The sequence below is a fragment of the Pteronotus mesoamericanus genome, unplaced genomic scaffold, assembly GCF_021234165.1.
Source record: "Pteronotus mesoamericanus isolate MK-2021 breed Mesoamerican mustached bat unplaced genomic scaffold, CSHL_Meso_final contig_180, whole genome shotgun sequence".
Lineage (NCBI taxonomy): Eukaryota > Metazoa > Chordata > Mammalia > Chiroptera > Mormoopidae > Pteronotus > Pteronotus mesoamericanus.
In genome coordinates, this window is record NW_026555076.1 from 2,071,984 (window position 1) to 2,144,072 (window position 72,089).

Here is a 72,089-nt window from a genome sequence, read left to right on the forward strand (position 1 = left end):
TTAACTCCCTTGGCAAGGATTGGGTTTCCCTTTCCGTTTACCCCCTAATGCATTGCACAATGCCTGGTACATAGAACACAATAAATAAACAGGTTGAGTAAGTTTGCAAATGACTAAATTCCCTTTACAATGACACCAGTGCTTGACTCAATACTTCATGTGTAACAGACTATAAACTATGCTTTTGGAACTGAAATTAATGTTGCAAAAGGCTGACATTCATGAGATATTTAACAGTGAAAAATGAAACTACTAGGAAACAGGAAAAGAAGTCATATTTATATTTCAATTTGCAATTGAATATTTTATTGGCAACAAGACGTATTTAATTTATTCAGTATTTGAGACCTGCCAATCAAATAGACTAGGCTTAAATTTCTAAAAATGCATAAAAATGTCCATGGTCTTCCTTTGCTTAAAACAAACTTCTCAGTGAAGCCTTTCTTTTTAAGTATATGTTGTTTATGCTCTTACAGTTCCATTTTTTTCTCCCATTTATTCCCCTCCGCCCTGCACCCCCTACCAGTGTTCCCCTGTCCCTTTGTTCATGTCCTTGGGTTGTGCATAGAAAGTTCTCTGGCTTCTCCATTTCCTATACTATTCTTAACCTCCCCCTGTCTATTTTATGCTTAGCCTTTATGCTTCTTTCTCTGTGAAGCCTTGGTTGGAGCCCTTCCACCCCTTGACCCGTCACACCTGATTAAATCCGCCCTTTCAGGACAAGTTCTCTTGCTGTGAAGGACCTATCTCTATCACCTCACTGGAGTATGTTAGATTATTTGTTTACATGCCTTTCCTATGCTGGAATGAGGGCTGTTAGAGGAAGCAAGTTTGTCATTTTAATTTTCATATTTTTCAACATCTACCATGGTGTCTAGCACAAATAGGGTTCCAGTTAATATTTGTTTAATGAATGAGTGATTCAAACTTAATTAATGTGTATCTCAGAGTCACTAAATGCTTTTCATAATGGAAATTATAAATAATGGCTTAGCATAGAATTACTTCATCAGAAAAAAGCCCTTTTTCTCACAATAAGTAAGCCTAACAATTAACATAGCTGAATTTTCTTTCTGCTTAACATGTTATGCACTCTATTTATTAATAGAATAATAAATAAATTCTGATTTATTTATCTGATTCAGTGCGCTACCTTCTCTTGTGGGCAACTTTTACTATTTTGAATAAAACCCCAAGTATAAAATTGAGTATAATTTAGTATAATTAAGAAAGTTTGGTTTTAATTATATTATCAGAAAAAGAGTAATTGTTTTCCATATAGCAACTTCCTTTGAAGTCTCCAAATACTTACATAGAGGGAAAAAGTTCTAAATTTTGTAATCTAGTTCTTGAAATGTTTATTCTATTCAACACTCTCCCTTACAAATTATAATAATACAGTTAAATATAATGGGAACTATCAACTATAAATAATTATATAGTATCTTCAATAAAAATGTTTTTTGGTACTCTAAAGATAATTTATTTTGTAGTGTTTGTGAGTAATTACATGTGTATACCTAATTATCAATGCTTCTTTCTCAGGTTAGATTGATTGCTGCCTGCCAATGGGTCTGTACTTGCTTTTTTTAAAAAAAATTATTACTGGAGTAGACTTGGTTTAATAAATTATCTAATGTGCTATTTATTACATTTTGTATGATGTTCTGAGACACATGATACAGGCAGGATTCTTCAGTCCAAGCTTGAGCATCCTCAAAGCTCCTGAAATTCACCACACAATGTATTTTTGACATTCACATCCTTTGGAGAGAGTTGGTTTTAGAATAGAAAGTAAGCAATTCTGAATCCCAGTTCTCATGACAAGTTTTTGTTTCCCTTCCACTGGGTAGGTACAAAGGTTCCAATGCAGATCCCTGTTCTGAGATCTCTTTGATGTAGCTAGCCCTTACACATTCTATTAACATAATGATGTGCTTTAACTCAGATAAGTTATTTACTGATTAAGAAATGTCATAATTATGCCATTTGAAAGAGACATTGAAAATATATTAACTATTTTTATTTTTGTTGTTTACATTTTTAATATTTTTTAAATAAATCTCAGCTAGTCAGCTCAGTACAGTCTGAAAAGTGAGTGAGAGCCCAATAAACTAAATGGTCTATCAGTTTGCAGAGATGGTAGTACACAAACTAGAAAATACTAAGAGAGCACTGATTGAATAATATATGACACCGTACTAGTTCTTTAGAGTGAAAACCTTTTCCAGATGGAAGTGTTAACTCTCCTTTCTTCTGATACAGGCTTGTAAAGGGCAGCATTTAAGACATATAGACAATAGAGTGCTGCATAAAAATAATAAGTATAAATCCCACCAAAGTGAAAAGGGTAAAAATAACATGTCTCAATTGTTACTTACTTCTGTGTAACCAGTTGTAGAGGCTTACTTGTAATTAGAGACAAAAAGTGTAAGCAAACAAAACTAAAATATGACTTCATAATTTCTCCAATAAGCGTAGGTTGAATTCAAATAAACCAACCAACCAAAAGATTTAAAGACAGAAGAAGAAGAATAGATTGCTTATGAAGCTGTTTTCCATGCTCTCTGGTTCACATTTTCATCTGTTGGGACCGGTCATATTATGTCCTAATGTAATGACATCTTTGATAACATGGACAAGCACAAGCAGAAAGAAATAGAGCAGCAGCAGCAAACGGGCTGATTCACACTGCACTTTCAGGCACAGGAATGAACTTCGAACGTGAATTTTTGCTCCATCTGGACCAAATGTCATCTCCAAAAGCAGCCTCATTTGAACCTCTTTGGCGCACTTAATATGCTCTGCATGTCAGTGACCGCAGCAGAATGGAGGCTGAACGCTCCGCAATGTCAAAACGTGTTTTCCAGCCCTATGTCAGAGTCCTTTAGCCCTGCAATGTTTGTAATTTCTGAACAATTCCCATAAAACTTAGGGGTTGTTGACCTGAAGTAAACTCCGTCTGGCTAGCAATGTCATTCTCTCTCTCGTTTCACTTTCCAGGTTGATAAAAATCAATGCTTTCTCTCGCAGAATTCTGACTTTCCAAACAGAATTCAGGTTCATGTGAAATGTGTGGAGCAGACAGAAGGACAGAAGCAGTGATTTTTATCTACCAGAGCTATTTCCTATGATGGTAGAAATGTTATAAGAAGTGATTATTTTGAAATATATTAGTTTTGGATTTTTTCATGGTGTTAGTATAATTTTTGAAAACAGTTCACTTGTGTTATTAACATCTATCTTTAATCAAATTACTATTAAAATCTTTGAGCCTAATGCCCATTAACTCTCATTCTGTGTTTGATTTTAATTATTGTTGGTTTATTCTTAAAGAAATTGACATTTATAGCTGTTGTATGGTATGCTTGAAATTAAAAAAAAAATACTATAAAGAACATAGACCTATGACCTTCCATTTGGTTTTACTCTGTATTTTCCCTTCCCCACAAAATAAGGAGAAAGAGATTTGCAAATGGATCTTTCCATTAAAATTAACATAACCAGACACTGTAAAAGTGGCTCCATTTCCTATTATGTAGGCTAGTAAAAGATAATTCAACTCAATTAAAAAAAGGGCAAAGGACCTGAATAGACACTTCTCCAAAGAGGACATACAGAGGGTCAGGAGACATACAAAAAGATGCTAACCATCACTAATTATCAAAGAAGTGTAAATTAAAACCACAAGAAGATATCATCTCATACCTGTCAGAATGGCTATCACACCTGTCAGAATGGCTGTCATCAATAAATCAACAAACAATAAGTGCTGGCAAGGAGGTGGAAAAAGGGGAACCCTTTTGCACTGTTGGTGGGAATGCAGACTGGTGCGACCACTATGGAAAGCAGCGTGGAGATACATCAAAAAATTAAAAATGGATCTGCCTTTTGACTCAGCTACCCCACTTCTGGAAATACCTCCGAAGGAACCCAAAACACTAATTCAAAAGAACATAAGCACCCCTATGTTCATTGAAGTGTTATTTACAATCACCAAGATATGAAAGCAGCCCAAGTGCCCATTAGTAGATGAGTGGATAAAAGAACTATGGGACATTTACACAAAGGAATACTACTCAGCCATAAAAGAGAAGAAAATTTTACCCTTTGCAACAGTGTGGATGGACTTCTTGAACATTATGCTAAGGGAAATAAGCCAGTCAGAGAAAGAAAAATACCATATGATTTCACTTGTATGTGGACTCTAATGAAAAAACTTAACAAGAAAAATGGGGACAGACTGATAGATAGAGAGCAGGGTGGCAGCTGTGCAGGAGGAAGGTTACAGGGTAGAGGGATTGAGCAAAAAGGAAAAGGACATGGACCACAGTGTGGTGATTGCAGGAGTGGGGAGTATAAGGGAACTAAATGATAATGGGAAAAAATGCAAGAAAATTTTTTAAAAAGCTATGTACTTCCGTTAAGGCTAAGGAAGTCTGAGATCTACTACCACTATTACCACCACTGCCATTGCTGATGTCATAATAATCCTCAGCATTTAGGAAAAAAAAATAATTCAGTTTCTTTAATATGGTAAATCTGCTTCTATGCCATTCTCTCAGCCAAGAGTTGACAAACTTTTTCTGTAAGGGGCCAGATAGTAAATATTTTGGGCTTTGTGAGTCCTATGTTCTATGTTTCATCTACTCAACTTCTGCCATAGTATTAAAACAGGTTCATAGATAACATATAAATGAACAAGTGTGGCTGTACTCTAATAAAATTTGATTTACAAAATCATCTGCTGACTTAGTTTGGCCCATAGGCCAGTTTGCCAAACCCTGCTCAAAGCTAATGATTCTTGAACTTTAGTTCACATCAAAGTCACTGAGAACTTGGCCCAGACCTACATTGGGGCCCTACCACATACCTCGTGAATAGAATGGATGCATTCTGATTCCACGTACATAGTATGTATAAAAGCAGAACTTACATATTTAGTAAGCAATTCTGGTGATTTTGATGACCCTCAAAGTATTCATCATTGCTCCAAGACATATTATTCATGAGAATTTCATTCCTTACTTCATGGATGGGGAACTCAATTGTCCTCATTTTCCCTGATCCTTAGGAAATATTTGTCTAGATTCACACCAGTCTATTTCCTTGACACTATTCCAGATATAGAGGATTTTGAACATCATAGTGGTGTAAATCTTTTAGCAAGAATAGTAGGTCAAGATACACACCCAGCTGTCATAGTGAACAGGTTCATGTAGTTGAGTAATGACCTAGAATCCTGCTGCCCAGACATGGCATGGCAGCAGTGCCCTGGAGGTCAGTGTATCTCAAATGAGTAACACGATAATGGTTAAATTTTATTAAGTATTTATTATGTTCCTGAAGTCACTCAAACCTTTATAGCTATTAATCTATTTGATTCTTATATTCACCTTTGATGTCAATGGGCTGCGGGAGGTGATGTTACTACCTCCATTGTTTTTACTCAAGTTCCACTACAGAGATCAGACTCTTAACCTCTATTGTATACTTTTTTCTTATTATTAGACAGAAAAAATGCATAAAAAACAACAGTAATGTAATTCAGAAAAAAAGATAAGAAAATATTACTAACTCTAGGTAGTATTAGGAAACTGACTTAAAATTAATATTTTCAAAGATATCTGATAATAACAAAGGAGAGGCCAAGGGAGTGTTTGGGTTTGCTGGCAACTTCCATATCACCAGGTCCTGAAGTAGAACTCTTTGGAAAAGACATTTTTTAAAAAATCCTAATACAATAGACTCCATCACAGGATGCAATGTGGAGAAAAGAGAGATGAAAAAAGTCAGACATTAAACAGATTCAGAATGTTTACACTTAATGTGATGGGGAAAAAAAACAAAGATGTTAGTTCTACAATGACTGTGGTTTAATTGGATTCTTTTAATAGTGTAACTAGAGACTTCTAAATAAACCAATGTGATATTCTTGAGAATCTAGGGAACTACCCTGTATATAAAACTGGAGGTAATTAATCTATTCTGCACCAGTGTACACATGAAAGGCTATTAAACTACAGAAGCCTATGAAATGGTGATACTTGGAAGGGCAGGTGGAAAGCAAGTCTAGTATTTGCACTAGAGGAGACAACACAGTGAACCCCCAAAATGCCTACATACTAGGGCTCAGTTCCAGGAAGTATTTGGTATAAGAACTGAGCTCCACGGGTGTAGTTGTCCTCTTCTTTTTTTTTTTACAGTTTACATTTTATTTGTATTTAACATTTTTTAATTGTTTTTCGGTTACAGTTGTCCCCATTTTCCCCCCATTGCTCTCCCCTGCCCTGTCCATCCCGCTCCCACAGACCGTCCCCACCCCATTGTCCTTGTCCGTGGGTCCTTTGTACATGTTCCCCTTTTGTCCCCCATTATCCCCTCCCCCCTTCTGGTCTCTGTCAGTTTGTTCTTTATTTCCATGTTTCTGGCTCATTTGTTTTGTTGATTAGGTTTCTTTACTGTTATGTTGCCACTGTGCCTGATGCCATGTGAAAACTGGGATGAAAATTATACCGGTTTGGGGGGAAAAAATCCAAGGGCTTTTTAAAACACATGTGATATAAAATTTAAAATTTATAAAGACATCACTGAAATACTTTTCCATCCCATGTACGGGGATTAAACGCTCATTCCTCCTAATAGTTGCAGGGCAAGTCCTACTACCTAAGTTATTTACCTTATGCAACTCAGAAGTCCAGATTGATCTATGAAGGTTCATTTGCAGTAAGTTAGAGAAGAGTTTCTTCAGTAGTATTTTATTTTATTTATATTGCTAAGGAAATATTAGAAACCTTGGAGACCAAAATGCAGTACTGATATTATTTATATGATTGTGTTATGAGTGGCTTTTATCAATTCTGTATATACATTAGATAACTTATTTTTAGTTGAATAACTAATTTTAAACTATCAAACCTGTAAAAGCATGGTAGAGAAAACAATGTTGAATAAAGAAACATAGTGGAGAAGAAAATATAGAATAAAGAAACATTCCTTTGCTAAAGGATAGCATGTGGGAAAACCTTTGTTTTAATGCAAATGGTATACTTATCAACTTAAAAAATATAGGTTTTCTTAAGTATGTGATGGAATTACCCTACCCTTTTAAATCTTTTTTATCCTAAGAAGCTGATGATACTAAAAGCTTGCATATTAATGTACGCTGAAAATCCAAGTAGAAGTGATCTTTGAAAAAGTGAATAATCTGTTTCTTAATGCTGTTTCTTCACTCTGAACTGAGTCTCATTCAACAGAAATGACAAGAGTGCATTTTCTCATTATGGAGCATTTCTCACCACTGACCCTTTTATTTTCTTTACTCCTATGAAACAATTCTAAAGATTCCCAAAGGGACAACACGAGGAAAAACGCGGACACTCAGTATATGCACATGGAAACAACCTATGAGTTCATTTTTTATGTGTATGCATGTGTGCCTCTGTGTGTTTTTCACTGTAAACAGCAGAGGGATGATTTCCAGAAAAGAGGGACTATATGTATATATATCTTCCTTTTTTGATACAGCAGAATACTATACACCCAATTTTAACTCCTCCTCTTTTTCTCTCTCTTTTTAAAAGATTTTATTCATTTACTTTTAGAGAGAGGAAAAGAGAGGGAGAGAAACATCAGTGTGAGAGAAATAATTGACCAGTTGCCTAGCACCCCGACTGGAGACTGAACCAGTCTCCAGAACCAATCAGAGAGTCGAAATGGCCACCCTTCACTTTGCCAAAGGACGCCCAACCAACCGAGCCACAATAGTCAGCACCCCCACCACTGTGTCTTCTTTTTTCACTTAACAATGTATTCCAAAGATCATTTATGCAGAATGCAGAGATAGTTGCTCGACATTCGACAGGGCGAATATATAATAGTTTATTCAACAATTTGGATTTTCAAGTGCCCTGATAATCAGTCTTGAACACAGTTTTTTCCACATTGTTGCAAGTGTGAGTTTAAAGTAGGTCCCTGAAAGTAAAATTACAGATGCAACAGGTGAAGTGCAAACATTCATTTTGCTGGGTGTTACCAAGCCAACTTTAGCTGAGAGTGCTTTCCCACAGTCTCACTGAAAGAATATGCTGTCAAATGTTTAGATTTTTCAGTCTGATAGTAGGTAAATGAATACTTCAATGTAGTTTTAGTTTGCAATTCTCTTATTATGAGATGGCTGGACATTGTTTCTTTTTTAAATGTTTTCTTTATTTTTATTATTGACACTATTACAGATGTCCCCATTTTCTCCTATTTTGCCCATCTCCCCTTAACCCTTGCCCCCTCCCCTCATCAATTTATATTTTCCTTTGATTTTTGACTAGCTAAATGATAATGTTGAATTAAGCTAGTTTTCTCCTACATCTGCTTACTCTGTCCACACTGCATCTAGAATACTTTTCTTTATCCGAACTCAACCGGATGCTTTGTGTTATACAGAATAGATATTCCTTAAATAGCGGTTTCCTTTTCTTTTCCTCTTGTCTTTAGCCAGGGTTTGCTAATAGATTTGAACTTTTAAACTAACTGGTGGATTCACTTGAGGGCAAGAAGAATTCATGTATTGAAATGATTCAGGCGGCTCAGTCAGGCCCAGGGAGAGGTGTCCTTTGTAAGTCATGATTGCTTAGACCCAGACGGGGAGGGACGGCATGAGCGACACACCTTTTTCAACTTTGACTTACAAGATAAATTTCTTAAGAGAACATAACTTACTTCTTTTTAAAAAAAATCTACTCATCTAACACAACACTGTTATATTGCACATAATAGATACCTCATATATATTTGTTGTTTGCATGAATTATTCTGTGAATGCTAATGAAACACTTATTTGTATCCAGAGCATGAATCTCATGCCTCTGTTTCCTAGGCAACTTTTCCTTTATACGAGTAGAAGATCATTAATCCCTAAAATATTGCTAGATAAATCTTTCTGTGACATGCAATTGTCACCTGTTTATATATCATAAAATAGAGTTCTGCAAGTTATCGTATAAGAGAAAAGAATCTCTTTTCGCTGTATTCCTTTCTTGTACAAAATAAAAATAATTTATATTTTCCTTGGAGTTAACAGGTGTTATAATACTCCTCTGAATATCCCATAAAACAATGCTAAAATCCACTAGGTCAGTGTGAATTCTTCTTGATGTTCACTTATTATTTTCTTAACTGATAAAATCATACTGTTGAAAGAATGAGAAGAGATAGCAATATAAAATTCATAGTGCCCAATTTTTAAAATAAAATTTTCTAATTAGTCGTCTCATTCTCAAAACAAAATCTTAATATAACAAGGATACATGTACATGTTCATATTTTCATTATATTTCTAATAGTCAGTTATTGGCCTCTAAGGCAGTGATTTGAAGCAGCAAGTAAAAAACAATTTCAAAGCATTTACCAAACTTCAGCATGAAATTAGCCTGTGTGTGTGTGTGTGTGTGTGTGTGTGTGTGTTGTGAGTTATTGTTTCTTCCCTGAGCTCTCAGCCTAACTGTTGTTTTGGATGGTTTTTATCACATTCCGTTTTACCAAGGGTAACCATTTTCATAGACCTTGTTTCTATAGTCTCCACAGGTTTAATTGTCTCTATCTCAAAAAGGAAATAAATCATGCACAATAGCCAATGAATGCCTAAACAATTGATTAGTAATTATATTTTTATTGTTTCTCCTTTTTATTGAAGTACATACTCCAATCCATCAAATCTGTCAGCCAAGCCACTAGGAATATGATCTAAAAAGTCATCATCTCTAAATAAGAAACTGTATGAGTGTGGTGGAGTTTGGCAGGTAGCATGCTGTAATGCAGGCCTGATTTTATAGATTTGTGAGAAGTATAAGAAATTTGATAATAGTCATGTTTGGTAGCACTGGATTCAAATCCTAGCTTTGTTTTTTATTACATGATTTCTCCATGTCTCAGTTTTTCATCTATAAAATGGAGAGAAAAGGAGCTAGCTCACAGAATTATTATTTGTTAAAGGAAGTTTACTATAACACAGACTTGAGCACCCAGTGATCCAGAAATTTGGTTTTAAAGGAACTTTCTTTCATTTAGTGTAGTAAATTTTGGATTTCCAGTAGGTCAAATTGTAGATCTCTTTCAATTTTTGTTTCCTTCCCTGGTACCAAGACCTTTGTTTGTGTATGTTTACTAGATATATTTCAAGAGGCCTCCTTGCCTACTCATATTTATGTTTCTTTCTCCAGAGTGTTCCAAATAAATATTGTCGGGATAAGGGGCCTTTCTTATGTAAATGGTTGTTGTTTTAATGGGATTTGGGTACTATAATCTTAAACTGAGTTGGACTTAACACATTGACATGGTGATAACCTACAATGCTCAGCTGAAACCAGAGCCTTTGTTAGTCTACTTCACAGTTGTATCCTAGGATATGGTGCCTTCTCGTGCTTTAACAGTGGGGGGTGGGTGGGTGGGGATAACATTCTATACACTTTGGGTACTACAGGTGTTTCTTCTCTAACCCAAAGATCATGGCCTTTTTCTGTGACAGAGGCATGGACAACAGCAGTAGAAACATGTAAGGCTTAAAAGATTGTCAGTTAAGTAATCTGGTTTTGAGGGTGTGTATTTCTTCATCCACATGAGGAACTACGTGATGGGCTCATATATTGCACTGAAATCAGTCTATCTCTCAAGAGCTCCAGAGAATGGAGATGAATGCCTTACTGAAACAAATAACCAATGGTCACAAGGTGAGAGTCATTCTCTGGAGCATATCATTGGCCATTGCTCATGCTGGAGTCAAAAGCACAGGTTCTAATAGAAGATACAAGGAACCCAAGGCACAATGTACAGGTCAAGACACACAAGTCCATTCCACTTTAAGAAGGTCTTCTATCTCATGCTCCTACTCACAGACACTAGTCATTGCAACTTGCAACTTAGGTCCATAAATGTGAAACAGAGGCTTGAAAGGACTCTCTATATAAAAGCACCGCAGTATAGCTCAAAACCCAAGGTTACCAGCAGGCAGCATCACAGCTTAAAGCACATATAATTCAGTAGCAGGAAGCAGAGCTGGTTATCAAGTCAAATGAAGAGAAGAAAATCCTACAGGTGGTCTTGACAATCCTGCTCGCAGTGCCAGTTTTGTGTTTGACCCATGGAAGGTGGAATCGACCCTCCTTCCCTTAAATTTGTTTGGATGCTAAGATAGATAATAGCATTCATGTGCCAAGAGGAGGAAAAGGTTTCTCTCTCACAAAATGGGGCCCCCGAGGGAGGGGCCTAGGGAAGGTACCCAGGCTTGTCTGGAATGCTTTGAGATGAGTGGGAAGAGATGGCTGTGGCTTGCATTATGGCTAAGTGATGGGGCTGGAAGGACTGTTTTTTATGCGTGGACCAGGATTTGCATGGTTTGATCTTGCCTAAAGATGTCATGGGGGAACACAGACTTATGTGGGGCAAGAGGGGATGAAAGAAGGGTGGGCCCTGTAAGCTGTCAGAGGCCAAACATGAAAAATGGAGTCAGACTTTTTAGTACGTAAGTTGGTCAGTTTATGAAACATTTGATTTTTTAATGTTTTGTGTGTGTGTGTGTGTGTGTGTGTATTGTCTACCAATGATTTCTCCTTTCCTTTCCACTTCTCCAAACTCAAATGACATCTGATAAAAAAAAAAAAGAAAAGACAATGGTATACTTCTCTCTAAATTTCTCTCCATATTAAAATATGTAAGGATTAAATCAGTTTCCCAAATCTTACTTGCAATAACTTTTTAAGAATTTTTCTTCACTACTCAGTTATAAGCTCCCAGAGTGTAAGAACAACATTTATCTTCTGCACCACTGGCACAGAGTAGCCATCCAAAAAGATTCGTTAAATGAGTTATGAATATAGACTCTGTTACCCACTACACAGAAAAATTGATGTTAGTTTAATCCAAAGGAAGAAAACCACTCTCTTAAAAATTAATAAAGCACAGTGCCAAAATAAACAAAACTCACAAGCTTGGACATATGTTGTTTTTGACTGGGCATATAATGACTTTAAACCTCATTTTCCTAACCTGCAAAATGGGAAAGTTCTTTCCCTTGAAATACTATCAATGTTTTTTCCTGAGGTTTTACATTTGAAGGGAATCTAAATAATAAATCAGTGCTTAAATATTAATAGAACTTTGTCATTCCTTCAACTGAATAACCGTAGTCTAATTATAAATAATAATAACCTGAGAGTATTAGGCACAATACATTTTAAGAGGAAAGTAGAATGTCATCCCACCTAAAATTGGGTTTTGGCCACGTAAGTGATTCTTCAGACTCATTGCTTACACACCTTAACAAATGTCACAGAATAATTCTAGTGAGTAAAAATCGTTATAATGTCAGGCCTTCCTCGTATTGAATTGTAACCACTTCATATGGCAGTGCTTAAAGCAATTGCTGAATACAGTACCGCCAACCATGTCTCCTTTGGAGCCCACAGAACCATTCCACTGCAGCCTGCAGGTTCCACACAAGACCCTTCCCTCAATTAGGAGTTAATCACCTTTGAGAGCAGCTTAGAATTTTGATCATTATTTGTTCCAATGTCTTATCAATCCTGTCTGTTGAAATAATTTGATTTTTTTTCTACATGCGTACTAAGTCTTCTTGGTGGAGAAAGAGGATGGGGGAAATAAAGTGGAAGGAACTAATTTTTACAGGGTATTAAAATGAAACTCTTAAAGAGTTGTTTTAAACCACTCCATCATACCTACATCTTAATGCCTTGAGGATAAGAAGGGGTTCCTTTGAGAGCCTCATTTTTTTATTGCAGCAGTTTTAACCAAATTTGTCATTCAGATCAGGAGGTATCATGTACTATGGTTAAGAGCTAGGGATTTAGAGACACATGGCTGTGGTTTCAAATCCCAGCTTCACCTCTTATGAACCTCATAACCTAAATTCACTATCACCCTTGCAACTCAGTTTACGTATACCTAAGAGGGGAGAATTATAGCACTGCTTCAGGTAAAGAATACAAAAATTAAATGGAGTCAATGTTCATATGTACCTAGAATATTTAGAACATAATATTATTTTAAAGTGGTAGCTATAATTTTTGCTTTTATTCTCTATTATCTTGACAAGTTATCTTCAGTCCTTTATGATAAAAATTAGGTCAATAAATGAAATAAAATAGACTTTCTGAAGATGGAGATCATCATGAGGCTGTCTAGAATTAGTCATCATTTTTTTTTTAAACCATGGAGTTTAGTAATATCTACTGATGCCAAAGTGGGTAAACATTGTTTATCTTTGCTTTCATTTTAGATTGTTCATCTTTTCTTTGAATATTTGGAGATTAAATTTTAACTGCTTATTAAATATAAGTAAAACTAATATAAAATATATTTATTATCATCCTTTTATATTTTTACTGTTTATATTATTACAGTTGTCCCAATTTTTTTTCCTCTTGCCCCACCTCCACCCAGCCCACCCCTCTTGCCCACAGTCAATCCTCTCTCTGTTGTCCATGTCCATGAGTCATTCATACATATTCTTTGACTAGTCCCTTCCCCTTGCTTCCACCATTCCTCCCCTCTCTACACACACACACACCATACCCCCTCCCCGCTACACACAGCTCTCAGTCTTTTCCAGGCTTCCATGTCTCTGGTTCTATTCTTCTCATTAGTTTATTTTGTTCATTAGATCCCAGTTATAAATGAGGTCACATGGTATTTGTCTTTCACTGACTGGCTTATTTCACTTGGCATAATAGTCTTCAGTTCTATCCATGCTGTCTCAAAAGGTAGGAGTTTCTTTCTGCTGTATAGTATTCCATTGTGTAAAAGTACCACAATTTTTTAATCCATTCATTTATTGATGGGCACTTGGGCTGTTTCCAACACTTGGTTAATGTAAATAGCACTTCTCTGAATATAGAGGTGCACAAATTCTTTTGAATTGGTGCATCAGGATTCTTAGGGTATATTCCCAACAATGGAATTGCTGGGTCATAAGGCAGTTCCACTTTTAGTTTTTTGAGGAAATTCCATATTGTTTTCCACAATAGCTGCCCCAGTCTGCATTCCGACCAATAATGCACTAATGTTCCCATTTATCCACATCTTTGCTGACACTTGTTTGTTGATTTACTAATGACAGTCTTTCTGACAGGTGTGAGGTGATATCTCACTGTGGTTTTAATTTGCATCTCTCTGATGCTAGTGATGTGGAGCATTTTTTCATGTCTATGGGCCATCTGTATGTCCTCCTTGGAGAAGTATCTATTCAGGTCCTTCTCCCATTTTTTAATTGGATTGTTTGTCTTCCTGGCATTGAGTCATATGAGTTCTTTATATATTTTGGAGATTAAACCCTTTTCTGATGTATTATTGGCAAATATGTTCTCCCATATAGTCAGTTCCATTTTCATTTTGATGATGGCTTCTTTAGCTGTGCAGAAACTTTTAAATTTGATGTAGTCTCATATGTTTTCATGTTTCCTTTCTTTCCCTTGCCCTAAGAGATATATCAGCAAAACTATTGCTATGTGGGATATCTAAAATTTTACTGCCTATGTTTTCCACTAGGACTTTTATGGTATCATGACTTATATTAAAGTCCTTTGTCCATTTGCAGTTTATTCTATTGTATGGTGTAAGTTGGTGGTCTAGTTTTGTTTTGTTTTTTGCATGTACCAGTCCAGTTCTCCCAGCATCTTCTATTGAGGAGACTATTTTTGCTTCATTGTATGCTTATGCTCCCTTTGTTGAATATTAATTGACCATAGAGACATGAGTTTATTTCTGAGCTCTCTATTCTGCTCCATCGATCTATGTGTCTGTTCTTATGCCAGTACCATACTGTCTGGATTATACTGGCCTTGTAATATAGTTTAATATCAGGTATGGTGATTCCTCCCTCAATTGTTCTTCCTTCTCAGGATTGCTGAAGCTATTCAGGGTCTCTTTTTGTTCCATATATTTTTGCTGAATGTTTTTGCTATGAAATATGCCATAGGCATTTTAATATAAATTGTATTAAATCTATAGATTGGGTAGTATGGACATTTAAATGATGTTAATTCCTCCAGTCCATGAATACATTATATGCTTCCATTTATTTGTCTCTTCCTCAATTTCTTTCTTCTGTTCTATAATTTTCCAAGTACAGGTGTCTTACCTCATTGACTAAATTTATTTCTAGGTACTTTATTTTTCTTGTTATTATATTAAATGGGATTTTTTCTTAGTTTCTCTTTCTGATAATTAATGTTGATATACAAGAATGCCATCAATTTCTGAATATTGAATTTGTATCCTAGTACTTTGCCAAATTCATTTATTAGTTTGAGTCATTTTTTGGTGGATACTATAGAGTTTTCTATATGCACTATCATGTTATCTGCAAATAATAACACTTTTACTTCTTTCCAATGTGAATGCCATTTATTTCTGTTTCTTGTCTGATTGCTGCAGTGAGAAATTCCAATACTGTGTTGAATAGAAATAGTGAAAGCAGACACATTTGTCTTCTTCCTGATCTTGGTGGGAAAGCTTTTAGTTTTTACCCATTGAGTATGATGTTGGCAGTAGGTTTCTCATATATGGTCTTTATTATGTTGTGGTGTGCTCCCTCTATTCCCACTTTGCTGAGTGTTTTTACATAAATGGGTGCTGGATTTTACTAAATGCTTTTTCAGCATCTATTGATATGGTTATGTGATTTTTGTCTTTCATTTTGTTTATGTGATGTATTACATTTATTGATTTCTGAAAGTTATAGCATGCTGGGTCTGCTAATGTATTGCTGGGTCTGGATTGCAAATACTTTGTTAGGAATTTTATCATCTACAGGGTCTGGCACAAATATCCCTTTTTTATTACAAAATCTTTTAATACAAAATGATAAGCATATAATTCAGTAACATAACAATATCACACTCAAACATACCATATGAAATTTTAGGTGAAATGTTCGAATTAAAACTATAAATTATTCCACCCATATTATTACCCTACTACCCACACTTAAGTAGGCCTTACTTCTCCCAGACCCTGTATGTTCCTCAGAGATATTGGCCTGTAATTTTCTTTCTTTGTTGTGTCTTTATCTAGTTTCAAAAAGAGGAAAATACTGGCCTCAGAAAAAGGGTTTGGCAGTCTTCCCTCTTGAATATTTTGCAGTAGTTTGAGAAGGATAGGTATTAGTTCTTCTTTGAATTTTTTGTAAAATTTGTCTATGAAGCCACCTGGTCCAGCGCATTTGTGTGCCATGAGTTTTTTAAATACTGCTTCTCTTTCCCTGGTTGTAATTGGACTGTTCAGGCTTTCTGCTCCTTCTTGATTCAGCTTTGGGAGATTGTATGTTTCTAGAAATTTGGCCATTTCACCTAGGTTGTCTAGTTTTTCAGCATAAAGTTGTTCATAGTAATTTCTTAAAATCCTTTGTATTTCTGTGGTATTGGTTGTTACTTCTCCTCTTTCATTTCTGATTTTATTTGGGTCCTCCCTCTTTTTTTTCTTGACTTTAGTTACAGGTTTGTCAATTTTGTTTATCCAGAACCACCTTCTGGATTCATTGGTTCTTTGGATTGTTTCTTTTTTTGTCTCTATGTCATTTAATTCTTCTCTGATGTTGATTATTTCTTTCCTTCTACTCACTCTGGGCTTGTTTGTTGTTATTTTGTTTTGTTCTGTTTGTTGTTGTTGCTGTTGTGATCTTGATTATTTCCTTCCTTCTACTTGCTCAGTTTCTGTGTTGTTTTGTTTTGTTTGTTGCTGTTGTGATCTTGATTATTTCCTTCCACTTGCTCTGTTGCTGTGTTGATTTGTTTTGTTTTGTTTGTTGCTGTTGTGATCTTGATTATTTCCTTCCTTCTACTTGCTCTGGGCTTTGTTTGTTATTAGGCTGTTTATCTGAGATGTTTCTATCTTCTTTAGGTAGGTCTATATTGCTATGAACTTCCCTGTCAGGACAGCTTTTGCTGTGTCCCATAGGTTTTGGGTTGTTGTGTGTTTATTTTCATTTGTTTCCAGATACTTTTTGATTTCTTTCTTGATCTCATTGTTGACCCATTCATTATTTAAAAATATGTTATTCAGTCTCTATGCATTTGAATGTTTTGAGTTTTTTCCTGGAAGTTGGTTTCCAGCTTCATGCCATTGTGATCCAAAAAGATGTATGATATGATTTCAATTTTCTTCAATTTATTGAGGCTTCTTTTATGTCCTATCACATAGTCTATCTTAGAAAATGTTCCATGTACATTTGAAAAGAATGTATACTTTGCTTTCAGGTGAAATGTTCTGTAAATATCAATTAATCCATTTGATATAGGGTGTTGTTCAATGCCACAACATCCTTGTTGATTCTGTATTTGGAAGATCTGTCCATTGTTTACAGTGGTGTGTTAAGATCCCCTATAATGACTGTATTGCTGTCAATTTCCTTCTTAAAGTCCTCCAGGATATTTCTTAGGTATTGGGTGCTCCTATACTGGGCGTATATGTGTTTATTAGGCTTATATCCTCTTGTTGTACAACTCCCTTAAGTATTATGTGGTGACCCTCTTTGTCTCTTGTTGTGGCCTTTGTACTGAAGTCTATTTTGTTAGCTATAAAAATTGCTTCCCCAGCTTTTTTTCATGTCCATTGTCTTGGAATATTTTTTCTATTCCTTTACTTTCAGCCTGTATAAATCTTTGATTCTGAGGTGGTTCTCTTATAGACAGTATATATATGGATTGTATTTTCTTATCCACTCAGCTACCCTATGCCTTTTGATTAATGCATTTAATCCATTTCCATTTAAGGTTATTATTGATAGGTACTAGTTCTATGCAATTTTTTCCCCTTTGTACCTGTGTTCCACTCTCTCTATTTCTTCTTCTTCTTAAAACAGTCCCTTTAGCATCTCTTGCAGTGCTGTTTTTGTGGAGATGTACTTTTTTAGTCATCTGTTGTCTGGGAAACTCTATATTTCACCTTTCATTTTAAATGAGAGCCTTGATGGATAGAGTAGTGTTGATTGCAGGTCCTTGCTTTTCATTACTTGGAATATTCCATGTCTATCCCTTCTGGCTTATAGTGTTTCTGTTGAGAAATCAGCTGAAAGCCTAAACAGAACTCCCTTGTATGTTACTAGCTGTTTCTTCCTTGCTGCCTTTAGGATTCTCTTTTTGTCTTTACATTTTGCCATTTTCATTATGATGCGCCTTGGAGTGAGCCTCTTTGGGTTCCTCTGTGCTTTTTCACTCATCAAGTTAGGAAGTTTTCTGTCATTATTTCTTCAAGCAAGTTTTCTATCCCTTACTCTTTTTCTTCTTTCTGGTATTGGTATGATGAGAATGTTGTTAATTTTCATGTTCTCCTGAAGTTCCCTTAAGCTATTCTTATTCTTTTTGTGGCTTTTTTCATTTCATTGCTCTAACTGGATGTTCTTTCTATCTTGTTTTTCAGCTCACTGATTCAGTCTTCTGCTTCATCCAGCCTGATTTTAATTTCTTCTATTCTTCATTTCAGATATATTCTTCATTTCCTTCGTGTTCTTATTCATAGCTTCTATGATGTAGTTTCCACTAAGTTCCTCGTAGCTCCCATAAAGGTCCTTGTATTTCTCACTGACTTCCTTGAGCATCCTTGTAACCATTGTTTTGAACACTATGTCTGAGAGATTGCTTGCATCAATTTCATTTAGCTCTTTTTTGGGGGATTTCTCCTTTCCTTTCACTTGGGGGTTGTTTCCTTGTCTCCTCATTTTACATGACTCTTTTTATTTGTTCCTGCATGTCACATTGCTCTGCTTTGACTTTCTGTCTTTGTCAGGTTGCCTTCTGTGGTATGAGTTCTGTTCGACTCAGTGGTGCAGTCTCTTTGATCTTCTGATCTGGATACTCTAGGGTTGCCCTTTATTCAGTTTATGTAGGCTCTTGTGTTGTACTTGGGCTTTGATTATTGATGGTTCATTCTTTGGTGGATTCTCCCTTCTGGCTGGCTGACTGCGAGTCACAACTCTCACTATGTCTTGTATGCTATTGCAAAGCACTGGCAAAACAAAGCAAAACTACCCAGAACACCAAACCCACATGAGGAAAAATACGCCCCCACCATATCAGCAATACCAACAACAAATAAGCAAAGATTTATAAAGGTCGAAAGAAATCAAGAATATTATAAGATAGGGAAAAATTATATGACATAACTAAAGGAAAGAAAAATAATTCTGAGAGGATAGAGGGAGGAGAAATAGTAAGAGTAAGGAATAGTCACAAGGCATAGAAAGGGAGAAAATAAAAATTTAAAACAAAAATAAGAAAGAGAAAGAAGAAGGAAAAATGGGGCAAGACAAGGGAAGGGTACAAAGTGAGATTTGAAATAAAAATAAGATGAAAAATATAAAAATATAAATGAAAAGAATAAAATGTTGGGAAATGCCCTGTCTGGTTTCAGGAATTGTAACCCTGCCAACAGGCAGGAGGGCCCCAAGGCTGGAAATAATCAGGAGGCCTTGGAGAAACAGGCTCCTGAGGAGATATAACCTGCCCCCTCCTGCCTCTCTGCTTTGCCATGGAGGATTGGTTAATCAAGGACAGGTAAGTTACCCTGAGCAGAGGTACAACCTAAGACAGATGTCAATCAGATTTTGGCAGCAGACAAGAAATTTGGGGACACAGAGAAAGGGGAAAAATGCCCGCACCTCTTGACTCAGCTTGGACATGGCCGGAATCCTCATTTTATCGGAAAGAAGTCTCCTTGTCTCTTGGTGGCTCCCTCCCGCTGCCTGGCTCAGGCTTGAAATAATACAGGAATCAGCCCTAAACCAGACCTGGTTGTTTCTGGGGAAATCAGGCCTAAAAGTAAATCCTTTAAACGGTGTTTTGTTCTTATCTCAAAAGCTCTAGCCAGCTCATGCCTGGAAGGAAATTTACATTATTCATAGACCCTAACCCAAACCCTTGGACACTCTTATGTTTACTATGCTCTGAAGTTTCATCGTCTCTCATGTTTACTAGTCTCCTCTCGGACCCACGTAAATCGGTGTGTTCGTGCCATTTGTTTTCTTCAAAACATCACCTGTTCTCTGTGAACATTAACCTACTGATGTAATGAGATAACCTGTGCATTCCTGTTACCTAGACCCACTGATAACCTTTTCAATAAAAGCCTTTGAACAGAGGGACTCTGGGCCTTCCCCACTAGAGGGATGTGCCACGTCCCCTCTCCTGGCAAACAGAGAAGTGTTTGTGACGACTCGTGTTTATTCCCCTCATCCGTGACAACCCCGGGACGGGCTCTGTGGGATTCAGAGCCCCGTTCCCACCTCAGCTGGCCCTCCACGGTTTCCCTCAGATTCAGGGAGTGCCCCACTCCCCACGGTTCGCTCAGTTCCCCTGAGGGGCAGTTGCTACTGACCCTGGACGAGCGGTGACTAGAGTGGTGCGCCCCTCGCCCACCCACTGCCGCGCGGCAAAACAATAAAAGATAAAAATAGCGTATTAGTTGGAATACAATTGAAGAAAAAGAAAAGTTAAAAAGCTAGGTGAGAGAAAAAAATAGTGCAATTGCTGAAGAAGAATGAGGTGAGATTCATCTCAGCAGATTTTGGTGTTTGCCTTTTGTCTTCTCCTTCTCCAACTGCCCCTGGCTTTTTATCAGCTCAAGGTCCAGGGGTCTGCGTCTGGCAGCACCTCATGTACCACCTTCACCGGCCTCTAGGAGGGGCATCTATTGCAATTGGAAGGATGGGACCCTTTAGTCTCCCCTGGTAGGCACTCTTCAGTTTTCTGGGAAAATAGTGGGTGTGTTCCTTTGCACTTGTGCCACTTGGCCTGTCCCAGATTATTTCCAATAATGTGTAGTTTCTGATGAACTAGTTAGTTGTCTGTTTCAAGGGAGGGGCCAATCTGTGTGAGAAGGTCAGCTCTTTGCTGCCTGGTGCTGATGGCAGCTCTGACTGAATGCCAAGACTAGGCGTGGCCCTGAATACCCCTTGCTGCACTGATTTCTGATCTCTTTGTTTTGCTGGCCTCAGTGGAATAATGACCTAGGAACCAGTGTATTTTGTCTCCCTAAGAGAGGTTCAAAATGAGCCCTTTTGGAATTTCTCTACCTGTCTTTCTCTTGTGGCTATGTACCCTGCAGACTGTCCCTGGGCCTGTTTTGACTGTTCTGCAGAGCTTCCCCATTAGATGTGGTGTTTGCAGTCCTGCAGGAGGTGGGGGCTGGGTACGTCCTTCCCTTCCCAGAGGTTTGAACGCTGCCAGAGAAGGGGTTTCTGCCTGGCTCTGAATAATCTCTGGCGTTCATCACTTACCTGTCTAATTCCCAGCCCACTGCCCTCATTGTAGACACAGTCCCAAACTCTCCATTTTGCCTAGCCCCTGGCTTGCTAACCAGACTGGGCTGGGGCCCAGAAATCCCTTTGCTGTGCAACTTTCTGATCTCCTTGCCCAGCTGTATTCAGTGGGAACAAACTGCTCTTTCAATTTTGTCTCTTATCTGGCAAGGCAAACCACGCACTGGGTCCCTGCCCAGCACGCTTCAGCGCCCCCTTTGAAGAGTCTCTCCGTGGCACCCCCACTGCAGTACTGAGTACCAAGCCACTGTCCAGTTCTCCGCACACACCGCCTCTCCAGAAACCAAAAGTCTCTCACCATCATGGCTCACTGCAGCCGGCTTCTGCCTGCCCCAAGTGCAGCCCCTGATCATTTTGGGAGATAGAGTCCCTCTGTCTCTCTGGCACTGTCCTGGTTGGCATTTGGTGTTGCAGCTAGGGACATACTGCTTGCTGTGTGTGTGTGTAGCCTGGGTCTCCCTGACTCCATATATCCCCCTGTGTCAGCCCTGGCTCTAGGATCTGGAGGTTCCTTGCACAGGACTGGGGCCCCCATGCCTTGGGAGGAGAGGGAGCCATCGAGCTGTGATTTCTGTGGAATCTCTCCACTCCTGCAGGTGCCACACACAAGGTATTTTCCCTTCAGCTATAAAATCTTACTGCCTGTTGTTAATCATCTTCTGTAGAGCTTGGCTTCAAAACTTCATATCAGCTAAGAGTCCATTGATTATCCCATTATTCGTTAAAACATCAGGCAAGAATCTGAGTTGGGGGCAAGAGCAAGTGGACTCAGCTTCCACCTACTTGGCTGCCATCTTCTCCCCAATTTATTAACATTCTGAGATCCTCATGATTCATCTTTGTATTAGACAAGACCTCCAACAGAAAGCATAACAGATGCTTAATGGTCCTTTATTAAATGAAGAAACAAAATATAGCTGAATGGGCAACATACTGCAGTTAGGCAAAGTTTCTACTTTATCTTTATATTCAGAGGATAACTTTTAAAGCCATCAGAGAAGGGCATTTCACAAAACTTTCTGACTCTGTGTTCAATTACCCTTTCTGTCAAGAAATTTTCTTCTTCTCCAGTCACAATTGTGTGTATTTTCCGGAGAATTTCTTGAACTTTAGTCTTATAAAGGAACACAAAGCCCATTCTTGATAATATAATAGCTCACCTGTATTGATGAGTATTTTCTTTACTTCTCTTACTTTCCAACCAAATAAACAGTAATATCCTCCATTTTTTCTCAACACCATTTTCTTATTGCCTCAAGATAAGAAAATAAGATAATAATAAACATAATAAACAAGACAAGACAATATTAAACATATAATAAACAAGATAATAAGAAATATATAACAATAAATAAGATTATAATAATAATAAACATAAGAATTAACATGTGCTAAGCATTCTTCGAGCACTTTGGAAATATTAAATCATTTAATTTTTCACAACACTTCTATAAGAGGTATTATTGCTATCCACTTTTGACATCTGGGAAAACTGAGGCAAAGAATATTTAAATGGTTTTCAATAGGGCCACATAGCTAATAGGTAGCAAGTCAAGGTCAAGCAAACCTATAAGGTACATTCTTGTCCATTAATCATCTAAGTTGTTTTTTCCCAGAGTGAAAACTTCTCTCCCCAGCTTACCATTTCTTTGGGGTTTACTTGTATGATGTTGATGCTATGATAATGCCAAGTCACACATGGTATCTTGCAATTTTGAGAGATAGGGTAAAAAAAAGATATGAGGGCTTCTGCTATTGGCAAAGGAAGACTAATTGCCATTAGAATTACAGTCCTTCATACAACCAGAAAACTGGACAAAATGTATGAAACAATGCTGTTTTAACATTAGGCAACAGGCAAGGCAAACCTATGATTTCCAGGAAAAAGTGAAAAATTAAGTTAGCCAGTGGTCGCCTGGCATTACTACTTAGTAGTTTCCAGGCTGCCATGGAAGAAAGCAGGGAGGGAGAGAGATCCTAAATGGAGCCTAGAAATCACCCTGACTCAAGAGCATAGAAATCAGAGTATCAGGAAGACAGGGTGGCTAGAATGTATAGGGTATAGTACCAGAGAGGAGGGAGAAAGGGCTGGAGATGTATAAAGAGGTGAATCTCTAGTCTTTGTCTGTGTACTTATTTGGGTATTCCTGATGCAAAAATACACAAAGCCACAGTGAGGAAAAAACCCTAAAAGTAATAATGGAACAATTTCCAGAGCATCAATTTGCATTTCACCCATCTTTATCAAAGGAATACAATGTATGCACTGTGTCATTTGAAAACAATATAGTATATATTAATGCTAAGTTCTACAAGAAAAACACTTTTTTTCCCCTTATTATTAACTCCAGTGAGCTAAATCAAATTTCTCAATCATGCGGGGCATTCACATGTATTGAGTACGTTACTTTTAAATATCAAAATGTGGATAATAAATAAAACAAGCATGTGAATTTGCAAAAGGAGAGGTGTCAAAAGCATCAAAGATATAACAATTCTCTTTGACTCTAAAATTCTTTCACTTTTCACTGTGGCTTAACCTCCGTAAACACTGTCATGCCTTGCTGCCTCCCTGAGGAGCACAGTTCAATGAGTTGTTCATTTATCTGCTTGCTTGTAAGTAGGAAAGATAGTAGCAGGTAGAGTACCAAGGAATTTTATTTCATCATACACATTGGAAGCATTTTAGTAAAATATGAGACAGGGACTAGTATGTGTATGATGTTCTTCAAACAGTAAAATAAGGCTCAAAATGTCAACTTGTATGAGTGACAATTGTTTGAATGTGCAATGAAATGTTCTTTCCACTTCATTTCACTTAGCTCCTTTATTAGAAAGCCTGAAGGAATCCAGCCTATGATTAAGAAGACTGTTAAAAAAGCATGCTTTATTTATTTGTTTGTTTTGTTTGTTTACTTAGGTTGATACAATGGCATTAAAATTACAGACATTAGGGAGAAAGCAAAAAAAGAGTAAACTGCAAAAGGTACAAAGCATTGTGAAGGGTGTGGACAGGAAAAATGTTCTCTTGGCTACATAGATCTAAATTTTAAGACTCTGTAATTGATATACATTTGAAAAAGTGATGATGAGAGATTTTCTAATAATGACATAATTCTAATCCATCATGGCTGGTCATCCATCAAAGCTTTGTTTGTGATGTTTTGATTGATGGGATGAAAAGGAAATCATTCTCTATTTTAGCTTAATTGCTAAATGAAGGGACAAATTCACTTTAAAAGTTGTACTCTGCTTTCAAGATAAAAATAAATATCAATCAAATGGATGCTATCAAATAAATAGCTAACTTGTAACATATCCTTAGGTTTGTGATAGGAATTAATGCTGCCATGAAAACAGCGTAAACATAAACAGCACCGCAGTTAGATGACAAGAGTCAGCCCTTTGACTTGAATCCCTGATGGGCCAGAGGCATGATGAGAGGGATCAAGAGTGCCTCAGGGGTACCTAGATGTGAGTCACTGGGCATCAAATAAGATGTCCATAACTCTGGGAGTCAGAGTAGCTTTTTCACAAAGTCTTTTGAACAAGGTTAGTGCCCAGAACTAAGGAGGGGAGATGAGAGGATTAGAAGAAGCAAGAAATCAAGGGTAAGGTGGTCTGGGTTAATCCTGGAGATGGGACACACAGGAGGTGAGGAGAAATTTCCATGTGAAGGGAAGTTCCATTTAAGGTGAGCAGGATGAAATGGAGAGTGTTTTCTTGTTTATGGACTCTATTGCTCTTTGGAGAAGAGCATGCCTATGTAGAGGCATGGGCAAAGTAGGTGTCTAGTTGTAAGGACACAACACAGTTTATTCTTGTATTTTAATTTATTAGTTATGTTATTTATTATTATTAACCTACTTTTGTCCATCCCTGTATTCCAAAAAAGTTTATGAGACAAATATATCTGCATAGGAGAAGATAAAACAGTTATGGATGATATGCATTCATTTATGTTGAACAATTTTAGTGGTTACTGTTACTGGAATTGGTAAGTAAACACTGTGACCCACAGAATCATACAGCCATTTTCTACTTTGTTTTATTTAAAATTAGATTACCTCACTGGACACAAAATGAGAACAACATTTAAAAATAACAAATAATATTTTAACAAGCCGTTCAATTAGAATATTTGATTGAGTCAGCAAAATCATATAAGCTTGATTTTATAAAATGAAGAGCCAGCACAAAATGAAAAAATTTTTAAGGAAATATTTGAAAATTAATGGCACAATCCCTTGCCAAAATTGAGAGTATAAAGGGTCAGGTTATCACAGAGTGAGAAAGAATTTCCTTAGAAAGGCCCTACTATTGACCCCCCACCCCCTTCTAATCCAAGCACAGATTACACTTCTGGAAAGGGTGAGGTGTGTCCTCTGGCTTGGAGGAGCAGGGATGGAGGATGCCATGGACTAGTGTCTGAATCTACCTAAATGGTTAGGGATAAAGTTGACTCTGTGGGGACGGGCCTGAATTTCCTGAGCACATGAGAGCTGAAGATGAATGAGGGTGTTACTTGAACTTGATGTGAACGATGATGAGACTGAACTGGAGTACAGTTCTTTCAAGTCCTAAGCAAGTGGATTGCCTAGAGGAGCAAACAGACTCAGCACAAAAACATTGGATGTGCATTGCCAGACTCTGATGGTCTGAGGAAGAAAGAAGTGGTAAGGGGAACGCATGGCCCCAATCAAGGTGAGAAGTCCTTAGCAATTGGGACAAGACTAATAATTTTACCCACACGAGAAAAAGTCAGTTTTAAATAGCAGCCAGATCTAGAGAATGTAGAACCAGTTTTGACAGTAGCAAACAATCAAGTACAAATGTTCCCCTCTCTAGTTAACATCTCATGCTTCCTATGCTCCAACTTCAGAAGGTTCAGAGACAATGGTTAGCAAGTTAGTGAAGGAACACAGGGAGGAAAAAAAAGTATGTATGCTCTCTTCTTTGGCTCATTTATTTTTCTCTCTGCTGTAGGCCCTAGCAGGGAGCAAAATCCCAGTTAAATGCAAATTTTGACCATAGGAGAGGTCAGCGCCCCTAACCCTCATGTTATTCAAGGGTCAACTGTAGTTGTAACTTTGAATGAACGTGCAATTTTGGATTAATACATTAGTCTGGATATGTTAAGAAATGAATCAAATCTATAGCTTTTTTGCTTTAAAGATTCTTTATATTATATAAGTTTTGAGCACTAAGCAAACTTTACCCAGATTAGGAAAAATTTCCTTTTCTGAACAAAGGTAAAAGACCAGAGAAAAAGAAAATAAAGTAGCTTGGGGGTTGGATTCTACTAGTCTTGTTTGTTTAATGTTCTGGTTATATTACATGTTGGATACATTCAGAATTGTTTTTAACAATTTACATACATTACTACAAATGCATGCAAGATGTACATCAGAAATTCTGAGACATAAAAATATAATATTTCTTAAGCTTCAGACACATGTATTTCTTGAAGTCAATATACTCACTGACTTTTTAGTAACATGAGCTAAGAAATTCCCTTTCTCATCTAACTAGTTTGCATTGGGTTTCTTTCATTCTCTACCACATCTACTAAAGCATCTCCTAATTCCTGAGTATTTCTCAGTTCCCTAGTGTTTCTGGGTTAACTCCATTACCCTGATTTCCAATTCACAGAAGAGTGTGGAATCATAATGAAAACCTGTTGAATAAATAAATTTTCTCAATGCAGAAGTAACAAGCACAGATTTCATGGTATGAGTAACTAGACAATCACCTGTAGATAAAATTATTCATACCTAACTTTCACTAATGAATCTAAGACAGAGTTCAAGGGATTTGCAAGATATTACACATTAAAAAAAAGAACCAAGTCCAAATCCAGAGACCCTGTTTTTATAGTTCCTTCCTTTTCCATTTTCCTCACACCTTGTAAGGAAGAATCAGCTGGACTTCCAAAACATAAATCAGTAAAGCTTTTGACACCTGACAACAGGGCAGAGTAACAAGCTGCTTTATTTATAAGAAATTATGCTCAGAGAAAAAGAAATCCATGTGGTAGAGACTAACTGTTGAGTGTGATGTAACAGAGCTTGGAGGATATGCCACAGAGCAGTCTGAATTTAGCTTTCAAATCCCTTCCAGAATGTCATGAGGCATTATGCATTGTTAAAGACCTGCCAGCTCCTTCCCCAGAGGAGATGCCATCTTTGTGATGGGGGAAGCAATTTTCTCTGCTGATCTGCAAAGGTTCTTCAGCCCATGAGTTCTCTGGGAATATGAATGCACGATACTATGAATGTGAAATGTTAAAAACAATAACTAGTTATTCATGACATTCAAACGTAATTTGTTTGCAGGAACGACCTGACTTGTTTCTTGGAGTGGTGTGCTAAAGTTTCAAATTAAATACTTAATAGTAAGCAATGTTATCGTATCATCTGTGTAATTTTAGATTGGCTCTCAATTCTTTTATTATCTTCCAGTTAATATGCTCAGTGAACACAAAAAAGCTGTTTAGGTACATTCAGTTCAGGGGACCCTTCTGACTATGCTGTCTGCTACCCCCCCTCACCATTCTTTCATAGAATCCAATTTACTGAGGTATATGATTGAGTGCAGAGGGTCAAATTTCCTCCACATATCTCACTGACCCTAATTACAATAATTCTCTTTTTATTTTTAAGTTTAGGAAGTTGGAAATAAAAAGCAATTTTCAATTTAGGAACTGATTTTGATTTAAAAAATTTAGCAACATGGAGGAGTAAAATGTAATAGACGGCAAGAGATAAAGAGCTATAGAGAAGTAGGGGGAAAGATGGATAAGTGGAGAAAGAATAAAATGAAAGAAAAAGAAAAGAAATGAGGGAGTAATACGTGAAGAAGTGAGGTTTGCAGTTGACCTTGCCTCGGAGCGATTCTTCCCTATTAGCCTCTGCCTTTTTCTCTAAACACCCAGGGATTTCTCTGTGTCCCTGATTCCCAATACTTGAAGTTTTGGTCGACTCTTTTTTTTTTTTTTTTTTTTTAGAAAGTGGAATATCATTAGAAGGTTAAAAAGGAGGACATACACTAGACTATTTTCTCATTGTTTAGGAAGTTGTGTCAGGTAATGCCTAAGGTTCTTTGCTTTTTTTTTTTACTTCAAGGCATGAAATTTTGACTGTCACTTTTAACTCGAATTGCTTTTATCTTAATAAAATTTTATTCTCTCTCCTGTGTTTTATTAACTTAGGTTGTTGAGACATGTGGTTGTTGTGAAATCACGCTTGTGATGGGCCCACTGACCAAAACTTCTGGCCTCCACAGATCGTCCTGACCTTTGATTTAGACTCAGTACAATCATATTCCATTGCAGTGAATTTCAGTTGAACTGGTGAGCTAATGTTTGATCCATATACAACAGCACAGTGTGCCTACTCTATCTTTTGTTTAGGGCCTGATTATAGAGAAGGGGTATAATGCTTTACAAGATAGACATAGCTCCTGTCACAGAGATTTATATTTCATGCAGTAGACAGACATATAAGAATTGTAAAGCGAGATGCATGTAGTAAAGGAGAAATGCAGAATGTAGATGTATGTAAAAGACTGGAGGTCTCTGAAGAAATGACGTTTGAGATGAGATCTGAAAGTAAGAGTTAGCAAGTGAAGGTCAGAGTGGGAGGACAATTCTAGGCAAAGGCAGGTAGAACGTAGATTAGAGCAGACTGTTGCTAAACGATATTGTTACTTTTAACATGTTTTGGTTTCTAGCAAACCAAAGATATAGCTTATTAAACCTGTTAATATTAGAAAGTTAACATTTTTATTTGTGTTATAGGGGTATAAAATTATTAAAATATATGCAAGTGAGTCTCTGTGTACCAGTCATGGAAGTGTCTATAAGCAGCTCGGACTCCTGAAATTAGAAACTGAAATTACACTATGACAATAGAAAAACTCTAGCATTTTAAAATTGTACAATATTATTTTGTTATTATTTTGTAAGTGAACTTATACAAATAAAGGAATCCAGAAATGATGACATCAACTATCTCTCAATGTTTTTACCTAATCATAATATTTAAAAATTGTATATTACAGATCTTACGGTTTTAATACTAAGAAATTTACACTGTGCACACCTTTATATCAACTCCTGTAACCTTATTGTTATATGATTTGTCCCCTACCTACTAAAGCCATTCATCTTTTGCAACTTCCCCCCAGTGTTCAGTAGTTTTCCTTTTTTCTCTATTAAAAAAATCAATCTACTATTTATTGCGTATATATTCTCTTTCTGGCAGTGAGTTAATTGGATTGTTTTTCATATATCATTTAATCTTCATACTAAGCCTGGAATTTGATATTATTATTTTAAATAATTGACTTAGAACATAAATGGTGAGAGAGTGAAGTACCTGATTGTGTAAGTAAGCACCAGAACCAGGGTTTTTTCTGTACCCAGATTAATGTTAAAATACTAGCACTTAACCTCCTCTAGACTGTGCAACTTTTTTAATATCTTCCGACTGTCAAAGGTAAGGCACCTAGATTGAGTCAGTATTCTGTTTACTTTTGCATGTAATCACGCTTGGAGAAAAAGAGAGTGGGCTTATTAGAAATTATTTATATATTACATCTTAGGCAATTAATTATTCTAAAGGAAAATATAGTCAAAATCCATGTTTGATTACAGGGCGATTAGTAGATATGGGAAAAGTCTCATTATTAAGATAGTTATACAAGTTAGTCCCTAGGAGGCAAAAGGTAAAAGACTTACTTCTTTTGGGAGATATTGAGAGCAGAGTTCTCCAGTAGTCTTAATACTGATAGTAATGGCTGGAGTCACTTTTGCAATGATATTGGGTATTGTGTTTGTGAAACATACTAAAGCTTTGCCAAGAAGAGCACCTGTCTACTTACCAGGTGGGATGCTTGCCGGATTTGTTCAATAAAGTCAACTAGATCTTTAAAAAAAAGTTTTGGTAAAGGTGGCACTGTGAGTCACTGAGTGAACGGAAACAATATTGCCTCGCTGGTTCATTCTATACCTTTGTCACGGGACATTGGCGTCTTAGGAGAGACATTGCAGCATGTGTTGTTTTCAGTTTCTTTGGTAGTTTTTGGAATCGCTGCCTCTTTTGGCTGTGTTTGCCTACAAATATCCTTTTATATTTTTTGAATCTCTCCTTTTTCACTCCATTTATTTCTCTCTTGCTTTAATGCCTAATCTTAATTGCATCGGAAATACAAGGAAAAATGCCATTCCTGCTTTTAAAAACTTAATGCCCACAATATGCCAAAAGTTAAACTCAGGATTCCAGCCCCGTTAGCCAAATACAACCCTTCCTAAGATGGAGTATGATATCTCTGTTAGGCAATGGTCCACTCTAAAGTTCTGTAAACATTAGATTCAGTTTCAGATAATGCAGGTACTTCCTCTGACCTGTCTTTTTGATTAAAGCTTACTTGTTAACTCTGTCAGCAAGAAAGTTTGGGAAACATACTAATATGCATAATATCATGTGATGTCATTCATCTCACATATGCCACTGTCTTTTTGTTATTGTTGTTGTTTTTTAATATTTCCTCCCCTGTCCTCTCACACCTGGGTTATCATTATAAATTCAGTACATAATCACTTTATGTTCAGTCTCTCGCTGTAACAATTAATTTTGAATTCTTATACATGTTTAATCCTCCAAATATCACTGTTTTTCCTGGCTATATTTCTCTATTTAAAAATCTTAATGTTTCATTTACGACTCTGTATTTTCTATTCTCAAGATCAAGAGCAGGCTTCCGAACTTAAAATTGAAGACATTTCACAATAGGCCTGATGGCTTACTTTTAAAACATATTCTTTTCTACTTGTTTTTATTAACTTTCAACCAAGTATGTTCTGGGAGCAGACCTTATAAATTGCCCTCTCTATGGCTTTGATATTACTATTTTCTCATTATCTGGCCATTTTCAACCTATAATTCAAGATTCAGTCTAGGGCTCATCTCTTCTATAAAGGCTTTTTCTAGACCACAGTGGCCTTCCTCGTTCACTCCTACCGTTCTTATTACATCTTACATTAGTTTTTCTTTTATACCACAACTAAACTGCAAGTGCCTGGAGGAGAGATATTTTTTGTGTACTTCTCTATATTTTCTATAACACCGAATATAGTACCTATACATAGTAGATTTTCATTTTATATTTATTGGTTAATTGACTAGTTTATTGAATGAAGGCAATGTAAGTATTGCTTCTTGACTTTTAAGAGTTTATAATTATAATATTGTACCTTTTTGCTGGAGGGTTTGGAAGTATTATTAAATCATGGCTCATAAAATGAGTCACGGACACAGCTCGGTTAGTCCCTGTAAAATGAGGGTGTTATTCTACAGTAGCCACCAGAGTTCTTCCTTCTCATACATTCTATTCTGTAGAAATGCAGAGAAGGAATAGATTAGCATGGAGAAGATGAGATAAGAAATTTAAAAGGTCATTGAGTGATAAAAGGAAGATTCCAGAGGGTAGGTGGTGAGATTCCTATACTTCAGTAGTTAAAAGAAAACATCAAATAGCTCATATTTAGGTTTAAAGGAAATTAGTCTTGTATGGATACAGGCTTCTTGGGTTGGCATGGGGGGACGTAAGCCGCAGGAGTGATGCGGAGACAGCCACGTCATGCTTCCATCAGAGACACGCAAGTGGGGCCTATTTAACCTGTACAACTAAGGATCTGAAGGACAAAGGCTACTTATGGGTTACAGCACTGTTTTTACTTACAAGGAAAACACTATTTCAGACATTACTTCAGGACTACTTGGGCTTGCAAGCCTACTATGTATGGCCTCTATAAGTGTATAAATGTAACTGAAACAATCAGATTCTTTCTTTTTTTTTCCTGTTGAAGCCTTCCTATCTAATTTTTACAAAACCAAAAATTTATGTTATTTTAGAAAGTACACAATGTGCCAGAGGTCCCCAGAGCTGATTTAGAGAAAACTCCAAACATGACTTCAACTAAAAAAGAAAGATTTCAAATATTTTATAAACGTGAGCTGTATTACCTATATCAGCAACACAGCTGGAGAAAATTACTGCAAAAATTGGGTGGGACCTGTTGGTACAGAGAGTGATCTGAGACTGATTGTCCAATAGTTCATATAAGCAGTAGCGTCTACTCTGGGATGAACTGGAACTGATACGAAGAATATTGTCAAAAGCTGACAGAATCATTATATCCATTTCTATGAAAAATGAAATACTTACATGGAGAGCCCATAGGGAATGGCTAAAAACTAAAATCTATAAAGTTTGCCTCATGAAGCTGTTTACTGATTAGATACCGTGTGTGTGTGTGTGTGTGTGTATACACATGTGATAGACTTCATTGATGTCATTACCTTAAATGATGTTCTATCCAATCAACAGAATTTAATTAGTGTGGTCACACTTTTATTTCTATAGAGAGAAACAAAAGATTTGTTTTCATGCAGAGATATTTACTAATTATCAAGTAAATATTCCATGCTTATTTAATGCATAGGGAATCTTAGTGCTTTTTATATTGCCCTGAGTCAGAAAATACTAGAGAGAAAATTTTCATTGAGTAAAGAAGATGGAATTGTGAATTTTATTTCTTTGCTAAGAATGCTCCTCTTCAACCCACCTGTTTTCTCTGCACAGTTGTTCACAGAATCCAAGTGCAGTTAATCTCTCTCTTTCCTGGACGTGTCTATTTTCACAGTGCCTTAAGAGTTTTGTTGGTTGCCAGATCATTAATGGGCTATGAATTATGCAATAAACTTCTCCTGCACCAATAAAAGAGAAGCCAGTGCTGAAGTCTGGCCTGAGAATAGATGAAATGCAACAATAAAAGCCATAAACACAGTCTTTCATTTAGAAGTCCTATTAAGAATTAGAAATAATTCATGTTCAGATGGTTTTGTATGGCAGAGATGCTGTAATGAAAGAGTATGCAGGACTTTTAAAAAATTGAAGAAGAGAAAGGAGAGGATCATTGGACTTGAAACTGGCTGTGCCTGGGAAGCAGGGAACTCATTGCCTTTGTTTCCTTCTTCCTATTTAAGTCTCAGGCTAGTAAACATTACATTTATAATCACAAGATTGTGGGCCCATATACAATTTACCAGGCAGTTATTTTTCTGGAAAAAAAAAAGAAGCTGTTTTTTTAAAGCACTTTCATTTGATGTCATTTTAAATTCATGTTAAAAGATCTATGAATGTATTTTGTGTTTGAAGTTGCTTCTACTGATGATACAGCTCTTTCTGGGTCTGGGAGCAAAAGAATGAGAGATGAATTGCATCCCTTCTTAAGCAAAATACCAATTAGGAAAGCTTTAGCTTGGAGTTGCAGTTTATTTTCAGTCTGCTATTATGTGAAATTTTGTCACTTTACTTTTGAGTTTCCACATAGTGGGAAAAACACTCAGAATAAGTCTATATAATGCTTAGAAGCTTGGGTATGAGACATACATGATTTGTAAATTCTGGGGTTTCTTTTTTTTTCACTTACTAATTGCACTTGGAACACAGCAGTTATTTTCTTTGGATTGAATGGTATCCCCCCACCCAATCATGTGTTGAGGTTCTAATTTCTCAGTACCTCACTACTGACCTTACTTGGAAATAGGATCTTTGAAGACGTAATTAGTTTAAAATGAGGTGATTAGAGGGCTCCCTGATCTAATTTGACTGATATATTTATAAAGGGGGAATTTGGATACAGAGATACTGTTGAGGAAATCTAAGTAAACTTTTCACCCAAACCAGAGAACCTCTCCACAGAGATAGTAGGAAAAAAAAACACAACTGTTTTATTATTGAATAAGAAGTAAACCAAAATATGATGTGCATCACAGGCAATCCATTAAGCAATTGCAGAGACAGAAAAATCCTCACCCTTTTATATATCCAAGTAGATACAATCCATTACATGCATATTTTCAAGATAAACAGGGACCAGTCAAGTAAGAGTACTTGCAGCGCCTTTTGTCATACATGGTTCATGCTGACTTTACTTGGTAACTGGGGCGGCCATCCATGTTGCCTAGTTGGCTTTATCCAGAGGAAAACAAACCTTTTACTTCTTTTTGATGGGAGGTAGTTTTGCAATTTAGAACAAGGCCTCACTGAAGTTAGACTTCTACATTCCTGCAAAAACGGGGAGATAGATGCTATCTACCTTGAGGACTCGCCTTTACAGCCCCCAGAAGGAACCAACCCCACACACACCTTGGCCTTAAACTTCTACTCACCAGAGCTGTGAGATGATGCATTTTTATTATTTGTCACTCCGTTTTCGGTACTTTGTTAAGGTAGCCCTAGCAAACTAATACATCCTTTATATGACAGTTTTTTCCTGGAATTGGTGGGGTTCTGGAAGGTATGAGAATTGTAAAGTGGGCATGGTATACCTACTTCAGAGAATTGTCAAGGAAATTAAATGAGTCAAAACACATAAAATGCTTAGCAAAATACCTAGAGCATAGTATGAATATGCTCTACACTACATTTTACCTGTTATTACTATTCTTCTTTCCTTGAGAAAATTACACAGTATTGTTGAATGTAAAAACAAGAGGTTAGACAAAATTCTATCATGTCTTTTACATCTCTGAAATTCACTTTTTGTGTGTGTGTGTAAAATTATAAGCCCCTTTTGTTCATTTCACTATAAATCTATCAATGAAGATATATTGAGTATTTTTTTTATTCAATTCAACAAATATTCATTATTTCCTAAGGAATATATATGTGAAAAATTGATTTAGGTAGAGTAGTGGAAATATAAAGTGATATAGATGAAGTATAGAAGAGGGAGAAATCCAATCTGAGGACAAGAAGGATGAATGAACACTTAACAGATTAGATGATGTTGGGAATAGAGTTTGGAATTTGAATTCATTACCCAGGAAAGGGCAGAAATAGTCATTCCAGGCCTAGGGAGCAATAGGTCCTAAAAAACAATTAACAACATGCAGTATCACTTATTTCTCCAAATATTTTTGGAGCCTAAAATTGTAGTGGGAGCAGGGGCAGATATGGCTGAAAGGGAAAACATGCACCGGAGTATGCCAGGACAAAAGGGGGGTGTCAAGTTAGAGATGGAAGCTTTGAAAAAAGAACTAAGAATGCAACAGGTAGTAGACTTTTGAATACAAATGATACCTAACATGTAATGAGAGTGAACTCTTATGTCAGGTCCTATTCTAAGTACTTTCATGCATATTTACAAAGGTAATTTATATGGCAGCTTTGTTAGGTACATATTTTTATCTTCACCTTCAGGAAAAGACACAGAGGCGCTGAAAACTTAGGTAATATGTTTCTGATTATACAAACTAGTAGTACAGGTATAATTTGATACTATGTGACTTCGGTTCAAAAAAATGTGTTCACATCCATTTTGCTTTAGCAAAGGGTAGCAGATGCCATATGCAGACTACATGAAAGGAGGTAGACCAGAGCAGATTCTATTGCTCGTGTGTGAATCCCACCTGTTTTTTATGGTGTATTTCAAATGCCACATTTTCTGCAAAATTTTCCCTAATGCCCCCCACCAGAAGTAACCTCCCCTGTAGTAAATTCATTTTAATATCCTTTTTTTGTAGCGTGTAGTTTATGAAACTTCTAAAATTTGTATCAGAGTGATTTTTATGACTGCCTTAACTTCTTTACATGGGTTGTCACTCTGATAGTAAAAACTGTGTGTGATGGTATCTTTAAAATAAGAGGTACAGAATGAATATAGTGTATTTCTGGAAGCTGGTAAGTCACTGAGTGTAACTAAGTGACCTGAGGCACTTTCTGAGTAAGTGGGAAAAGCTGAAAAATAAATTGCTTTCAACAAGTAATTCTCCAAAGATTTAGAAATTGGTAGCACTGACTTTTAGGGTAAAAGAGGAGCGATGATAAGCAGGGAAGATGAGGTAGGTCTAGTAATTTAGGTCTGGTATCATGATGGCTGGGTAAGAGCGGGTATGGTGAGACTGCAGGGACAGGAAAAAATAGAGGGCATATTATAAAAACAAAGCAGCAAAGGACTCAGGGACCAGAATCATAAAAGAAAGGAAGAAAGTGGAGTGGCGTCATATACAATGTGTTAAAATTTGCTAATAGTGATCAAATTAGTTTTTAAATTAAGTTTATTAAAGTGACATTGGTTAATAAGAATATATAGGTTGCAAGTGTGCATTTCTATGATACATGATCTAAATATTGCATTGTGTGCCCACCACCCAAAGTCAAATAATATACCATCACCATATATTTGACCCCATTTCAGATAAGGTTTTTAAATTGTATTTATTTATTTTTTCATATTGTTGTTCAGTTACAGTTGTCCCAATTTTCCCCCCATTACTCTCCCCCACAGATAAGGTTTTGACTGATTATTTAAGGAGTGTAAAAGTGAGGATCTGGTGCTTAGTTGACATTTTTCTTTCTGCTACTTTGGTCTACATTCTCTAATTTTTACAAAAGACTTCCTTTGTTGTTTGACTAATCTAAATAAACATTGTAAGCCATGACAGCACCCTCCAGCTAAACCAAAATTGCGAGGGTGATGAGGGAACACTGTCCCTTGGTAGGAATCCAAATGTCTCAGGGCACTGGAAACTGTATTAACATTTCCTTAACACATTTCCTGTGACCATCCTTTTCAGCTGCATCCCAAGTCAGCATCCTACACAGACGATGCTTAGAAATGCTTAGAAGATGCTTCTCTCATTTGCTCTTTCTTCTTCACAGACTATCTTGTGTTCCTTTACTTTGACTTCCCTAACACATTAGTTCAGTTATCTGGCTGTTCTATAGCACCTGCCCTGCACCGTCACTAAGAACAGATTCTGTATGTGAAGTGACACTGATGAAATTTGCTTCATGTCATGAAACAGTTCAAGATTTTTCTGGAACATGGAATTTCCACACATTGTTCTGCCCCTTTTTTTATATATTTAATTTTTTTTTTTGATCTTACTACCAAAAAATTCTTCCCAGGATCCTCCCTGCCCCTCCATGAGGGGGCAGCCCCAGTGTAGGAGGGATGACAGGGGCCAGGGGCCTGGCCAGCATCCTCCCAGGGCCCAGCCAGGGCTCCCTTCGTAGCCTCTCCCTCCCCCACGCAGCAGGAGACGCCAGCGGGCCTTCCGTCGGCTCAGTTCCTCAAGCCCTTCCCCTAGGGCTCCCTGAAAACAGACTCTGTCACTGCTCGTCTTCATTCCAGGCTGCCTCTGGCCTCTGTTTCCTGTGGACCCCGCCGCCGTCTGTCCTCTGCCTCCTTGGCGGACAGGGCTTGTGCTAAAGCTGCCTTCCACCTCCTGAGAACTTGGGCCCGGGAGCTTGGTCCCCGGCAGGAGCAACCCCAGGGCTGCTTCAGAGCCGCATCCTCGCTCACGCCGTTCTGCAAAGCAGTCCCTGGAGGAGTAGTCCGTGGCGGGGACTGGGCTGTGGCTCCGCTGGGAGAGGCAAACGAAGGCAAGAGGCCACTTGGGCTGGGGGTGGTACTTGTAGAAGAAGTCAGACCTTCTTCTCTGGAGGTGTCAGCAAGCCCTGCTTGGCTGGTTGGGTGCCCCTCCCCAGGGCAAGCATGGTCCAGTGGATGACAATGTTTGACGAAGAAGTTTCGGCCACAGTGTTCCCAGGTCACTTTCATCATTTCCCGCTGCGGGAAGCCTGAGCATTCACACTTAGTGAAGATCTAGCGTTTTTGCTCTGCTGGATCTGACCAACAGTCTCAGTCAATACGCTCCCCCAAAGCCCGGCCAGCGGGCTCCCCTCTGACCACAGGCTCAGGCACATTACGAAGTGGGCATACGGGCACTTAGATATCCTCTTGGTAAGCAGATCCGCAGGGACGCCGAACACGGGCCACAGGGTCTGCGCGGAAGACGCCGGAGCAGGTGCCGCCCTTGAGCTACAGAAAATCTAAGCGCTGATCACTCTTGAGATCCGGAAACTCCATCGCTGGGCAGGCAGGGCCAGAGCCTCGGCCTAGATATTTAATCTTAATGATATAATTTAAAAGTCTTTGAGAAAATCTATTGAGAGACTTTGTGATCAAATTGAAGATTCTGACAAATCCATCATCAGTGGACAAATAAAACGTATTTCTTAACTAGGAGCCTTCGTTCTTAACTCTCACTGGGCTACAATAAAAAAAAAATTCCTGGTAGTCACTCAATTTTGTTCTATCTTGTGCTTTTCTTTTAGATTTTTTAATATTAAATTTATTGGTTAATATATACATTTCAAGTCTACAATTCTATGATACATCGTCAGTATATTGCATTGTGTACCCATTGCCCAATATCAAATCATCGTCCATCACCATGTATTTGACTTCCTTTACCCTTTACTACCCCACTCGCCCCTTCCCTACCCCACAAACATCTTCCTTCTGGTAACCACCATACTGTTGTCTGTGTCTATGAGTTTTGGTTTGTTTTCTCGTTTATTATTTTGTTGCTTTCAGTTTTCATATGAGGGAAGGATTTCCATCCTCACCACCCTTACTCAACATAGTACTAGAAATCCTAGCCAGAGCAATCAGGCAAGAGAAAGAAATGAGAGGCATCCAAATTTGGGAAGGAAGAAGTAAAAATGTCATGTTTTGCGGATCACAGTCTTTATAGAGAAAGCCCTAAAAACTCCACCGAAAATATATATGTTTATTCGTGAAGGTTTTTTTCCTCAGTTGTTTGTTTTAGTTAAAAACATGAGCATGAAATTAAGAGAAAATGATAATCACATAGTAATACATTTCAATATAATCATGGTTTTAATTTAAAAACTTAAATATCAAAACAAACTTATGCAAGGGAGGATGTAGAATTCACATATTTTGAGAACTTATAATGGGTTAGCTGCTTTATGACTCTTACCTGGTTAAGTGAGCATCTCCATAACGTAGTTGTTCTGCATTTCTATTTATAGATGAGGAACCTGAGAATCATAATACAGAGTTGTAGACCCTGTTTAAAGCCATACAAGTAAGTGACATGGGTGTGATTTGGACCTGTTTTGTCTAAGGTTTTTCTTTTCTTTTTTTTCAATACCACTTAGTTTTCTGCCTTAATGAAGAACAATGACTAGTGTTCAAATGTAGTGTTATAAGAGGCAATTTTATCCAGGAACATCTTAAATTAATAAAAAGGTCCTGACACCAGAAGATCTGGTTTTAATTTCCTTTTTTATTAGCAAATATTGGTGGGAATGTCAATGGTCTACTTTCTTATAAAATAAAGATGATATTAATATACATCTCTTGATATGAGAATTTAATGACAGAATGTGTATGATCATGATTTATAAATTCTAAAGTGTTATTAAATTGTAATTATTATTATAATACAAAATTCAAAATAGCCATTTCTTTCCTGAGGAGCTTAATTATAATAAAATGTGAAAATTTATATTTAAATAGGATTTTATAATAAAAGCTAAACTATATTCAGTTTACTGAAACATAGGATCTCAAACTAATCTTGTTATCCTTAGGACAACTCCTTACCTTTTTTTTTTTTTAATATCAGCCTTTAATATGATGTATATGTTTATTTTTCCACATATATACTCATTTTAAATTTATATTTCCACTTTATAAACTCACATGAAATTAAATGTTTAATGTTCTCAATATTTTGTAATTTGTTTAACCAAGATTTAGGAAAACACATTTATATTGAAGAAAAGTATTATTATATATACTATAGATTTCACATTATTGTAATAAAGAAGGAAAAAAATAAATAGGAAGAGTGAATAAAATTTATATATCTATATATCTACATCTATCTATATATCTATCTATATGCACACACACACACACACACGCACACACCAGATAACAGAAAAATAAGGTGGCATGGGGTGGTGGTCTGGATTATTCTATAAATAAATTATCCATTTCTTAGAAATATGCCTTTACTGTAGCTCTTTATTATATGTTGTTTATATTGCTTTATTTTTTTCTGTAATAATATGATTTATTAGTAATTTGAATTATGTCTCTAGACCAATGTATCTTTTTTTTCATTATTTTCTGAATACAACACTGACAAGAAATCTGAATCAGGGGTATTTTGAGAATACAGGATCCACCATGTGATAGGTAATGGCTTCTAGATAAAAATATTTTAATATATAAATATTGTTACAGTAGTTATTTTAAACAATGCTTATAAGATTATATAGCCTGCATACATAGATTCTGGGTTTTATATTACCTAATTCCACCTATGGGACCATAATACATGGCTACAAGCCACAGTCTAGCAGATATGCCACCGTGTGTGTGGAGCCACCCAGCTCACCCTCTGACATGCAGGAAGCTCTCGTTAAGTGTTAGTTGAACCTAAAGAGAAAAGTCTCAGAATATCTTGATGCCAGTAAGAAGAGTTTTATCTTTTAAATTTAGAAATTTAGGTAATGATTATGCAAGATACATTGTAATGAGTACATTAAAAAATAGTATTAGTGTTAGTGAATAACAGCATACCATTTTAGCTGCAGATTGACCCATTCTTTTAGGAAAAAGTAATGACCAAGCATTAGCTGACAGTAGTAGAAGGTTTGGTCTTCTACCTAACCAGGTGGGATGCTATGTTACTCTTTTCCTCCATCAGAAAATCATTTCCAAAGCCAAGTGGAAGGAAGTCAGTGACAAAAGTGGTATATTGCTGTCATGTTCCCTGCAGTATTTAAAAGTATCAGAGGGCCAAAAGGATGATGCATTGTTTCAAGTTTGCTTCTTGGCTTTAACCAATGCTTTGTTTCACTGAGAACCATTCAGGTTTTGGTGATATCCTTTTCTAAATAAGCTTGCTGTCATTTTATCTCACCAGCCCCTAGGTCTCCTGGACTTGGCTCCTGCTTTTGGGATTTCATTCTTGTGCACAAAATAGTATTTGCCAGCACAAGCTTCCAATAGTTTCTTCTATTCTGGGACAATCAGTCCATTCTTTGAGCTTTATCTTTAATTACATTTAGACAGAGTCAACATTTTTATTTATAATCAAAACATCTTTCAGGAAAGAAGTGAAGTGAGCAAAAATAATGAGAAACCAGATTAGAAAAAATCTCTTTATGTAGCTGATCCTCTATTGATGTAAAACATTGTAAGTACAGGAAAAATTACAGTGGCTGAAACCCTGCTTTTCTGAAACACTTATTCTAATATTGATCATCTTATTAGTGTCAATAATGAGTTATAGGAATTTAGAAGATATTACTGGGGAATATAATTTTTATTTATTATATTTATTTAAAAGCACATACCCACATTAGGCTAGATTTGGAATAACTTTTTAGAAGGATAGGACTGGGGGAGTTGAAAGAAATACTTTCTGGATCCTCTGTAGTTTAATTTAGGAGATGGGTTAAAATGATTAATTTTATCTTTTTCTTTTTAAACTCGCTTTACAGACAACAGAATTCCCTGCCTTATGGAAATTTTGAAATTTATTTTTCAACCTGAGGTGGATTCAATCAACTTCTTTTGCATGTGATGACTCATTCATAATTAAATTTAAAATTCTGTGTTGACTTAGTTTGTTAATCATGTCCTAATGCTTTTGAATTGGGAAGTGTTGGGGAGAAGTCAGGTACCTGCCAACAGGCCCAGTTTCAGCCTTATTTCATCCCTTGGGTTTGATTCAAAGACTGCACCTGTTATCTTTCTACAATACCATGGTGCTTCTGTTTCCTAGAGCCCATATTTTCTATGGCACCTACACATGTTCCCTCTATAAATTGTGTTAGAACTAATAATCTCTGAGGACCACTAAGAGCCAAATATTGACTAAACTCCAAACTCATATTTTTTCACCCACAAAGCTGCTTTTTCAGGCCATGATAGTTTTCAGTTCTAAATAAATGATTTGATAGTGTGATTTTTAGTTTAATCATTTAATAAATTTAAACAGTTTAAGAAATTATTACTGTTCACTAAGAAGCTGCCATTCAAATTTAATTTAATCATTCATTAATAATACTACTAATAACATTTCACTATCAATTAGTACTTCTTGTTTTCTCTGCACATTTTGCCATGCATTAAACAAAATCTTCTGAATGCATTGCTTTGAATTGCTATGCCTGTATTATGGCATAAGTATTATTATACTCTCTCTCTCTCTCCTTTCACATATTGGATAATTGAGGCTGAGTGAGTGTCAGGAACTTTCCTGCAAGTACTCGGTACTGTGCAAGATCTTAGGATGCATTGAGTGTTTAGGGTATATTACTACAAACTGACATGAAAGCATGCCAGGGCTGAAACTTTTGTTCCAGTGTTCTGAAAGAACATCTAAGATGTTTACCTCAACTTTGTTATTTCCAATTGTCTATGTGTTGTCTACTTTGAAAACTGTATTAATTTTTTTTTCAGTTGCAAGTAGCAGAAACCAGCTTAATCTAATTTAAAGCAGAAAAAGAAAAAAAAATAGAGTTTCATCTGGAAGGTACTTGAAGCATTCAGGTAGTTGAAGGAAGAGCTTCAGAAACCTAGGGAATCATGGGGCCAGGAGGCTATTGATAGGCAAGAAGTAAAGTTTAAATCAATACACAACCCAGTATTTAAGGGTCTTTTTATTTCACTGAATTTGTTGGGAATAACATTGGTTAAGAGTTTTTGTTGTGAACTCAGCATACTTCCTGAACTCAGAACTTTACCAGTCCTTTTCCTTGAAGAATTAAATGCACTGAAAGATAAGTAATAATAAATAGGAAGAAACATGCAATCAATGCATAACATAGTAAATTATTGAATTTCAAAAAATAAATGAGATTGATCATTTAGGCAAACTGTTATGTCACCTAAATGGGAAAAGTTAAAAATAACCTCAGGCTTTTGTACAGCACCAGTCACATGCTGGAATGTGATGGTCACTGTATCTACAAAAATCTATAAAGAAAGGAAGTGTGGAGATATCTAATAAAATATAAAGACAAAAATCTCATTAAAAACAACTATTGAAGTATAAACTAATTAATGAGGACTAAGTTAAAATATGTTATATCAATAAATGTGAATGAATTAAACTTTACTATTAAAAGACAATTATTCCAGATCTTAACAAAAATCTCAGCTATATGTCCTTTGTAAGAGAATATATGAGATAAAGTGGTTGAACAGAAAAGGTTGAGTAAGGAATAAAATAACAAGAATAAAGAAGAGTAACCATTTTAACATCACGTAAGTTATTTGTTGACATAAAACTAATACACATGACTCAGAAAGATTAAAAATGGAAATGTATAATTCAAACAATATCTTTTATGTATATGTTTATCATATTTTTAACATCAAAACATATAGACTAACTCTTTAAGAAATCCAAGAGAAAGTAGTGCCTAAAAATCTACATAGTCTCATCTCAAACCACTTTCATTATCATTTCACCTAAAGCTGATGACCAGGTACACTGGGTTAGCTTTACTCATTCGGGAGAATTTCCTCCATCTCCCATCTTTCAGACACACCCTTCGTTGTGTCTGAAATCCATTCACATGTGCCTTTTGTTTGTGCACACATACTAAATTGACCCATATGTAAGACAAGGTCAGTCATTTTCCTCCCCCTTCAGCTGGGTTTTTCTGTGACACACTCATATAGCTCTAAGTGTAAGTCCAAAGAAGGATAATTCTATCTTACTTGTGCCTTTTTGTCCTACTCAGATTCATCCTTAGGTGTGTCATTTTTATTTTATGATGAACTGCCACTGGGAAAGCCCAACCTTATGATTTGACGAGTCCGATGGAATCCAGTTTATAATGACAGTTGTACAGGTATGGTTATATTGTGTCCCTTGGTTAAGCATTCCCATTATACTAGGACTCATTAATATGTCAGTAACAGTTTCTCAGAAGCTGCACAATTCCCTAGTAAGCACGTCATGACCTTGTTTTGGAATATACCATAGACCTGTGTTGTGATTCTCCCACTGGGTCGTACAAGAACTCCATCTGGCATCTTTTCCCACCACTTACACACCAGCATCATCGTGTCTGCTGCGGAGTATGACTCAAGGAATAATGCTTCTTGTGTCACAGCCTGAATTTCTTGCAGAATCCTGTCCTCCTCTGGGACTCACCCAAAGCTGAGGCCTTTCATGTAACTTAAAATATGGGCTGATTTCTTATCTATCAGTATGAAATGTATTATTTCTCTAAGCCAAAGGGTATTATGCTTTCTTTATTGTGATAGGAAGTAAACTATTCAGCAGGTTATCTTTTATTTTCGTACTGTATTTCATGGCTGAACCTCTAAAATTGTCACAGAAGCTACATGTCTTAAGCATTCAGATGGTTTACTTCCCTTTCTAGAGTGCATGGATTTCCCCATGGTCTTCAGCATTCTAGCCACCTCTTGCTCATTTTTTCCCAAGAAGTATGATTGCATTGATATAATGGGTTGGTGGGATGTATTCTTGAATGCTCAGGTGGGTTAGATCTCTTCAGACTACATTATGGCACTGGTCAGGAGACTTAAAAAGCCCTGAGGTAAAGCCTAAAAAGCCCTGTAAATGGATCCTCTCTTCTAATTAGAATGAAAAAGCATGTGCTCCTTAAATCAATACCCTTATTAATCTGTTCTAGCAATGATACCATATTTAGCATAGCAACTATGATCAGACTACTATTTGATGAAGACTGAAGCAGCCTGCATTCATTTTTCAGAATGCACTTAGTTTTTTCAGGGGCCAGTTTTGTGAATTAAATGGAGATATGGTAGGGTGCTACCCTTGCATCCTTTAGGTTTTCAAACATCGTTAGTCTCTGCATTTGATCTGTTATGTTAGGGCAAGGTAAGGGCTTTAGTTTCAGAGATTTTCACTTGACCTTTCCTACTAGGATGGCTCACACTCCACAAGCCAAGAACTCAATGTGGGAGTTACTCAACTGCTAGCTTATTAATTCCAATTATGTACTTGAAGTCTGGGAAAATGACCACTGTGTGGGTCTGCAGACACAGTGGGTCACTGGAAGCTGGGAAGTGGGTCACTTTAGCTAGGACCCTGTTTGTAATCACCTGACCCATGAGTACTTACTCTCACAGAAGAGCCATGTGGTAGCTATGCCAACTCAAACCCTGTATCTCATTCTCCTTCAAATATCTACGTAATACTCTTTCCTCAGTGCATCGTCCACTGAGTTCGTTGCCAGAGTTCCCTTTAGAGAAAAGATTAAAGGACTCATCATGGTATATACCTGCCTATTACCGGGCACTCCCTCTGCCGTCACTGGGTTCCAGATCTGAAAATTCGCTCAGGGGTAGAAACTCAGCGAGGGATTTTAATTTTGTGTAGTGGCAATCACCTTAGCTTCCCACGTCTCCATTCTTGCCTCTTTTTGACTGTAGATACCGTGGAAGCTGCAGCACCTGTGTGGGCAACTTTTTTGCCTCTATGGTTGCCATGCTTGGTCAGCTATCTCTAAAACTTTGTGAATGTCAAGCCCCCTGATCTGCCTCTCCTACATTACCTATTTTCTAGTAACTGTGGCCTCCTGGATTCAGGCAGCTCAGTCCTGTCACTTGGCTTTGACTCTTTTGAGGTCATATCATCCTTGTATATGTTAATGAGTTCAGCTCTGTGGTCACTTCTCTTATGATCAGCCCTGGCCTGCAGCTGCCGCTGAAATTTTTTGTGATGCTCTTGTCACCACCACCAACAGTTCCTAATGGCTTTGATGAAAGCTGTGTCTTTTGGGCTCCCCTGTGGAACATATTCTGGTGAGCCTTCTGGTCTTACATAAAATGCCTATTCTAGAATGCCTATAGCCCTCAGCCCGTTGTTTCTTCACTATTTGCCAGAGAAACTCAAGGCATTTACTCTGACAATGTAAGAAATGTCCAGACCTGTAAGAATTTCAGTCAAATAGATGACAACTGCCAAGAAGCAAAAGCTCAACAGATTGAGAAAATGCGTGGAAAATGGCAGTTTTGCACCTTATTTTATGCCTTACAATCAAAAAAGGAGGCCCAAGGGGGTTATAGGAAATCCCTTAGTGAGATATTAGAAAGGCAGGAAAAAGCAAAGGGGGGAACCTCTAGGACTTCACATGAAAGTAAAGTGATAGGCACACTTCTTTTACATAGGTGGGTACAAGAGAGTTAAAGTCAACAATTAACACAATAACAATAACACTGGGGATTTGTGGGTTGTGCCTGAGGGCTTTGGAAAAAGGGAAATTACCTTGTCATTGCAAAGGTATGTTATCACAGATGCTAAAAGGCAATAGACAGGCTCAATTAAGGTAAAGGTTTACTTTTGTCAGGGAAGAGTCTAGCCTGGGACATGGCTACCTGTCATAAACTACTTTTTGTTTAAAAAGTTTTAATTTCAGACCATGCTACGTGTTTACTTTAGGTCTCAGAGTTTGTAATGGTGCCATGCATGCTCCTCCTGAGATGGTCAGGTTTAGTATGTGGCCCCTTTTTGTCCACAACTCTTTTCTGATTGTGTCTAATACCTTTTCCATGTTTGTAAGAGCCATGCCATCAGTTAATTAGGCACAGTCCTAATTATCCTTTTGATGAGGGACTCAAGAGTTGGAACATTTTAGTTTAAGGTAATAGTTAATAAGCCTAGTAGTGAATGCATGTAACAAGCTATTGTTTCAGGAACTGCAGGTATGGCTCACCCTGACTCCAGGAGACCACAAGTGATTGACCTTTGTGCTCCAGAAGAGACAAGAGGCAATCAAGGTGGTATCCAAGCCATTGTGTTCCTGAGAGACAGTGTGCTGCCCAGGTGTAGGGTAAGTGGAGGCAGGCAGGCTTCCTCACCCAGGTGTCTGGGTCACTAAGGGAAGCAGTTTCTCACAACCTTGAAGGGGTCTGATAAAGTAGTGTTCTCAAAGCCTTGAGTCTGGTCTGATAAACGGTTCCCATAACATGCAGTGGGCTCGCATATGCAGAATCATGCTATGTTACCTAACAATCTAGCCTATAGCCAGCTTTGTTCCTTCTATATTTAAGAAGGTAGGGGTTTCTCAGTGTGTGGGCAGACGTAGACACAGGCTTGTGGCCTGCGTGGCTTACCCACCCTTGAATAAAGGCATGTCAAGCATCCCCATGGCTCCACACAGTTTCTTCCATCTACCTGAGTCTTGAGTGGACCTGTCCAGCCTAGATAGGCTGCAACACACCAACACACAGATAAAGAAAATGACCAGTCAGTGGATGAAAGGATGTGAGGGAAATTGCCGGACTGCAGCTTTTTATCTGATTAACTTTTTCCCTGAATTCCAAATCCCTTACCTACACTTTTCTTCTAATAAAAAGGGTCGGTTTAAAATGGAATTTAATGCATTCTTTTAGGGTACAAACCCAACATCTTCTCAGATCACCAGCCATCTGAATAAAGTGCCCATAAAGGTTCAATTCCTGTCTCTGCTTATTGGGTCTGATAGGTGACAGGCAGCCCAAACACCAGCCTTTCCCATTTCACTTTCTGGGCTGTTAATTCTATGTCCTGAGAAAATATCTCCAAATCAATGAACTCTCACCTAGTCTCATATTCTAGACACCTCTTTACTAAGCAACCTAAAAAGTCAGTGCTGAGAATTCTTCCCTGGCTCCTACTGGTACACACTACCTAATTCTTGCAGTTCTTTTAATAGATAGTCTATTATCTTTCTTATCAGTCATAGAATATCCTCAGCCAATTAATGCTGGGATTTAATCTTGGTTATTGGTGTAGATGCCAGGAAAGAAAGTGGAGGTGGCTGAGGAGGGGAGCACTTGCCACAGGCCCAGAGAAGTCGGGGGTGGGGCTGCAGAGCCAACATCCTCAGAGGCATCAAGACAGGCAACCCATCCCCTCTGCTGGGTTCTTTCATTTACTCACCAGGGTCCTCATCTTTGCATAACAGAGCATTTAAATGTCTGAAGCTCTTGACTGCTAATGATTAGATTTGCCTGCAGCTTAATCGAGCCTGTCCTTCCATTACTGAAGATAAAGGCCTTTTTGGAAGTTGCTCCAGAGGCCTCTGGCTCTCACAGTGAGCCATTAACTCCCTTTTAAAGACTATTTTTCACTGTGAACCAGTCCAAAATCTTCATCTAATTACCTGTTTTCTTTGACTAATCTAGGTACCCTTGTGATCTTCTGAAAAGTGTACACTAATATGGGATAGATATGCAAGAGATTTATTAGGTGCTGACCATAAAAGAGAATGGAGAGTTGAGAGCACTGGTAGAGCCACGAGTCTGCTCAGCAGTCTGATTCTTATGAAGAAAAAAAGGAAGGAAAGTAGGTTGGGGGTGTTAGTCTTAGTTTTCGGTTCTGTAAAGTTCAGCAAGGCCCATAGGGGGCCTTTGGCCAAAGTTCCTTTAATATCCCTACTGTGCTCAGTTACTGGTTGAGAGAAGCCCACAGGATGCTTGGCTTTGGAGCAAATGCCATGATGGATTTGAGAATTTAACAACAGGCGCCATCCCTTAATTACACTCCTGAAGTCAAAGACTTGATAGGAGCATTTTCAGAGCTAGCACAGTATTAACACGTGTGTACATCCACACAGATACATCCAGTCTCCCTTACAAAAAACCGCACAGCAATTGCACGTACAAAATTTTCTTTATTAAAATATAAATTGGTCCCTCATGTTACCATTGTTATAGAACCAGCCAGTGCTGTTGCAGAACAGTCAGTGGAATTCTACTACTTACCACCTATAGGCAAAACTCTGGAGTCAGAAGTTCGGTTGAAAAGGAGAGGGGTTGTTTATTTAAAGGCTATACAGTTCTGAAATACTGGCAGGTTTCTGCCTCAAAGTGCCTCTCCCTTTAAAACACCCAAAGACAAATAATCCTGCCACTCTCTGCCAGGCCAGAAAGTGCCTGGAATCCCTTTTCCCTTTATAAGTACTGTTTTTGGGGAAATGCAGGTGGCTACGGTATGCTCATCCAGGCTGCTTGGCAGGTCCCAGTCACATTTCAGCTCCAGGGATATCTCATGAATCTGTGCACCTGGACAGGCAGGGCCATGCTGTACCATCCAGTGCTGCTGCCACTTTCTGTGTGGGCAGGCCACCAGGAACGTTTCCCAGACCATGTAGCCTCAAAGGGCCCACCAGCCTCAGGAATCCAGGTCTGCTGAAGCCAACCATACTAGCTAGGGGATGGGAAAAGACCACGTTTCCCTGCATATTCAGCTTTAAAGACGACCTAGAAATCTATGCATGACAGAACATTGGGCTATGTCACCAATGTGCACCTATGTCTACCATTTTTGTCAGCTCCCAGTGTCTTTGACCATCTTCTAGCTGCCGTTTTATGGAAAGGGGCAGAAGTTTCCCAGCCATGAGCAGGTGCATGGGCATCTCGTCCGAGGCAGGATGTCCAGTTCCCACAGCTCATTGTACAAGCTCCTTCTGGCTGTGTCACAAGTTCGCTGGTTTTTCACCCTCCCCTGGGGTATGGAATCTCACCCCAGATCTGGTTTCGATCCTGGCCTGCCTTCAGCACTTCCCCTCTCCTCCTGGAGAAGCAGGCTTTTTTGCTGGTTATCACTTTAAGCTGCCACCTTGGGGTTTCCTCTCTGAGCTTCTGGGGGAAGGTGTTGGCTCTGGTACCACTACTGGGGTCTCCTGCTCTGCTCGTCAGTGATCTGGCCTAACCCACCCTGTTACATTATGGTATATCAGAGTATACTGTATAATATTACATGTAGCATTAGTAATTCTGGCTCAAAGCAGACATACAAGCATGTTTAATTGTAGGAAATCTGTTAATAATTCCCAATGTTAGTTTGAAATAATAATCATATGATAGCCAAAAATGCTAAACATACATTGCCTAAAATCTTTTTTTAGTTCTTTTAGATAAAAAAATTCTTAGTAAAATGGGAACTATACAAGTAGCTCATATGTGTGTGTGTGTCTGTGTGTGTGTGTATGTGTGTGTGTGTGTGTGTGTGTACACACACACACACAAGATCTACACAGAAGCTATTCAGCCATGTAATATGAAAATGAGACATTAATTGAAGATGATACAAGACCCAAGAAACATCTTACATAGAACAATGACATCTCAGTCCCCTTCAAAGTAGGCATCTTGGGACCCCATAGTTCTCCTGGTCACCATCAGCTGCCCCATTGTATTTGCCTGAATCCCATTGATGGTCTGAAATCTCTTCCCTTTCAAAGGTGATTTTAGTTTTGGAAAAGCCAGAAGTCACAGGACACCAAATCTGGGCTGTAGAGGGGCTGAGTCACTTAGGTAATTTGATGTTTCAAACTCTGCATAAGACATGATGCATTAGCAGGCCTGTTGTCCTGATGAAGCTGTCAATCACCAGTTGCCTATAGTCATCTGAATCATCCAAATAATTTCCACAGAGGGATGTTCAAGCTTAGTGCAAAATTTGATGCAGATTTTTTGCTCTACTCAGTTATTTTAAGTGCAGCAACCACATAGTAATTTTAAGGGCAACAACCACACTGCTCATTCAATGGCATCTCCCACCCCCACTGACTGGTACAGTGAAGTCATCATTGTTCATGTATATGCATTCCAGTCCACTCTCCTTGGCTGCCAGATTACATCAATGTCATGTAAACCATTCTTGTTATGTTAACAATGACTGGACTTTCTGTACAGAACTCAGATATATGCATATAGTCTTGTAATGTAATACCAGAATTTCAGTCAAAACAGTATAAGGATATTTAATTTATTTTAGTTAATTAATTTAAAATTTTTCTGTAGTTACTAGTGCTACAGTTAGTTGTAAAAAAACATATATTAAAGACAAAATATTTATCACTACAGATGACATTATTGTACTGCTCAAGAGAGTTAAAGGAAATATTATTATGATTGATAAAAAACATTCATTAATGTAACTGCATCCAGTATTTACATACAAGAGTGTTTATCTTTCTATATACAAACAGATTCAATAAGGATATATAATAAAGGAAAACATCATATTTACAATAAGCCAATGGTATATAAAATAGTATGTAAAACTTATGTGAAAAACAAATTATAAAGCTATTTAGGGTCTTAAAATAAAGCTTTAAAAAATAGGAAGACAATCTATTATTGGGTTGGGCAGCTAAATATAAATGTGTTACTTCTCTCAGAAAAATCTATTAATTTAACAAGATACCTCCCAAATACTGATTTAAAAAAATAAGATTCTTTTATTCTTGGAGGAAAAAAAGAAAACATTGCCTAAATAACCAAGAAATTTCTGGAACTAGAGAATAATAAGGCAATACACAAAAAGCTTTACAGCTTGTTCAAGATCTGATTAGCATACCTTCTAGTGACAAAACTGACCCTTGTTCCATTTTTACAGTCACAGGTCACCCAGACAGTGTTAACTCAAGATATTGAGGATAATGGATAAAGAATTGTTTCCAGCCAAAGCATATCATGTGTTTTATCCCAGAAATCTTTTTATTCACTTATTCTGCAATCAGCAAGTATTTATTTTTATTTTTTATTAACATTATTGTGGTGACATTGGTTAATAAAACTATATAGGTTTCAAGTGTACAATTCTGTAATACAGCCTCTGTATATTGTATTGCGTGTTCGCCACCCAAAGTCAGGTCTCCTTCGGTCACCATCTCTCCCTCCTTTACCCTCTTAAAACTCCTCCTCCTTCCCCTCTGGTAATCACTACTCTTGACTGTGTCTATGAGTTGTTTTTTTTTTTTTTCTTTTCTTAATTCCTTCACCTTTTTCACACAGCCCTGCAATCCCTTCCCCTCTCTCAGCTGTCAGTCTGTTCTCTGTATCTATGAGTCTGTTTCTATTTTGTTTATTAGTTCATTTTGTTCATTGTTTACTGAGTTCTTACTATTTTCCAGGATCAGTTCCTGATGCTGGGAATAGTGCAATGAACAAAACAGAAAATTCCTCCTCTCAGTCTGTATAAGCTTAAAATTAAGAAGTGCCCCAGCCAGCACAGTGGTGTTGGCATGTGTCCATGCAGGACTGTAGTGCTGTTGGCACCAGCATATAAGCCTGCACCTCAAAGGGGAAGAGCTGAGCTTCTTTCACATTCTGACTTGGCTTTCCCTGGCTCACTTTAGGATCTGCAACTCTGTATGTGTTCTGGAAATACAAAACATAAATCCTTACTCTATCACTGGAGAATAGTTCTGCCTTCTCTCCTGTAAAACTTACTGAGCTGACCTCTCTGTATATCTTTAGTCAATTTTGTTTAATTAACCTAAGTGGAGTTTCTGTCTTGGCCTCTCCTTCAAACTGGACCTAATACCAGTATTTGTCAATTAAATAATTTATGCAGGAAACCATTCTTAATAAATATTAAAATAAATTTTACTAAAATTATAATACCTAAAATAATATAACTGATTTAAAAACAAAAAGTCATCCATGGAACATAACAGAAGTCAGAAATATATTCAAATAAATATAAAGATTAATATGTGATATGAATGGCATTGATTAAAAGTGGGTCATTCAATTAGCATTACTAAAAATATTAAAATAGCTTCTAGGAAAACAATGAAAAATCATTATCTTAATCATTGTCCCATAGTAAATATCCAAAGAACTATTGCATGTATGTATTAGTTCATTGGATATATATATATATATGTGTGTGTGTGTATATATATATATATATAGTGCCTAAATTTACCACTATATATATATATATAGTGGTAAAACAATGTGAGATCTATCTTATTAACAAATTTTAAGTGCACATTATTGTTGACTGTATTGTTGACTGTAAAAGATGTACAGCAGAGCTCTAGAGCTTATTCATTTTACTTAACTGAAATTTTATGTCTGTTGATTAATAGCACCCTATTTCCCCCTCCTACCAGCCCTTGACAACCATCACTCCATTCTCTGATTTCATGAATATGTCTGTTTTTATTCAATATCTCATATAAGTGGTACCATGCAGTGCTTCAGACTGGCTAATTTTACTTAGCATAAAGTTCTCAAGGTCTATCCATATTGTCATAAATAGTAGAATTTCTTTTTTTTAAGCCTGGATATTATTCAATTGTTTGTACATACCTCATTTTCTTTACCCATTCATCTGTTGATAGGCATTAGGTTGCTTCCACAGCTCTGCTATTGTGAATAATGTGGCGATGAACATGGGAGTGCTAAGATCTGAGATCCTTATTTTAATTTTTGGGGGGATAAATACCATGAAGTGGGATTGCTGGGTCACATGTTACCTCTATTCTTAATTTGTTGAGTAACTTTTACACTGTTTTCTATAGTGGTTGCACTATTTTGCATTTCCACCAACAGTACGCTAGCATTCTAATTCCCCCATATGCTTGCCAACACTTGCTGTCTTTTGTTTTTTGATTAACCATTTTGAGAGAAGTGAGGTAAAATCTTATTGTGATTTTGATTTGCATATTTCTGATGATTGGTAAAGGTGAATGTCATAAAATAAAATAGGAACAATTACAAAAAAGTGCAAGAATAAAACATTGGAGAATTTAACTACATTTATTTATAAGCATTGAAAACTATCCAGAAGTAATGATAGGGATAATTGCTGAGTTGAATTGCATTACAGAATATCTTCAATGAAGAAAATTTGCTTAAATAAAGTAAAAATACAAGCAAAACTTGAGAACCATATTTGCAACACACATAAAAGAAAAAGTACTAAAATATGACTTGGTGATTATTACTTCTGTTGTTTCTTATTATGATTCCTTTGTTTTTAATGGTTGCCTTTGGAAAGTTTAAAGGTAGTTTACTATTATGTTTACTTTGATACTATTTAAAATGACTTATAGTCATGAAAGGAATATTTGATTCTTTCTTTTAAATAATTTAATATCAGTAAATTCAAATTCAGTTACAATGAAAGTGGAGTAAGTTACTCTGACTTTAATTTAGCCTTTATAATTTTTTATAAGTTTAATTTAAAAGGTTAAATGAAAAAAATCAGTATTTGATATTTAAACTAAGGTAGGTAATACATTTATATGTGAATATGTACAATGTCTTCAGGGGAATATAAATTTTCAATGAGCATCAGTATGACAAGTCATGATATATTTAAATGTCAATTTTGTGAACACAAAGGATTATGTGTAGACTAATAAAAAATTGAGATGTGGTAGCTATTTATTCTCTACTCTCCAAATAATCAGAACTTTATCAAAATATTCTTCTTTTAACATCACCTAGATAGTCTGTAAATTCTAATTTTGTATCATAAAATTCAAGATAAGAAGAGAGAAACTGGGGAAATTATGCCACAATAAATAAAAGTATGTTTGACCAAAGGTACATATCACCAAAATAATATACCTGCTTTTCCAACCTGAAAACAGAGTTGCTAGTAATGTTGGCATGCAGAACTAATGTATTCTGACCAGACAAAATGGATTTGATTGGTAAGCTTATGGTAGATTTTAAGACATATCCTTCTTTATAAATAACTATATTGCTATTGCTTCTTAGTAAATAATCTTTTGATATCTCTGAATGTTTACTTATCACTTTATTGTTTCACAAGTTACATTGTGTTGTTAATAAATATGGACATTTCTAACCTGCCCCCATGTAGTTAATGGTATTAGTATGAAGAAAGGCACATATTTTAATTTGTGAAATAGGGATTATGCCTTTTCCTTTGTTATTCAAAAAAATGTTCAACACATTTTAGTTATCTTTTTTGCAGAGGCATGCTGACATAAATCCAGCGGTACACAGTTATGCTCAAAGACTGTGTATGCTACATGTAATTGGTGTAATTATTAATTTTTTTACCTATGTCAACTGAGCCATCAGGTTCATCTTTCAAAATTATTGATCAGATCATGTTTTTCTCACGCTAAAAATGTCCTACTATTGTTCATACAAAAGTTCAAATATTTAACTGACTTAAAAGCCCTAATATGTGGTTTCTGCCTGTTTCTGCAGTCTTAGTGGTTGACACTTTCTCTCTCTTACTCTCTCATTTCCTAACTTCCTAAATCCCAATTATTATTGGTTTTCTTTATTGGACTATGTTTTGTTTTTGTTTTTTCTTGAACTGTCCACAGATTCGTCTTAGAACACTCACACATTCTCTATGTTCAGAAATCTCAATAAAATAAACCCTACTCTTGATTTTTATTAAGCCACCTATTTTCATGTCGCTGGTCACCCAGACTTGAGAACTTTAAGTTGATATCTTTGTGTTCTGTGTCTTCTATACAACATCTCAATCCTACCCGACCCCGAGTACTCTCAATCTTCCTCCTTCCTTTTTCGCTACACAGCCAGTCCAGGGTCGTATCTTCCATCATTTGAGCAGGCTTACACCTCTGATCCTGCTTTCTAGACTCCTGTACCCAGGCAGATTTTTTTCTCTCACTTCATTACCTTGGTCATTTTAAGCATTTGTCTGAAAGTCTCTAAGTTTTCACAGGGCCTCTTTCATAGAAAACTAAATTCATCTATAAAACATTTTAAAAACTCTATAATGTATCTCCCATTATTTCCACTATGTCTTTACACAAATTGTTCTACAATTGATCATTCCCTGAATTGTTCTTTTTCACATTTCCTCATGTTAGGCACACTTTCAAAAACATCTGCCTTCATCCACTCCCTGAATCCTCAGTTGCAGTCCTTTCCGATTTTTAAAGGGATTCAGGTGTTGCAAATTTGTATCTTATGCTGCTACACCAAATACTTTCAGTAATGTCCAGTCCCAATTTTTAATGAGTATTCGTTTCAAATAGTATATAATACCTTGATAACAATTTTTATTTCATTAAACCTTTATTAATTCTGTTTTCCTACTAAGAGAACTCCCCTTTTGTTAGCCAACTGCTCGTCTCACAGTCAGAATTTACATTTACTTTCCATTGCGTAGTTTACCTCATTGCTCTAGTTTTCCTCTTCTTCCTGTATCTGTGCTTTTTGCTACATACCTTTGCAGTTCTTCAGATTTGCAGTCAAATGGAGCTCCATCATCATTGACTTTGAGGTTGGCCGTATGACTTGCTTTGGTCAATGGAATGAGGTAGTTGTGACAGAGTACTGTTTGAGACCAGGTCTTAGAGAACTCAGATATTTCTGCTTGCTCCCATGCACTATGCATTGCTTTGAAAATCCCGTGCCATGGATGGCAAGCAGCCCATATACCTGCTGTGAGGAACAGCAACACTCGGTTGCTGAAGCCAGAGGTAAAACCGCCCAGCTGAGCACAGCCTGGATTGCTACTGCGTTTAAGGTGGTTCATTACATAGCAGTCAGGTTCATTCACACTAGCACAGCTTTAGTTTATACTTCTCTTATTGCAGTTATCATCCTACTCTGCCTATATTCGACAAGGATAACTCATTCAAAATATTAATTATATGCTAGGTTACTGTTTTTGGATGAATGATTTAAATTAAAATTTTAGGTATTTTATTACATATATTTATTCGTTACTTATTACTGACTTCTAAAGTAAACTTTAGATGTCAGGCCCCATCTGGGCAGGGGCCTGTCCCTTAATCGCCATTAAATTCCTGCAAACACCCGTGATACACAGTACTCTGCACAAAACTAGCATGCCTTCGTGCTTGTGAAATGAATAAATAAATCTTAAACTTCTAATAATATTTCAACGGGTAGAAAGGGAGAAATGTATATATTAATTAAAATATTTTGATAATCAGCTGGCATAATAGTTTTATAATCTTGCCAAGGACTCAAAAATTAAATGAAAATAGCTATAGTGTCTTTTATTTGTTAGTTTTTGAGGATTTGTTGCACTTCATGAGTGGGAGAGTGCATCCACCTTTGCTGCAGCATTGGTCACAACACCTCAGAGGAGAGAAGCCTTCCAGGTGTCCATCGAGAGATGAGCAGAGAAGCAAACTGTAGTATATGCATACAACTGAATGTTATTCAGATTCAGAAGAAGGCAGTTTTTATAAATACTACAACATGGATGAGTACTGAGGACATGTTCCTAAAAGAAATAAGCCAGTCACGTAAAGACAAACGCTGTATGATTCCACTCATATGAGATACCTAGAGCAGTCAAATTTACAGAGACTGAAAGTGGAATGGGGGTTGTCTGAGGCTGAGGAAGGGAGGACTGGGGAGTTGTTCCCTGGGTACAGAGTTTCAGTTGTGCAAGTTGAAGAGTTCTAGGGACAGACAATGGCCATGACTGCATAGCAATAGGAATGTACTTAATACCACTGAACTGTGTACTTAAAATGGCTGAAATGGTAAATTTTATGTTACATGTATATTATAATAAAACGTGTTTAAAAAGAATGGAAGGAAAAAAATTATTAGCTACTCCTCATACGTGTCAGTGGCTATGAAAAATCTTGATTCCATATTTAAATTTTGATTTAAGTTTGATTCCACAGCCAATGTTTATTTGTCAAAGAGTCTAGTAGTGAAAAGAAGCTTTATATAGAGATTTTTTTTTACAGTTAAACCTCAAGTTCGTGGCTTAGATTGTGGTATATGTTTGCAACATGGCTGAAGTGTGTTGATACCTATAGAAACAGTTTAGCAGGTGGTTCCAATCTCACTCCAACACTCCAGCTGCGTAAACTTGGGCAGATTGCTTCCTCTCGGTACCCTCATCTGTGTGTGAATTAATATATATCAAGCACTGAGAAAACTGCCTGGCACGCCCCAAATATTACAATATTTAGTGTTACTATTATTACTGTAAAATCTTGGGATTAAAATTAAAATTCTGTCATCTATTGGGAAAGCTTGGTAATAAGGATGTTTTAGTAAAATGTTACTTTATTCCTCCAGGATGATGCCAATTCGGAGGGAACAACTGTTGTTTTGGAGGAGCTGTCCAGAATCTCTCTCCTTTTGATTTATTTCAATGCTATGTCTAGGCGGCTGGTACTTCTCAGTGCATATCCATTCTAGTCTACACAGAGTAAAGGGACAAGGATTTACCACTCAGGACCTCTGGTTTTTATCTTAACTGCACCAATCTGGAGTAAAGGGGGGAATGAATCTATTACCACGATATAGATATTTTGGCCTCTCTCTCTCCTTTTAAGTGCACTTCCCAGTAATCATCTCTCCTCCTTAATCATTTAAATAATTGGCAAGTGGTACAGCTTTAGCAGAAGGTGGGAGCTTATTTATGTCTCTTCTTTATCTGTAAAAACAAAAGAGAAGAACAGATGAGATCAGATCAAGGAGCGATTTGTTTTATAATCTCTCCAGAGAAATCTAGGGGCCCCCTCCTTCCACGCTCACATTTCTTGTGAAACATGAATGACGACACTAATTAGTTGTTCAGTGACACGGACTTCCCCTGGGTATTTTAAAGACCTACTTCTTTTCCACTCTGCATACACTCCTCTTTTTATGTTTCCTGTTGCTCTTTCTAAAGTCGGTCTGTGAGATGGAAGAGAAAACCGAAGCAACAGCAACCCTCCTTCATTTTTCTTCTCAGATTCAGTATGTGTCTGAGAGCTCACATTGAGTATATGTCAAAAAAAATTTGCTGCAGTCAGACAAACACTAATTTGGCAACGCATCAGGTAAAAACAAAGCACCGCTAACTACAATAAAGATCGAAGATGGAAGTCCAGATTGCTCCTATATACGTATATTTTCTATATTCTAGGTTATCTCTATGTCCTATATATATTATATTATATCTGGGGCATAATATTTATATTCTCATTAGCATGTTGAAATGCTGAGTGCAGAAAGAGATATGACAAAGTTTTCCCTGATGATTAGTATCAAACCTATGATTCTTAAGAGCTCTGATTTTTTGCTCACCCTAAGTTTGAACTGCATTGAATGTATCACTGATCCCATAGATTTACTTATTTCCTTTATTAAAAAGTATTTAGAGACTGCTTCTTCTATTTAATATAATATTGTATTAACATTACGGTAGGTATAAGTTTACCAAATTCATCAGACTAAAACCAAATATGTTCGGTGACATACTTTATCAAACATTATTTTGAAAGATTGGATAAATGAATCAATCCAGCAATAGGAATATTTATATTAAAAAAGTGTAGAGACACTTCCAAGTAGAGTATTTGATAACATCCTGGAATTTTAATTTACCTCATATTCCCTTTGAGTCAACAATACTGATTAACAAACAAACAAAATGCAAATAAAAATACAGAAGCAAACATCAGTAGGACCTTAGGATTCAGTCATAGAATGATAGAAGAATAAGCTTTTAAGGAAATGGTAACGGATTGGAATGAGTCCTAAGAAGGACAAACAGGATAGTGAGTTTAAATAGCAGTTTGAAATAAGAAGCTGTTCAGTTTGAAAAAACTGAAGATTTAGTGTAACAGAATTATTTTTCAGTATTGGAAATATTCTACATGGTCACAGAGATTATCTATCAGTTATTTATTTTCACATTAATTTGTGATTTTGTTCACAGATATTTTATTGGGACATATAATAGTTTACACGCTTACTATGTAATCATAATGTAATGATGGACAAAAGAAAAGTGGTCTCCAGTCCATTTGAAATTGCAGAAAGGGTTAACACACTGACCAAAACAAAGCCAATGCAAACAGATTTCAGATTAATATAGAGACAACTTTCTTTACACAGAACTGATCCCAAATAAAATGGATTTCTCAGGGCTAATATTTATTTTTCTGTTTCTGTTACTAGAAGGATCACATGTACCACATGGTCCCTTGTTTGGGAATTTTAGCACTGAGTGAAGTCCTATACCAGTCCCTCTGTGTAACATTTTATGAATACATCTCTACTTTAGATAGTTTACTTGAGGACAAGTTAGTCAGGTGCAACTCCAAGGAAATGTTACAATAATCAAATAAACATGAAGCTTTACTTTTCGTGAGAAACCTATGTCTAAACATGATCAGAATGAAATCCTGTTTTCAGACTTTCTATTTATTTATGACAATTACAGTTTTTCATTTAAGAGTTCTCAAATTATACCCATAAATTACAAATATTAATATTTTGGTTGTTAATACAGAATAGGGAAAATAAAGATGGGACAGAACATTCCTATTCTATAGCAAGCAGGGTTTAGAAGAAGGGCCTATTCAGGTGTAAGTTATAAAACTCAACTCAAATTTACAATATAGGCAAAGTATTTATATACAAGACTGTACAGAAGGTATCCAGGCATGTAATATGAAAAATAGAGACATTTATTGAAGAAGATACAAGATACAAGAAACATTGTACATAGGACAATGATGCCTCAGTTCCCTTCCAAGTAGGCATCTTGGGACCTCACACAGTTCCCCAAATCACCATCAGCTGCCCCAATGTATTTTCCTGAATCTCATCTATCATCTGAAATCCTCTCCCTTTCAAAGGTGATTTTAGTTTTGGGAAATGCCAGAAGTTGCAGGGTGCTAGGGGACATTTTGCCAAAAAGTCTGCACGAAATGTGATACATGAGTGGGCCCATTGTGGTGATGAAGCTGCCAATTACCAGTTGCCCATAGCTATGGCCTTCTGAATCATCCAAATGTTAAAGCTTAATGCAAAATTTGATGCAGATTTATTGTTCTACTCACTCAGTCAGTTTGAATGTGACAGCCACGTAGTACACATGCTCATTCAACAGCATCTACCACCCCACTGACTAGTATAGTGAAGTCATCAGTGTTCACACGTGTACATTCCAGTCCACTCTCCCTGGCTGCCAGGTTACATCAATGTCGTGCAAACCATTTTCGTTCTGTTAACAATGGCTGGACTTTCTCAGGACAGACCTCATATATATTTGAAGTCTAATAATGAATAATGGTTACAGGAACAAATGTTCGCACTCTTCCAAATATATCATTAAGTATTTTCCTTTTCCTGTCTCTAACCCTCAGCTCTGCATGATACAACTGTATTAAGATAGTATCAATAACAAACTTTCATCATGGGTGGAAGAGTATTCTGTGACATTAGTGCAAGCCTCATACCTTCTACAAGACTAAAAACAGGTAAGGATCCAGAGGCATCCCAAAATTACTAAGCCAAAGAGATAAGCATAGTCAAATGACAAAATTTTATCTTACAACTTTCTCTAAGTTATCTTTCTCACCCTAAAAGATGTCCATTTATATGAATTAAACCTCAGTTATATCACTTGCCACTCTGTGCTCAACCTGCTCAGGTATTAAATGATAGTACTTCACATTTATTAAGCTTTTTTATGTAAAGATGATATCTAATCTTCCTGGCATCATTCTGAAGATGACAGGCATTATCCTCATTCTCTAGGTGGAGAAGTGGAAAGCTTTCAAATGGCTTCAAATCACTACCTAGTTGAGAGCTAAGTACAGTAATTTTAACTAGCACTTCAGTGTTCTAGCTGCCAAACCCAGAAGGCAAAATGTTATGAAACTTTATTCTTTGATTTATTTCAATTCAGTTTAGCACAATTTGATCCACTAAGCATTATCACAAATCTACAATGCTCTGCTTATTCATTTTTCCCTCCCACCAAATTGGATTTTTGACATTGTAACCAAGGATTTCTAACAAATTTGGGTATGGGTTTATTCATCAGTGACTCCATTACATTGGACCTGTTAAGTGAATTGTGGAGAGTTAACTTTTGGAGGAAACATTTCTTATATTGTGAAACTAATTTGACGTTGGATAAAACTGTTCATTACATTATAAGAAAAACTCCTTATTGAAACTCCTATTGAAAAATAAACCAAACTTTTTTTCTACTTTCTGCCCACACTCCCATCTCAAATGTTAACTTTTGGGAAACAGAATTTATTTATTTAGGTCTGGATATGGGCAATGACATATGGCTTTACAATCTCATTTTCTTAAATATGTTTCTATTACACTTCACTGGCCAAAACTTATGCTTTTAATTCTAATTATTCTTGACCAAGGTCTATTCAAAGTGTCTCCTTCTGTTGCAGAGATACTTCGCTCAAATCTTGTTTGGATTATGAATATTTTATTGTTATTCATGTATTCCTGTCTCTGTAACGAATGGTCCCAAATATTTTTTAACAGTTACAAATAATCTGTTCACTAAATGCCCAAACTTTCGTAAAATCAATCCCTCAAATCTTATTGTCTTAAATTTAAAACTCACCCATGCGATTATTTGAAGTTCATATATCATCTTTGATCATGTTCTCATTTCCCTGCCATTTGGTGACTGATGATTACCATTTTCTCATTGTCTTTCTACTTTTACTATTAAGATTTCTTCTTCAGATTTGTGGTTGCTGTTTTTTTCAATGGCTTGTTGAATTTTAACTGCCACGTATTAAGCATTCTCTAATTGAAGACTGATTACAAAATATTTGTTACAAACTTTTTAATAGGTGTCTGTAATGTCCTCACTATTGTTATGAAGATTTTGACAATTTAGAGGTTACTTAAATTGTCTTAGTTTTCGAAAATGAGAAAAGCCCATTGGAACATCAATCCCTCTACTAGCTTGTATGTTTCTTGAAGGGAGATTTATATCCCCATAGCCTTATATATACTGGCTATATAATTTGTGGAATGAAAAAAAAAATTAAATCCAGAGTTAAGTTCTCTTCACTTGAAGTCTTTTTATTTTCCTTAAATTACAGGTCAACTACTAGAAAGGGTTTTCCAAACATATATAAACCAGATGACATTTGGAGAGACATTTCTTTATAAGTATATTTATTTTGAATGAATTTATGTATGTAAAGAATTTAGGACAGTCCTGGCTCAGTGTGGTTTATTTATTTTGCTCTTATTGTTTTAAAGTGTTAATTTATATTTTATATTTACATAAATGCTAATAATAGCCACTCCATAAAGAAAAACAAAAAAAAAATTAAAGAATTAAATCGTTTTCTTGACTCTTAAAGCTACTTTTTTCCTGTGAGAACATCCTTTCTAATTCATATCACAGATTATGACTTTTTCATGCCTATTTTATTACAGAAACTGTGTGTTCTGTTTCTGAACATGATGAATGGCTCCTGCTCATTTGAAAGGTGACAATGCAGCATTAGTTTGATTTTCTGTAGGGCTGTAATGATCTTTGCTAATGGCCTAAAGCAGTGGATTCAGATGAAAAATTAAAATGTTTACTATCCTTTCTCTGTATTGTGTAAGAAGACCTCCACAGAGAACATCATTTTCATTATTGAGGGTGATTTATCCTCTTTTCTTTATTTTGCTGTGAAATTCCGAGGGTAGACACATTTCTGAGTTTATATACAGTTTCATCTTTTCATGAGGCAGAAGAATTGAAATAACCTCTCAGGAAACATGGAAAGCAGGCACTTATGTGAAACAGTTTGAACTATTCAACATCCACAGCTAATTCTGTTGCGCTTTGCTAAAATAGTGCAGCATTTAAGTACTGGAGGAGCAATATACTGATAATGACACCATTTCCAGGCAGAGAACTTAGAACAGGTATTTAGTTTGGATAGGTTCATTATGAATGTCTAAGCATCCTAAAAACATTTCGGACTAATGCAATGCAAAGAACTTCATTTGGAGTATAAGGCATATATACTTGTTCTAATCAGAACTTGATATGCAAGGACCTTTTTAAATGAAAATTTTCTTATATGGAAAAACAACTTTCTATTGAGTTACTAATATGCACATGTAATTAATTCAACTGTTCATGTTATCCACTTAACTCAAAGTTATGAAATAACTGCTGTATGCCAGACATTTCCTTAATACTCGAAAATTTGGGGGTAATAAATAGGCCAAGTTAAATGTGTTATTACATTAGAGCCCACAGCTGAGTAGAAATTTTTAAAGTAAAACATAAAGTGATAATCCTGATCATAAGTTGAATGTGTTACTGACAGCAAAAAAAAAAAAAAAATGAGTTTTGGTTTGGAACATTTTTTCTTTTGTTTGTTTTGTTCCAACTGTGGTGTAGAAGTGACCAATGTAATCATGAAGTGGTATTAGTTTGTAAAACGGAAAGTATAAAAAGGAACATATCAGATTTAAAATAAATCAACTCTCGCTGATTAGGAGATGGTAGCCTATTTACTGTACTGTAATCAAATCATGAAAAACATTAATTTAAAAGGCTGTTTTTTTAAGTTTTTAATTTCATTTTTCCTGCTGCACCTCCCTCCCAATTTTGGTAACAAAATTAAAAATAGAATGATATTTTAGTGGAGTTTACTCATTTTGTTTCATTGCCTTTTAGTTAGGGCAGTGGTTTACATGAAATCATAGAGAAAATGCCTTAGTCTTGCTACAGTGGGTTTTGGAAGGGGATTACTTCATATTTCTAAGCTTTGGTTTCCTCACCTCTGCATAGAGATAATCATAGTACCTATTTTGTATTATGAGAAATAAATGAGATAATGCACATAAACGCTTAATGTAATAGAAGTATTCAATACATATTATATACTTAAAATCTTTAATTTTACAATGGTACTGGCTCACACTGAACTGTAAGGAAAGATAATTTTCACTGGGGTTAAACTGGCTGTATCAGATCTATTAATGACCAGACTGCTTTGAAGTCTGCCCTTAAAAGAATTCTGTTTTATTGCATGAACCAGGTAACAATAGACATTTGTAGGGAAAGCTAGTAAGACAAGCTACTTTTGTTGTGAGTTGAAATGAGGCTCTTCCGCAGGAGCATGAGGAAAGCATTCAAAGGACCCACTCACGGGAGATTGTGCTGTGGCATGGTTTATTTGAGTGGAGATAAAAGCTGATCCCTGGGTTTCCAATTTCCCATCTCTGTCCATCCCACCATGGAAAATCAGGGCCAGAAATAGAGTCAGTGCCCAGAGATCCTGCACCATATTAAAGCTCATTCCTTCAGAGCCCACGCCATCTGCTGTGGCCCCTGCTAGCTGCTAAACCCACATGGCCATGTGCTCTCAGGCAGGAGAGAATGTGTGAACCTAGGGGGCTTGCGTATTACTGGGTAGGAGAAGGAGAGAACGGGAGAGAGGAAGGGCTTTTTCATTGCCCTGGGATTATATATTTTGGGCCCAGGAGCTTTTTCAAAAGAACGAATCAACTTTCCAAGTTTTCATGGGCTTTTGATAGCTTTACACCCCCTAGTTATATTGACAGACCTCTATGGTCCAGCACCTCCCTCTTTGCCCCCCAACAAATCCAGAACTGGAGGAGGGAAAGGGAGGAGCAATGCCATGACCCCTGGGGAATGAAGCTGTAGCTTCCTGATGAAGCAAGCAGGTTTATGCTCCCCAGATTATTCAGTTTAAAGTCTAATTCCCTTTCTTTCCTTTATTAATAATTGGCTAAATATGACAGTAACATTTTTACTCAGAGGTTTGGGTCCTCAGGATGTGTTTATTTGGGGTCACTGTACTTTATTCTTAGGAATGAAAAATAGATTTGTGAATTACTGCACTCTTTGCTAGAGCTGTTCACATTTCAGGTCGATGGGATTTCTCCCCTACTTTTTACCCCTCATTGTCAATCACATTTGAGATAGGTTGTGCAGGAATGTTGGGAGCAGATAAGGGAGAAGGGCAGCAAAACTTTAATTATACTTTATTTGTCCTGAGCATTTGTAAGTCTAAGTGGAAGAAATTTGAAATCAATGTTTAAGAGCTACATTTCTGAATCATCCACCTCCTGTAAACATGTATTATAGAGACACAGTAAAGGTTTTTGTTTATATTGTTCATGTATTAAAAGTAGCACATAATTTTTCTGTTTTTATGGCAGATAATCTTTAAAATTCTGCTCACAGAATATTAGTAAAACATTTTTTAAAATATTGCATCTGCAACTCAACTGTTTTGTAAATATCAGAGATGTCTCCCAAATTACTCCTGGTTTTCCCTAAATGCTATTCCCTGAATTTGGGTTTGAGGGTTTCTCTTTAGACAAGTTTTTGAGTCCTTTAATGCTTGAACTCTGAACCTATGGAAATGCTGAGATTACACATATGCTTGTCTTTACAAATTCTGCATGTAGGAATTTTCCTTCTCTATAAATAACTGTTTATTATTATTATTAGCGTATCAGGTAAGGAGGATTTTGGCATCTTTATGAGTTGGTTGCCAGCAGAGCCTGTGTCCGCATGGTTCAAGGCTATGACAAACAATAGATTTTATTATAGACACAAAACCAAGTATATTAGAACCTTTACTCAGGTTTGTAGGTTTGTGCTACGTTGCAAATATCACATAATTAAGACTGTAAGAAATGTATGTAGTTGTAGAGTTCTTTCAGTGCGACCCTGAGGATATGAAATTAGTTCATCTTTTTTTAATGATATGTGACTCAAAAAATCTCTTTATGAAAATAAACTGTAGTGTTTATTTTTGGTCAGATAGTAGGATTAAAAACTGAACTTACTCAATATGCTTGTGTGAGAAATGGGTGCTTAAATACAAAAGTGCTCATTGATAGGTTAATTTAACATTAATTTAATGTTAAACTGGTATGTGCATTGTAAGGATAAGACAGTATCCAAAATACAGTGTTCCAAAGGCACTGATGTTTGCCTATGTTTGTATCCTTAGTGCGCTGCAATATGTTATGTTTCTAGTATGATAGGATGGTGCTACCAATTGTCAGTAGATCTGAAGTGCTGATAGGCACTCAGTTTGCCAGTACCAAAGCTGTGTTTGCTGTAGCTAAGCTCTGTTGACCTGGGCACATGTGACATGCCAATTAGAGATAAGGACTCTATGGTTAGTTGAATAGACAACTGTCAGTTTATTGGGCTTTAAAACTACTTAGGGGGATAAATCTATAAAAGTGTAATTCTCATAAAATTTTTACCAGTCTATATTCTTATATCTATGTATCTATTCATCTATACATCCTGTTTTTCTCTGAGTAACTTGTATGTGTGAATATGGTCCCCAAAAACCCAGAATTTATTTATTAAAAAACTGTGTGTTTATTCTTACATGTTTAAACTTCAGTCATCTTTAAAGTCCTCTCCATTTGATGCAATACACCTATCAAGACAATTTTTCCACTGCTCAAAACAGCTTTTGAACTCGTTGACTCTGATATCTTTTAGCACTTCTGCTGTTTTTTGTTTTATCTCTTCTACATCGGTAAAATGTTTCCCTTTGAAGACTTTTTCCATCTGAAGGAAAAAATAGTTACTCAGGCCAGGTCAGGTAAATAGGGAGGGCTGGGTATGGGGGTCAGGTCCTTTTTTGTTAAAAACTGCTGAACACTCAGGGAAGTGTGAGCAAGTGTGCTTGGAAATCACCTATCATTTGAACAAATGCATTGAACGAGTCTTCAAAAACAATTCACTGATTTCGAATGCAGCCTCTCACAACAATGCCAGCTGGTACACTGACACAGATGGGTTCCTACGACACTCAGCTAGCAGGGGGAAGCCTGTACTACAAGGGGCCCACCCTCTAGAAGATAATCCTTTTTTGAGGGGAGGACCCCATTTTGTGTGTGTGTATCAAAAACATGTTGAGATGCAAAATTAACCATTGATTTGTTTAGTGAGTTGCTAAATTGAACCCAAACAGCAGCACAATAGTGCGGGAAAAATATGATTTATTTGGGACTTGAGCAATCTGTTTTTCCTTTTATAAGCTACTTTTACTCATTTGCAATAACAGTAAAAGCAAAACCAAAATTTTCTAACCTGCTTTAACCTTAGCTCAATTCAATCATTTAAGTAATGTCTTCAGATTCTCTCATCCCCTTAAAAAGTTTTGTAGGTAATCTGTCTTGTAGAAGGTCTTGTTTTGGGTTTGAGTGATCTTAGTATGCAGGGAAGAGATGCGTAATTAGACAGAGAGTGAGCCTTGACTCTCTGATCTCCAGGACGTGTTTCTTGTCCACCTAATGGCTGGGAGGTCTGCTGGCCACTGAAGCTAAAGCTTACTTCGGTCAGTTCTTTGGGCTTGCTGATAATCCGAAGGCGTTGTCAGGCTCAACAGGTTTCATATGGGCTCCAGCTGGAGCTAGAGACTCCTTGCTGTGTCTGGTAGTGAATTTCATTCAGTCTTGATTTGGGTAGTCTTCTATGTAGCTCTCAACACACAGCCATCTGTTCCTCAGGTAAGTCTTCCATGTGGTTTCTCCACTCTTTCTGGGTCCCATCTAATCATATAGACAAAATGGTGGCCCAGGACTCTAAAATTTCAGAGTGCCAATCTGGATGTAGTCAGGAGACTTGCAGTAACTAAACTGATAGGTCTGTGTGTACCCAGGTGTGGAGACCGCATGAAATATAATCTCTTTGAAGATAATCGGGGCTGAAAGTAGATGAGGATGAGGTGAAGATGGCAATGAAACATGGCATCTTTGCCTTTCATGTTACACACACTTATTCAGTACTACTCACCGTCAGTCAAAATCTTGGAATGAGAAAATTGGGATACATAAGAATAACGACTTAACTTCTACTTCTTTCTCTCCTCTATCTCCCACTAAAATCCAAAGCTTGAAATGCACAAGTCTAAGAGGCATCTTCACCTTGGGAACTTTCTTTAGAGAGAATTCCATGAACTTGGATTGTTTAAATGCTAATGAGGATAGAAGGGCATTTGGAATTTTTTTCCCCAAGGTTGTAAGCTACCATACACAACACTGTAATTGACAATGGAGAAATACTATTGAATAAGACTTCCGTACTGTGGTGATTACTCTAGTCTTCATACCTCAGATTGCTCAGTGGAGTTCTATTAAAGAATTTGGTAAGAAGCTGGAATTTCTCCCCTCACATTTTAATCTTATCAGGCAGGGTATGCCATGGGCCTAGATAACATCTCTCAGCAGTTTAAGGCAAATGTCAGACTTCTCTTTGAATAAAGTTGTATCTTCCCTACACATCAGGATCATTTTATAAACAAATCCAGGGACTTCTATGCATGTCTGTACTTGAAAGCAATCCTGCACTTGTAAACACACCTGAACTTGTACACCAGTCTGTACTTGCCTTGCAGTGTCTCAAGTAATTTTCTGGTTAACCTTTATCTTCTTTTACTTCGCCATGAAAAGAATATTTCTCCACATTATTTATTTGAAAAATTCCATTTTATTAATCTATGACATTTATAAACTGTTTTTCAATTTTAATTATTACGTATTTTTCAGTATCACTAACCATAGATATTTTTAGAGTAGATTGTTCTCTTATATGAATGTAGTTTCATGCAAAAGTATGAGCTACTTAAGGACAGGGCTTATATGCCTTTTTCATTTATAATTCTAAGGACCTCAAGAATGTGTGTTTTATATAGCTACTAGGAAATATTTATTTGAGTGACTGTAAGTGAATGTAGTCAATTAGCAGGAAGAGTACATCAGAACCTATAAAAAGCATCAGAATGTAACAACAATGCTCAAAGAAGCTTTATGGTTAAAATTAACCAAATTATTATAGTCACAACAAAACGGGAATCCAATCGGTGATAAACAGTGCCAACTCTTACCACCAAAAATGGCATCACAGAGCTTCCAGGTCAGGGGACATGCGGAGTTCGGGGAGACTGGCGTGCTTGGAGAGGGCATGGGGTCTCCATGCCCCTTCCCACAAACCTGATCCTGTGCATCTCCTTCTTCTGCCTGTTCCTGAGGCCTATGTTTTTATAATAATTGGGTGATCTAGTTTAATGAGAGATCAACACATCTTCTTGCATCTCCTGGGTTTTATGAATTTTAAATTGGTTTGATGAAAGAGTATGGTATCCGCTAGGAAAAAGAGTAGGAGTACTATTTGCACAGGATTGCTGATAACAGCTGTCCTTCTCCACTGGATCTTAAATACATTGAACAAAACAGTTTATGTAAGAGATGTATGTGTGCTCCTTGCACCAACTTTTAGCAGCCTTACATCTGAGTCTACTTTCCTGCTTACAAGAGCACTGCAGAACCAAGGAGCAGGGCTTTTGACTGCTTGTTTTATTGCTGTTTTGCCAGGTTACATTTCTTCATCAGTAACAGGATCCTTTGATAATGAAATCATTGCTATTTTTGCACTTCAGTTAACATACTACTTGTGGGTAAATCTGTTAAAACTGAATTCGTTTTTTTGGACAGTGGCTGCTGCTTAATTTCTATATTGTTTCTACTCGTGGTGATTATGTGTTTATTATCAACCCACTGTATCTGCATTTGTGTTAGTACTAATGCAGAGATGCAGCAAAATAGTCTACATAGCATATAGCACTTTCTACACTGTGAGTTTAGTATTATCCGTGAAGAAACCCTTTGAGGGATTCCAGCCAATCAGAACAGGTGGACACATGGCAGCTTCAGGTATATTTGTATTGTTTCAAGCTTCTGCTTTTTTCTAGTATCTGAGAGGCTGATTAACAAAACAAGAGTTTCGAGTCCTTTTCTTTTTGGGTGTATCAGTAGCTGCAGGTGCTGTGTTCCTTAGTGTCATCTATTTGTCTTACACGGATTATATTGCATCATGAAGTGGCAGGTTTTACTCATTCTGGAACACTGGGTATGCAAAAATACATATTCCAATTATTGCATCAGTGTCTGAGCATCAACCTACGACTTGGGTGTCTTTCTTCTTTGATCGACATATTCTTGTGTGTACCTTCCCAGCAGGCCTATGGTTCTGCATTAAAAATATCAATGATAAGCCCTGGATGGTGTGGCTCAGTGGAATGAGCACTGGCCTAAGAACTGAAAGGCTGCTGGTTTGATTCCCAGTCAGGGCACATGCCTGGGTTGTGGGCCAGGCCCCCAGCTGGGGGCTTGTGAGAGGCAATCACACGTTCATGTTTTCATCCCTCTTTCTCCTTTCCTTCCCCTCAGTCTGAAAGTAAATAAATAAAATCTTAAAAAAAATATATCAATGATGATAGAATATTTGTGCTCTGTGTGCAGTCAACGCTATCTCCTTTCCTGGAGTGTGATGTGGCTGATGTTGACTTTGACTCCAGTTGTGCCTCTATGCTGTCTGCAATTGCCTTCTCAAATCTTTTTGAGTGCTATTTGGAGACTGACATGAAAAGAGAAAACCCATCTGTGGAGGACAGTGATGAAGATGACAAAGAAATCCAGGAAATTCATATGATTAGGCAGGTAAAGTGAGGAAGCATGTAACTGAACAGGAAAATACTGAAGAGGGATTAGGCCCTAATATAGAAAGCATTGTCACTGTGTTAATGCTGATGCTGTTGATCATGTTTGCAGTCCACTGTGCGGGGGTCATAAGCAATACCTACTGCAATCCAAGAGTGCTACTAGTCTCCTGCAATCACGATGACACCAGGAGTATCTTAGATGATTTTAGAGACGCTAACTTTTGGCTAAGACAAAACACAGATGAACATGCCTAAGTGATGTCTTGGTGGGATTATGGCTATCAGATTGCTGGAATGGCTAAGAGAACCACTTTGGTGAAAAATAACACCTGGAATAACATCCACACAGCACTGGTGGGAAAAGCTGTGTCTTCAAATAAAACAGCAGCCTACAAAATCATGAGGAGTCTTCATGTAGATTATGTTTTGGTTATTTTTTGGATGGGGTCATTGGCTATCCTGGTGATAATATCAACAAATTTCTCTGGATGGTTAGGATAGTTGAAGGGGAACATCCAAAATGCATTCAGGAAAGTGACTGTTTCATTCCACAGAGAAAATTCCATGTAGACAAAGAAGAATCCCCTGCTTTATTGAATTGCCTTATGTATAAAATGTCATTACAGATTTGGAGAAATGCAGCTGGATTTTCATACACCCCCAGGTTTATCGAACACATAATGCTGAGATTAGAAATTGGGATATTAAATTTAAGCATTTGGAGGAGGTTTTTACTTCAGAACACTGGCTTGTGAGGATATGCAATGTGAACGTACCTAATAACAGGGAGACACTAAACCATAACACTCGAGTCACCGATATTTTCCCAAAACACATT

General features: G+C 36.9%; 2 pseudogenes; one reads left to right on the forward strand and one right to left on the reverse strand.

Annotated features, from left to right (window-relative positions):
• Nucleotides 1-37,517: 37,517 nt before the first annotated feature.
• On the reverse strand, nucleotides 37,518-38,264 carry LOC129065500 (AN1-type zinc finger protein 2B-like; annotated as a pseudogene).
• Nucleotides 38,265-61,164: 22,900 nt separating this feature from the next.
• The window catches only part of LOC129065501 (dolichyl-diphosphooligosaccharide--protein glycosyltransferase subunit STT3B-like), a 14,327-nt pseudogene continuing 3,402 nt past the window's right edge, over nucleotides 61,165-72,089 (forward strand).